This window comes from Haliotis rubra, unplaced genomic scaffold, assembly GCF_003918875.1.
Source record: "Haliotis rubra isolate DU_JTF1 unplaced genomic scaffold, ASM391887v1 Scf230, whole genome shotgun sequence".
In the NCBI taxonomy this organism is placed as follows: Eukaryota; Metazoa; Mollusca; class Gastropoda; order Lepetellida; family Haliotidae; genus Haliotis; species Haliotis rubra.
Window position 1 is genome coordinate 840,158 of NW_025766337.1, and position 72,089 is coordinate 912,246.

Sequence of the window (72,089 nt, forward strand, 5' to 3'; positions counted from 1 at the left end):
TTTAGTATTTTAGTCATATTGATAGTAACAGTAATAAAATTTAAACAGTTTACTATTTTCTAGTCGGTGGAATGAAAACATTCTTCCGCGTTGAAATGATTTGGAATCTGTGCATTCGTCAATCACGTTTTATAAAACATCGGAAGAAATCTGTTGTACAAAACAAAGTATTGTAAGTCAAACACCGAGCAAATATATGAATACACATATAGAGACCGTTCCGGCTGACAAATCCTAATTCATATATTTATATTGTTTCAAACAATCCAATATCATTATATAAAACTCACTACATGTGCGTTTCTTGACTACATTTCAGTATCTTTATTTCCTGGAATTTCCTGACAGTGTCTTGACTTCAGTGGAGTTTACTGACTCCAGGTGATATCCTGACTATAGATGATATCTTGACTTCAGGTGATGTCATTACTCTAGGTGAGTATCTTGACTACAGGTGAGTAACATGACTATAGGTGATATCTTGACTACAGGTAACATGACTATAGGTGATATCTTGATTACAGGTAAGTAACATGACTGTACGTGATATCTTGACTACAGGTGATGTTGGTTTAATGTGATATCTTGACTTTAGGGGATATCTTGACTAGAGATGATATCTTGATTACAGGTAAGTACCATGACTACAGATCATATTACGACTATAGGTGACTATCTTGACTCCAGGTGATATCATGACTATAGATGAGATCCTGACCTACATACTGTTCTCACACTATAATTGACGACAGGCGACATCATGATTACAGGTGGTACCATGATTACAGGTGAGTACCATGATTACAGGTGAGTACTTCGGTGTCCTACTCGGAGCTGGTTGAGGGCTGGTGTTACCTACATACGGTTCTCACACAATAATTGACTACAGGTGATATATATACAGGTAAGTACCATGACTACAGGTGAGTACCTCGGTGTCCTACATAGACCTGGTTGAGGGCTACTGTGACCTACATACGGTTCTCACACTATATTTGAATCAATCGATAATCCACTACAGCCGAGGGCGATGGGAGGCGAGGCGAGATATAAATTCACAAAGCCTCGTCTCTCTCACACGGCAAAGAAACGGCGAACAACGGCCCATGGGGGTCGTAAGTTTTAAGCCAGCGCCATATACTCTCCTCGCCTCTACTTAGCTGAGCTATGTTAGTTATGGGCGCACACGGCGCGACACCATCGACGTAACCTTCTCCACCACCAGACGTGGAGAAGTCGCAAATTGAACCGTTTTACCAGATCTGTCTTGAAGGAACAACCCCGTGCCGCTGTAACTCTTTGCATCGTCAGAGACGGCACAGCGCCGTCACACACAAAGCCAATCACTTAGGGTATTTTATCAGTTCGACAGCATCCTATCGACCAACAATCGCCAAGCCGATTACTGAAGCCTAATTGTTTGTTCAATCGATTCTTTATAAGCCAAGGGTACTTCGGTCGGTTCCCGTTCTTAGGGCCCGAGTCTGGAGTTGGTGTCTATTTTTATAACACATATTCTTTACCTACATGAGGAAGGGATGGTCTGACGACCGAGTGCTGATCACAGCACAGGAAGTGATGCGCAGGGCATGAATGTGGTCAGTCCTCGAGGGGCATTAACACGATCATGTTTCACAGGTAGAGTAGGTAGCGGATGTACCTAAAGTAAGATCCAGATAATTACCTGTATAAGCATACCGTGGCGTTCTGGAGCAGTGTTGGCAGTAGCGTGCTTGGCCACTGATGAGGACTTGGTGGTTGCAATGTGGACGACTGTAACAACCTCGCCGAGTGGGGACGTGCTCGTACTCATCGCTTTGCAAATGGACTGAAACTGAACCAGACACGATTTAAGGAAGACTTAATTTTCATCATTTAAAAAAAATTCCAATATTAAAAAATAGTCCATCTGTCAACTACAAATCTTGACAGAAGTCCACCAATGCTCGTATTCCGTGTTGTATAAATATTGCCTGAAAATATCAGCTGGTAGTTTGGTTAATAAACCACTCAAAAAGTTACCACAGGGCACATGTACGTGAACCTGAAGAATTGAGTGAGTGAGTGAGTTGGGTTCTAACCCCCATGAGAAGTATTCCAGTTATACCACGGGGGGTAAGATTGTTGCTAGATTAACGTCTGAATTATACAATCGAGAGAATTCCCAGCTCCATGCAGGCATCATGCGCCACTCAGGTCTGTAGTTCATACATTTCACTGTAGTTAATAACAATTTGCGCCAGCAGGTCGTACAAGACATTTGTTTCATAATTTCGTATTGATATGCAAGAAGTGAATGCGTGAGTGAGTTTGGTTTTGAACCGCTTTGAACAGCATTCCAGTGATATCACGGGTCCTGGTGTGACAGGTTTCAAGCATGCTCAAGGATGGGAGGTCGACAGATATTCCCTATATCTTGTAATATTTGGTAATGAGCGTGCTCAAGTGATGTCGATACTCTGCAATGTAGGGTCCGTGTTAGTACAGTACAGTACAGTCTTGCATACGGATCAGATCATCTTGGACGATTCCATTGTGACGTACTGAGATCATGTGTAACTCCGGGTCTTCCAGCCTTTAGGTGTGGCTTGATGTAATCCTTTAATGGAAGAATGCTGGACACACTTGTGCAGATGTGAGAAGTATAGTCGCAATCTGTCAACGTTGATCTCAAATGAAACTTGGATACCAAGTCATGCTCTTGGCGCTTTACCCTTCCTATGACAGTAATCCCGAATACTCGCAGCTGGGAATTTATTCATAATCTATTTCCTGTGCAGTTACGTGAGTGAATGAGTTTAGTTTTACTCCACTTTTAGCAGGTGTTATCCGGTGCTTTGATTGCTTGCAGAGTGATTGTGTTGTGGATATTCTGAGCGGAGATGTAACTGACGGGAGCAGTGGCCCTGTCGTTCAACGTGCAGCAATTCGTTGTCATTTACAGCTTATACGCAGTGTTGTAACAGAAATATGTCATAAGCTTGGCTCAGCCTCATAAGCATGCTCCTTTACTGTCAGGTTCGGAACAATGGCGGACATTTTGGGATTTGGCGGACAATACGTCTGATCACCTGACCGTTGCTCGTTATCCCATTGACTGCCGTGTGTGAGTCAATGGTTTGCCATTGTGATATAGACAGGGCAATAAATCTGCTTTCTGTCTGAGCAGCAGGGGACACACAATCCTTGTTCGTAGACACAAGAAAACTAATCACATACACACTCTTTTAGAATCTCGATGTATTTATTCGATTTGCTGTCTCCGCAAGAAACGGGTCAAGAGACAAGGTTGGGCTAGGGCTGCGGCTCGTCCAGTTCCATTAAAGGGGAGACAACCCATCAGCACACGTTTCATTCTGTTGCAATATGCCGACGGTCTGTACTTAATCCACAATACAAACTAGTGATCGATAGTGTGAGCAACGGTCAGGTCGCCTGGGTATGGTGATCCACTATCAACTACGTTAGTGAGTCTCACAACATAATCGATTTGCACCTACTCTGATAGAAAATCGATTTGCACCTACTCTGATAGAGAATCGATTTGCACCTACTCTGATAAGAATCAGAAATGGGCTTCACACATTGTACCCATGTCGGGAATCGAACCGGGTCTTCGGCGTGACGAGCGAACGCTTTAACCACTAGGCTACCTGACCGCACCACCACGCAGGACATTGCGGACGTTTGGTTCGACTCTCCGTCTGTGGTGGAAGCCATCCCCGGACATCTCATCTACATCTGCACATTCTCCATTGAAATAATATATTCTTCGGTAAAACCACTTACCCAGGCACAGATTACTTTCTACAAACAATTACAGGAAAGACTAATGGTTTAATACACATGATCAATTTTAATAGTCCTTTCAATTTTCAATTAGCAAAAAAAAGTAACAAATATTTTCAAACTCTTCCGACATGTCCGTATCCTTCAGACAGTTGGTGCTGACGGCAGAACATCACGTGCCCTTCCTGGTGGGACCTAACAGTGTTAACGCGCACGTGCTCACGTGCTGAAAGACACCGTGTCGATATTGATTATCACTTTACAAATTCCTCGACGGACAAGTCGTCACCTCCGCCTTAATTGACGAGGCGGTACGGGTTCCTGGTGTCAAACGTGCTGGTTCGTCACTCCGGAAACACAGGTTCGATTCCCTAAATGGAAACAGTGTGTCCGCTCATGGTGTCGTGTTCTAGCAGGATGTGCTAACTACGTCCTGGAAAATGTTCTTTTTACAAAAGCTATAAACGAATAAACAATCTTATATCATATGGTTGGAAGCTTGTGCATTTTGGTGTTGCGTCTCGCGTGACCCTACACTAAACTGATATTGTGGAAAGTGTCTAGGAACATCTAACATTATCTTTGTCAACATTTTTCCATTTTCTGTTTACACATAGCAATATCAGTTGTAAACACGCAGCAATATTCTAGCAGTATTTGCATCCATTTCACATGTAGAATAATTCTATAGGGTATGAAGAGAGCCTAGAATACATGATAGGATACACAAGTACGAGAAATATGCCACGATTAACAGCTGAAGAGAGAGAAAGAGCCATTGGGATGGTGCAGATGGGGTCGACATACAATGATGTTGCCAACGCCCTCGGATGCCACCGTATCAATCATTGCAGAAGCAGAAAAATCAACCAATGTTCTCAATTCTTTAGGGACCATATGATTCCATATTGTTTAGCTATAAAATGCAGCAGAAAGTTTCATCCCCACTTGAGTAGATTTTAAGGAAGGAGGGTAATTTTTTTTGGCGTTTAGTGTATACTAGCCGATACACATCTATAATAGGTCCTGGTAAAACGACAGGAGGGACGAAAGCTGTAGTTCTGCGGTGTCATTTACGTCTCCTACATCTTCGTATGCCATGCTAAACTACACACTGTATCATACTTCTCGGTCTATTCTTCGTTTAAGTTTGTGTTGTTTTTGATAAACTACAGGATTTGCGAAAGTCGTAACGCCAGTAAGGGTAACGAGTACTTCAGAGACCACACTTACAGTGTATCACGACACCAAACAGAGACCACACTTACAGAGTATCACGACACCAAACAGAGACAACACTTACAGTGTATCACGACACCAAACAGAGACCACACTTACAGTGTATCACGGCACCAAACAGAGACCACACTTACAGTGTATCACGACAACAAACAGAGACCACACTTACAGAGTATCACGACACCAAACAGAGACCACACTTACAGAGTATCACGACACCAAACAGAGACCACACTTACAGAGTATCACGACACCAAACAGAGACCACACTTTACAGTGTATCACGACACCAAACAGAGACCACACTTACAGTGTATCACGACACCAAACAGAGACCACACTTACAGAGTATCACGACACCAAACAGAGACCACACTTACAGAGTATCACGACACCAAACAGAGACCACACTTACAGTGTATCACGACACCAAACAGAGACCACACTTACAGAGTATCACGACACCAAACAGAGACCACACTTACAGAGTATCACGACACCAAACAGAGACCACACTTACAGTGTATCACGACACCAAACAGAGACCACACTTACAGAGTATCACGACACCAAACAGACACCACACTTACAGTGTATCACGACACCAAACAGACACCACACTTACAGAGTATCACGACACCAAACAGAGACCACACTTACAGTGTATCACGACACCAAACAGAGACCACACTTACAGTGTATCACGGCACCAAACAGAGACCACACTTACAGTGTATCACGACACCAAACAGACACCACACTTACAGAGTATCACGACACCAAACAGAGACCACACTTACAGTGTATCACGACACCAAACAGAGACCACACTTACAGAGTATCACGACACCAAACAGAGACCACACTTACAGTGTATCACGACACCAAACAGAGACCACACTTACAGTGTATCACGACACCAAACAGAGACCACACTTACAGAGTATCACGACACCAAACAGACACCACACTTACAGTGTATCACGACACCAAACAGAGACCACACTTACAGAGTATCACGACACCAAACAGACACCACACTTACAGTGTATCACGACACCAAACAGAGACCACACTTACAGAGTATCACGACACCAGAGACCACACTTACAGTGTATCACGACACCAAACAGAGACCACACTTACAGTGTATCACGACACCAAACAGAGACCACACTTACAGAGTATCACGACACCAAACAGAGACCACACTAATCTCAACCATGGCAGGTTCTACCAAACCAGAATCATTCGTGCGGAGTTCTACTTTCGTAGAGCATTGGTGTAGCCTGTGAAACCCGTCTGCTGTGATTTGGTGATGTTGTGTAAGAATTTTATTGTATTTTCTAAAATATTCATCCATCCAGTAATTTTATCCGATCGTGTGTTTTCCGTATGTAGTGCTTTCTCTTTCAACATGTTATGACCTATACTGAAACATGGGATCTTGTGAGGCAGAGCGGAACAGGGGTTGGTGTGTTGGGCTTCCTGAACTTGCTAAGCTGGCCACAGTTTGTGTTTTCACAGCAGGTTAAAGGTCAGCCTGTCAAGACATGTACATAACTATTAAATGGCTGTTAACTGTTATATATACCATATTTACAATGTTACCACAGAATCCTTTGGGAAACGTTTTGTGTTATGTTGGTTGGTTGGTTGTTTAACGATGCCCTCAGCAATATTCCAGCTATATGGCGACGGTTTGTAAATAATCGGGGCAAGAAAATCCAGTGATCAACAGCACGAGCATCGATCTACGTAATTGGGATACGATGACATGTGTCAACTAAGTTCGATCCCCGACCGCGTCATACCAAAAGACGTTAAAACATGGTACTTGTTGGTCCCTGCCTGGCGCTCGGCATTAATGGGTACAACAAGGCCTGGTCGGCTCGGAGCCAGTATAATGTGTCTGAGTGGGGTGTTCATGCTCAACTGTGGCATGGTATCTCAGTGAGCTAGCATTATAAAACCAGCTTCAGTCTGAGTTAGTACAAGCACATACACATACACATACACATACACATGCATGCACGTCGTCATATGAGCGAAATATTCTCAAGCACGACGTTAAACCCAATTTCACCTCACCTCACCTCACCTCACCTAAGTCAGCGAGCCTGACTACCCGATCCTGTTAGTCGCTTCTTACGACAGACAAGCATGGGCTACTGTATTACGTAATCGGCATCAGTCATGTTTTAATTGCCGGATAGTCACGGCGTTGCTGACAATGTCGAGCTGAATGATGTGTTGTGCCTCTAGTCTTTGTACTCGTTTTCACTTCCAAATTAATAAACCCGTTATCAAACGTTACTTAACTTACTCCATTTTAACTGACATTTGGGGGCAGCATTCAATTATTCAAGAAATCATCTTCCAGTTTGGATACTTTTGAACGACTAGCTACTACTGTTGCTGTCGCTACTAATATTGCTACCACTACTACTAGCTATATTTCTAGATACTCTTCCTACTACGACTAGTACAAATACTAGCTACTGCTACTATTACTGATGCTACTACTCTTGCTGCTGCTACTAATACTCCTACATCTACGACTACTACCACCAGCTACGCCTACTACTACTACTACTACCATTACTACTACTACTACTACTATTACTACTACTACTACTACTACAACTACTACTACTACTACAACTACAACTACAACTACTACTACTACTACTACTACTACTACTACTACTACTACTACAACTACTACGCCTACTACTACTACTACTACAACTACTACTACTACTAAAGCTACTAGCTACTATTTACTACCATGAAGTAACACTGGCTTAAACGCATCCCAGACATTCTGTTCGCCTTCTGCAGACCTCAAATTTAATTAGTTGTGAGCATTCTTAGACTGGTATCCAAAATTCATGTCCACGACAGTAATCACGGCGTTTCCTCACGTCCAAAACAATTACACGTCGTCATATTAACGCTAAACTTTAACGAGGTGTGGTAAATCGAAACAGGCTGTGCCAGTTAACTGCATTACGAAGAGTGATATGTCTCACACCCTTCAGTTCAGGTGCAACTCGGGCTTCGAGATTTGCAAGATTGGATGCCGACCTGTTCAATGATTAATCCGAGTGGGTTGCACTGTTGGGGTCAGTTTTGTGGACCGTCGTTGTCGAAGTCTGTGTCGGTGTATGTGAAGCTGTTTCAGTTTTGTTTAGGTCCTTGTCATACCAACACACGGTTCTTTTGTTACCCTATGAGTGGGGAGGGAGTGTGTGTGGGGTGGGGTGGGGGTTGTAACTTGTAATAGTCCGCGTATCTGACGCTGTTATCCAGGCACATTGCCTGCTCACGGCGTTTCGTACATACGTACAATACTATCCCTGGTCATAGGACACTATCGTACTTTCCGTTACTTTTTCATCTCCCTGGGGAACATACAGCCATGCTGCCTGTTCCGCGCAAAGAACTAAACACTCACATTGTCAGCACGTCCTCACGGGTACCCATTTTACAGCTGGGTGAACTGAGACAATGTGGATCTAAGTATCTTGTCCAAGGATACTACACAAATGTGGCCACCTCGGGACCCGAACCTAGGTGGGGAGAACAAGGACTGGTCGGCTAGAATTCGGTAAACTAAGTAGGGCGTGGTGTCTCAGTGGGCTGGCGCTATAAATCTTGCATCAGTCCAGACTATTACAAACACGCACGCACGCACGCACGCACGCACGCACGCACGCACGCACGCACGCACGCACGCACGCACTCACGCACGCACGCACGCACGCACGCACGTGCACGTCGCCATGTACCTTAACGACGTTAACCCCGATTTCACCTCTACCTGCCTGGGTGTAAGTTATGCAATGACACCGAACACAACCCCGGCACATGACATCAGGGAGTCAACCCTCCTCTATGAGCGAACACTTCGACAAGTGAACTACAGGGTAAACCTACAGAATATCGGATACCTATCAGTCATATTGTGTAGTGTCACGTCAGCCTATCCCAAAACCTTACCCTAAACCTAAACCTTACCCTAAACCTAACCCAAAACCTTACCCTAACCCTTAACCTTACCCTAACCCTAAGTAAACTCGCGTGCTTTAAAGACGGCGGAGGGTATCCGGTATTCTGTAATCTTACCAACTACAGTATCGCCCCACTGCCATTATAACATTAGGGTACGTGTCGCATGTGAACTATGACCTTGTCCACGTGCGATTATATAACCAGTGGTTGTTTGAGATGAGTGAGTGAATTTAGTTTTACGCCGTTTTCAGCAATATTCCAGCAATATCACGACGGGGGACACCAGAAATGGGCTTCACACGCTGTACCCATGTGGGGAATCGAAACCGGTTTTTCGGCGTGACGAGCGAACGCCTTAACCATTAGGCTACCCCACCGCGCTGTTTCAGATGATCATCTTTGAGTTAACGCATTGGGTTTGTAATATGTCTTGAACATAGGCATCACACCAGCGTATATCACTACACGGTACGGTCCCCTTGCAATATACTCTTAAAGAGAGTGAATGAGCTTGGTGTGAGAGATAATCTCGTAAGTGATGAAATAGACTAACGCTTAGTCTCTGAATATATATAACTTTTGATAGTAACAAGCATGCCTATTTAAATTGAAAAGGAGCCCCAGGGAGACCAGAGATTCAGAACCTGAGGAAATCAAGACTTGCTTCATTTAGGGCTTTAGCACTGCAGATAGAGCTAGGCAGTAGGGAAAATAATGTGGTTCAGTGACTGTGAGACAGACTACATTGCAGGGAGGGCTTGGCAGTAGGGACAATAATGTGGTTCAGGGACTGTGAGACAGACTACACTGCAGGGAGGGCTAGGCAGTAGGGACAATAATGTGGTTCAGGGACTGTGAGACAGACTACATTGCAGGGAGGGCTTGGCAGTAGGGAAAATAATGTGGTTCAGGGACTGTGAGACAGACTACATTGCAGGGAGGGCTTGGCAGTAGGGACAATAATGTGGTTCAGGGACTGTGAGACAGACTACACTGCAGGGAGGGCTAGGCAGTAGGGACAATAATGTGGTTCAAGGACTGTGAGACAGACTACATTGCAGGGAGGGCTAGGCAGTAGGGAAAATAATGTGGTTCAGGGACTGTGAGACAGACTACACTGCAGGAGGGCTAGGCAGTAGGGAAAAATAATGTGGTTCAGGGACTGTGAGACAGACTACATTGCAGGGAGGGCTTGGCAGTAGGGAAAATAATGTGGTTCAGGGACTGTGAGACAGACTACATTGCAGGGAGGGCTAGGCAGTAGGGAAAATAATGTGGTTCAGGGACTGTGAGACAGACTACACTGCAGGGAGGGCTAGGCAGTAGGGACAATAATGTGGTTCAGGGACTGTGAGACAGACTACATTGCAGGGAGGGCTTGGCAGGAGGGAAAATAATGTGGTTCAGGGACTGTGAGACAGACTACATTGCAGGGAGGGCTAGGCAGTAGGGACAATAATGTGGTTCAAGGACTGTGAGACAGACTACATTGCAGGGAGGGCTGGGCAGTAGGGACAATAATGTGGTTCAAGGACTGTGAGACAGACTACATTGCAGGGAGGGCTTGGCAGTAGGGACAATAATGTGGTTCAGGGACTGTGAGACAGACTACATTGCAGGGAGGGCTGGGCAGTAGGGACATTAATGTGGTTCAGGGACTGTGAGACAGACTACATTGCAGAGAGGGCTTGGCAGTAGGGACAATAATGTGGTTCAGGGACTGTGAGACAGACTACATTGCAGGGAGGGCTTGGCAGTAGGGACAATAATGTGGTTCAGGGACTGTGAGACAGACTACATTGCAGGGAGGGCTAGGCAGTAGGGACAATAATGTGGTTCAGGGACTGTGAGACAGACTACATTGCAGGGAGGGCTAGGCAGTAGGGAAAATAATGTGGTTCAAGGACTGTGAGACAGACTACATTGCAGGGAGGGCTAGGCAGTAGGGACAATAATGTGGTTCAAGGACTGTGAGACAGACTACATTGCAGGGAGGGCTGGGCATTAGGGACAATAATGTGGTTCAAGGACTGTGAGACAGACTACATTGCAGGGAGGGCTGGGCATTAGGGACAATAATGTGGTTCAAGGACTGTGAGACAGACTACATTGCAGGGAGGGCTGGGCAGTAGGGACATTAATGTGGTTCACGGACTGTGAGACAGACTAGTGATGAAAGTAAGGTAAGACATTCATAATCATCACGTACGCAATCATCACTTGTAGGTAAATATACATTTGTATTAAAACAGTAATATGTATTGCGTTCACATATTATTTATGTATGTTCAAGTGAGTGAGTGAGTGAGTTTAGTTTTACGCCGCTTTTAGCAATATTCCAGCAATATCACGGCGGGGAACATCAGAATGGGCGTCACACATTGTACCCATGTGGGGAATGGAGCTCTGGTGTTCGGCGTGACGAGCGGACCCTTTAACAACTAGGCTACCCCACCACCCCATTACGTGTTCAAACCTCAAGGAATATTTGTATATTCTACTAAAAAAAATATTTTACTGGGACCAAGGCAGAAATACCCGGCAGTGCACCATGCTTATCTGAAACAACGTTTTTATCAAACTGCCAAGAAAAAGAAATGATACACCCATGTTCAAAAGTTTGGCTAGACTTGAGACAAAGAAGACATGGTTAACGATGATGTATTGATATGGACAACATAGTTGTGTTTTAGATCTTAGATTAGAATCGTTTCAGAGACTGTTGTCATCCTCGTAACGTTTGGATGGCGTTTGTAATTGTTTTGTCTATCAAATTTTCAAATGTGTACTTTCTTTTGTCCGCCCGTGTACTTGGGTGCAGAACAGTGATGTCATTCTGTGTATATGTTACAATCAATGTGTAAAATCAGGCAATTTGTAAAATTGGAAGAATTAGTCGATTTATTTGAGAGATTGACTGAAACATGTTTCAGTGTGTGTTATCATTAATAGTGTATAAAAACTTAACTTTCAGAGAAAAACCTAAGACACAGACATTCACGGGACATCTTTATTGACATAAAACATATACACTCAGACTTATGGAAGTAAAAGAATAATTCTCGAAAAGGGTCACCCTTTTTAAGTTTTTCAAGGAAAGTTGAACTCCACATAAGAACACAACAGAGTGAGTGTGGTTTAACGCCGAGTCAGCGATATTTAGCTGTAACATGACTGCCTGTTACTAATCTAATGTTTGGGGGGGAAGAGGAGGGGAAGGGGCGTTGATAGAAACAATACTGTAGCTATATGGTCTCTACTGTCAACAATACTGTAGCTTTATCGTGTCTACTGTCAACAATACTGTAGCTATATTTCCCTACTGTCCATATACTGTAGCTATGTAGTGTCTACTGTCAACAATAATGTTGCTATGTGGTCTCTACTGTCAACAATACTGTAGCTATATGGTCTCTACTGTCAACAATACTGTAGCTATATGGTCTCTACTGTCAACAATACTGTAGCTATATGGTCTCTACTGTCAACAATACTGTAGCTATATGGTCTCTACTGTCAACAATACTGTAGCTATATGGTCCCTACTGTCAACAATACTGTAGCTATATGGTCTCTACTGTCAACAATACTGTAGCTATATGATCTCTACTGTCAACAATACTGTAGCTATATAGTCTCTATTGTCAACAATACTGTAGCTATATGGTCTCTACTGTCAACAATACTGTACCTACTAGGTCTCTACTGTCAACAATACTGTAGCTATGTAGTGTCTACTGTCAACAATACTGTAGCTATGTAGTGTCTACTGTCAACAATAATGATGTTATATGGCCTCTACTGTCAACAATACTGTAGCTACATGGTCCCTACTGTCAACAATACTGTAGCTATATGGTCTCTACTGTCAACAATACTGTAGCTACATGGTCTCTACTGTCAACAGTACTGTAGCTATATGGTCTCTACTGTCAACAATACTGTAGCTATATGGTCTCTACTGTCAACAATGCTGTAGCTAAATGGTCTCTACTGTCAATAATACTGTAGCTATATGGTCTCTAGTGTCAACAATACTGTAGCTATATGGTCTCTACTCTCAACAATACTCTAGCTATATGGTTGAGAGCCAGGGTGCCTGGATTTCAGAGGAAATTCCGTTTGATACAGGTTGAGAGAGACTGGTCTGAGAGCCAGGGGACCCGACGTCGGGACTGTACGTGCTACGTCGTCGCCATAGCGCTCAACGTCTCGTTAACTAAAATTATCCACTTGGTTGTATAGACATGACCTTTTTCTAAACTGATGTTAATGTTTCTGCACTAAAGTCTTTTTGTGAACGAGTTATGGATGTTTGAAAATACAACATTGGCAATGTTTAAGTAATGCTGGCCTGTTATTCCAGTGATTGACAGCATGACAATTGATAATTGGAATACAAATGACATTCTTCAGCAATCTTCACCTACCCACCCAGTAAGTCGCTTTCTCTTAATGAAACTACCCGTGAAGATCCGGGTTAGAATGGATCTTCATTAACCCATACTTGTCGTAAGAGGCGACTAACGGGATCGAGTGGTCAGGCTCGCTGACTTGGTTGACACATGTCATCGGTTCATAATTGCGCAGATCGATGCTCATGCTGTTGATAACTGGATTTTCTGGTCCAAACTCGATTATTTACAGACCGCCGCCATATGGCTGGAATATTGCTGAGTGCGGCGTAAAACTGAAGTCACTCACTCTTAATCAAACAGTAGAAGCGGGCTTCTGCCAAGTACTACCATCTTCAAGTAGTGTTTCGGATGCCATTCTTAAGACTGTACGCTCCTATAACCATTCTACATGGGTACGACTTGGCACCTTCCCGCCTGTCCCCGTCAGTCAGTCTTGTAGTAGAGGGGTTCTGAAGGTAGTACAATTTCAGGGAGTTATTAGTCCACAGAACGATTAAATACAAATTTATATATTTCATGACTGATATGGGATACCGAGTGAGACTTTGCTTAAATGACCAACGCTAATATAAGATTGGAGGGACATAAAGATGCGCACATAAAATCTCCATGTCTTGGCCAGGAACTCCCTGACTTGTGGTTCCAAACATTTTATTTTTTTTGTCATTAGTGAGTGAGTGAGTGAGTTTAGTTTTACGTCGCAATCAGTAATATTCCAGCTACATGGCGGCGGTCTGTAAATATTTTTTGTCATTAAGCAAGCTCAGTGTAGTATATGGTCCGAAACGTCGCCATTATTGTTGCACGTATAAAAGTAATTCAGTCTAAGTAAACTTAGGCTCAGTATTATTCGTTATACTGCTATACATAGCAGTGTCAACATAGCAGTGTAACGAATAATACTGAACCTAAGTTTACTTTGACTGATGAGAACGTATGACAGACACTACCAATGACCGTCATCATAACGGACCAAATGAACTCTTTCCTCATTATAACACTGAAAGATCAATTTATTTTACACAGTAGGTACAATGGATAAAAATATTTCAACTAATTGACGATATTTAATGAATATGGTTGTTAAGTTCCATGTTTCGTGTGTACGGTGCCCTGCCAATAGAGAGCTGACAAGAAATAGTAACGGACATATCGCTGTTGTAAATGAGGCTTGTCTCATTGTCCACATTTCGCACGACAACTCGCGTGTTTCGAAACTGCTTAAATATCGTTTTCCTTTACTCAAAGTAGCAAATGTCATTATTCTAGTGACGTAAACCTTGATATAATATTGATAAAAATGCCGATAAAAAAATCTCCGTTTCCTATAGTAAACAATGGTGGGTCGCCATGTATGTTTCATCAACAGTGACCGCCATTGTGCAGTCACTGCTCAGGCCGGAGAAGCGTCAGCGCAGCAAACCCATGGAACCAGGTTGGTCTAATACTCTAGACACATACATGTAACTATTCTGATATAACTGTCGAACATTTGAGATTGCAGATGTTAACGAAAAGTCAATGCTGAGCCGCTCCTGACAGTGCTTGAACGAGTAGCACTGTGTGGCGTTGTTCTTTCGTAAATGTTGTATCAATTGGTTGTGGACATGTTTGGTATATAAATAGTATTTAGTTCCACTTTATAATAATTGGTTGCAGTGATGCATGGTTTATGTATAGTTTAAGAGGATCAGGGCGTGTGTGTATCCACCTGTCATGCTATCATGATCAATAATATCTCTCGGGCCAAATATACTGACGACCAAAAGAAACGTCACCACAGTTTTAAACCGTGCTAGTTTAAAAGCCACAATCACATTCTACATAAAATATTGTTGTGTTTGAATGATGTGTTTTTCAATGATTCGGTTTGAACTAGTGTGGGCTTTAGGGGTGGTTTTTGTTTTGTTTTTTTGTTTTTTGTTGTTTTTTTTTTTTTTTTTGGGGTTGTTGTTCTTTAAATGCATTTTCGTCTTTTCTTTGGCAATCAATTTATATTTACACATCAAATTTTGTATTCTGTGAGTGATAGTTTTCATTATGCTTCACAGGTACATGAGTACGAAGGACGACTGTAAGTAGGTAGATACAGGGAAGTGTCAGAGTAACTTTCCTCCCCTTATTACTAAGGATCTTGATTGTCTGGTTTGTTTACAGGCAGCTGTCGCATGGCTGGAGTAATGGTTACCCTGGTTACCCTTTTCGCGGACACCTGGTATCGTCACTTAATTTCAGCGGTCCATTCATACGATTTTCACAGCTTATGCTATTTACATCAAACTGAATCTATATCTTAGGATAGCCAAGACCGTGTATTATTTGGACGTTTTGTGTTTAAGGAATGAGATCTTTACAACATGGAGTATAGGTATAATAGAAACTTGAACCAGGATATATACTTGTATCTGTTTGTTTGTTTCGAGTTGTTTTTCCACAAAATTAAAACCACAAACTTGTCAAAATATAAACAGAGAGTTCCGTCTATTCAAGGAGTAAGCAACTGATATATTGCTTCAAGATCAGTAATAAATGACTGCTATCTGTCAATTCCTGAGAAGTAATCATACAATTGGGCGTTTCGACCCAAAAAAGACGTCACATATTTCTTGTAATGAACTGGCATGTTCTTCATGTTAATCAACGTTGCTGTGTTGTTTCTGGTCAAGGTAACATTTCCACACCAGAGCAACTGTACCAGGTGACTCATTTTCATTAATCTATATAACATGATAGCACAAGCCATCATCTACATTATATTAACATTTCCAGGGTATAAACATATTTAAGTCACAACGAACGTGATCAGGATCTGAACAGTGTAGTTAAACCCATTCATCGTTACTGGGGACATAATGTCTCCATCTCTGTCGAGGACACGTACACTCGACTGCCTGAAACTGGTCACATGAAATGCGGTGGCATAAACACTGCGCGGAGTATGTTTAGTCTTGGCGTTGCGTCTGTTTCTTGATAAGCATGGCTGGTTCTCTGCGCAAATCCGGAACATTTTTAAAATTTCCTCACCAGACAGGCGTGTTCTCTCTTCGCTGTGTTACCAGTCCATCACGATGGGCATCTACCAAAGTGGGAATGGCGTCACACATTCACCGGCAATCTGCGAACCCGGGCCTTGGGCGGATCACGGCGCCAGCAGCAGCTACGCAGCATGACAAAGTATCGATGTTTTTTGGGGACCCATGTGTGTTGTTCAAACACAAAACAACATGGGAGTTGTTTCGTGCGCTGGTTGTTTTTAAGCTGTGCTCCTGGGACCGTCTTGTGGATCACTCGGTGACGGTATGTTGGCGTCCCTGAACGACTTTATCATTGTTATGATGTACGAAAACACTTGGTGTCAATATTGACTTTCATCCAGTTCACTCGCTGTAATGGAGTGAGTGAGTGAGTTTAGTTTAGAATTGATTTTCAGTTACCCATGCTTGTCGTAAGAGGTGACTAACCGGATCTGGTGATCAGGCTCGCTGACTTGGCGGACATCTTATCCCAAATGCGCAGATCGATGCTCGTGCTGTTGATCACTGGATTGTCTGGTCCAGACTCGATTATTTACATACCGCTGCCATAAAGCTGGAATATTGCTACGTGCGGCGTATATCTAAACGCACTCACCCAAACACGCATCCTTTGCTAGAATAAATGGTGGTACGGTAGCCTTGTAGTGAAAGTCTGGGATTGGCACGCCGAAGGTCCGGGTTCCATCCCTCGCATGGGTTCAGTGGGTTTACTCCTGCCACATCACTGTGGGGAATTAGTGGTTAAAGCGTTGGCTCGTCACGCCGAAGAACCGGGTTCGATTCCCCACATGGGCTCAATGTGTGAAGCCCATTTCTGGTGTACCCCGCCGTGATATAGCTGGAATATTGCTAAAAGCGGCGTAAAACCCAACTCACTCACTCACACACACACTCACTCATTCACACACTCACTCCTTCACTCACTCACTCAGTGGACATAAATCACTCATTCAGGCAGGAATTCACTGGTCCATCTGACTTTGCATTTCATCCTGTAAAACTAACCATGTGTAACTATGTAGTATGTGCCAATATACAAACTCCAGGGAAATTATATATCTACAATAACATGCTTCAAGTCTGAGCCTTATCTGCTGATTTCGAAATTGAATCTATTGTCCCATTGGTACCTCATTGATTCTACCTCGGCAATCGAAAGATTCGAGTTATTTAACACTTGTTGATGTTTAGTTTGTATATTGTTTGACGGCGCACTCAGCAATATTCCTCCTGTGTGGCGGCGGTTTGTAAGTGAGCGAGTCTGGACGAGGCAGGGGGACGCAACTCTGGGTCACCAGTTATGTGCTCTATGAGGGCAAACATTGCCAGATTTATGGGCCACAGAGACATTGGACTGACATACCAGTTAAATCTGGTTACAGCTACTCTGAATTAGATTCAGAACACGCAGAACGGCGTTAAGGAGTAGACACGCACGGACTTAGACTAATGCTTAGTCTCTGAATTTATATAATTTTGATAGTAACAAACAAGCCCATTTAAATTGAAAAGGAGCCCAAGGGAGACCAGAGATTCAGAACCTGAGGAAATCTAGACTTGCTTTATTTAGGGCTTTAGCACTGCAGAGAGATCTTGGCAGTAGAGAAAATAATGTGGTTCAGGGACTGTGAGACAGACTAACACGGACTGTATAAATCTGCCTGCACCACCTACTCATTACGTGATTTGAAACTTGAGTCCCTGTCACCGACATGCTTCCTCTAAATAACCTGTAGTTCATAATTCACAGACGTCGTTCAGCGGGTTGGCACTCGAGGTTGCTGTTCACGTGAGAAATAAAAGAGGCTTTACGACATCTTTAGCAATATATTTTTTGTATTGTAAACACGAGCTGAATATACCTGTGAAGATCCGGGTTAGAGGTGATCCTCAGCAACGCTTGTTTGTCGTAAGAGGCGGTCAGACTCGCTGACTTGGTTGATGCATGTCATCGAATCCCAGTTGCGAGGATCGATGCTCATTATGTCAATCACTGGTTCGTCTTGTCCATGAATCTCCATGATAAATATCTAGGGTCACGTTTTACACAGCGATCTCACGGCTAAGGCGACTTGCTCTCTTACTCACGATAGTAGTATGCACGTACGCGGTGACAAGTGATCGCGTCACCACCTCTCCGGTGAGTGATTTGACGTGTGCAAGAGAGTGGTGACGTGTGCAGGAGAGCGGAGACACGTGCAGGAGAGTGGTGACGTGTGCAGGAGAGCGGAGACGCGTGCAAGAGAGTGGTGACGTGTGCAGGTGAGTGGGGATATGTGCAGGAGAGTGGTGACGTGTGTCGGAGCGTGGTGACGTGTGCAGGAGTGGTGACGTGTGCAGGGGAGCGGTGACGTGTGCAGGTAAGTGGTGACTTGTACAGGAGAGCGGTGACGTGTGCAGGTGAGTGCTGACGTGTACAGAAGAGCGGTCACGTGTGCAGGTGAGTGGTGACTTGTACAGGGGAGCGGTGACGTGTGCAGGTAAGTGGTGACGTGTAGAGAAGAGCGGTCACGTGTGCAGGTGAGTGGTGACTTGTACAGGGGAGCGGTGACGTGTGCAGGTGAGTGCTGACGTGTAGAGAAGAGCGGTCACGTGTGCAGGTGAGTGCTGACGTGTAGAGAAGAGCGGTCACGTGTGCAGGTGAGTGCTGACGTGTAGAGAAGAGCGGTCACGTGTACAGGTGAGTGCTGACGTGTACAGAAGATCGGTCACGTGTGCAGGTGAGTGCTGACGTGTAGAGAAGAGCGGTCACGTGTGCAGGTGAGTGCTGACGTGTAGAGAAGAGCGGTCACGTGTGCAGGTGAGTGCTGACGTGTAGAGAAGAGCGGTCACGTGTGCAGGTGAGTGGTGACTTGTACAGGAGCGTGGTGACGTGTAGAGGAGAGTGTCGACGTGTGCAAGTGAGTGGTGACGTATGCAGTTGAGTGGTGACGTGTACAGGAGAATGGTGACTTGTACAGGAGAATGGTGACGTGTAGAGGAGAGTGTCGACGTGTGCAAGTGAGTGGTGACGTATGCAGGTGAGTGGTTACGTGTGAAGTTGAGTGGTGACGTATGCAGGTGAGTGGTGACGTATGCAGGTGAGTGGTAACGTGTGCAGGTGAGTGGTGACGTGTGCAGGTGAGTGGTGACGTGTACAAATGCGCGATGAATGGGGAAGGCGAGCTTTCACGAATGCGACAAACTTTGACGAAGCATCTCGGTTCAGGGATGAAGACCTGGTGACCACTATATTTCTACGTCAGTTGATGAGACTGGGGCAGCGATTGCTGGGGACGAGGTTGTTCTCTGCAGTCATGAAACCCGTCTTCTACGGGCAGTTTGTGGCGGGAACAAGCAAGGCTGAAGTCCTGGACTGTGTTTCCAGGCAACGAAAAGCTGGAATTGGACCCCTTCTGTCCGTGCCAATTGAACAGGACGTTAGCAGCAGGTACATTATATGTGGGTCATCGCCCTTTAACAGAAACTATAGTTTGGCATGAAATGCATGTGGACCCGTTTTTTTGTAAATATCTCTTCATCCAATGACCCAATCGATCTCAAACTGTGCAAGTGGATGTTTTATCAGACAACCTAATCACATTGTAAATCACCGATTTTATGCATTTGTATTAAAGAATCTGTCTATGTAACTGTCAACAAAATGAACAGCAGAACGCAGAAGGCTTGCAGAGGGAGGGAGCCAATGACCTGTAACAGCAGTAGTGTTGGGTCACCCCACAGTTACGTCCTTCCTGTTGACTCTTTAGGGGTCTGATCTGGTTTTAAGTTCTGAATCGTTTTTGATGAAAACATTTAGAAACGTTTAATAAGTCTTTAAAGGCACAATGTCACACATTTTCAACAATATTTTGGCTTATATTATACATATTCAGGTATATGCACTCACTTTAGCTTTCTATTGATGCAATAAAAGACTTACGACTTGCCTGAAATCGATAATTGAAACTTCGAGGCGAACTGCTTCCAAACAGAAAACACTTGCTATATATGGAACATTTGCTGCGTACATCGAAAACTGTCGCACTCGGTGTTGTCGGTGTTTGTCGAACTGGTTTCCATCACAAGTTGTGTTATAGGATATTCGTAAAGAGCGCTCCAAGGAACATAACTCTATGGGGTTCGCTTGAAATAATGTTTGGCCGGCAGAGGGCGTGAAAGTCGATTTAATGCAACGTTGCATTCGTTCGAACTTTTTTTTAATATTGTAATCTAAATACGTATTTTCTTAAAATAAATTATATGGTAGTTTCCCTGAGCGCTGATGGGGCGGTGGGGTAGCCTAGTGGTTAAAGCGTTCGCTCGTCACACCGAAGACCCGGGTTTCTATTCCCCACATGGGTACAATGTGTGAAACCCATTTCTGATGTTCCCCGCCGTGATTTTGCTGGAATATTGCTAAAAGCGGCGTAAAGCTAAACCCACTTTTAGAGAAGTGTGGTGTGATATAGTGCCTTTAACACAAACCTAGTAAGGATGCAAGAATAGGTTAGGCCAAAAACGTCATGTATCTTGGGGCGAGGGATGTGTACATTTTGTACGGGCATCATGCAGGCAGTATCAATCCGATGTCACAATTCTTGTACGTTTCGCACTTAAATTAGTTCCAACTGACCAAAAGACATACACTTGATTTATAAGTAAAGAATACATACTGATTGTTTCAGCAACACAAATGAAGAGTGTTATGACGACAACCTGCAGGTGATTCTCAACTGCATCAATATGACGGCGGAAGTTAAAGACAAGATCCCAATGATGCACATACGCATGACAAGCGTCCTTCCCGCCAATCTCTGCGTATGTAGTTTTACAGGCTCAATGGCGGAAGTAACCCGTCAGTAATTCTTGGACAGTCGAGGTATTCGGTGGGTTTGTGGGTTTAGGCTTTCTGAGATACGTCATGGTTGCGTCTGGCTGCGCTTTTTCCCTATTAGAGAAGAGTTTTAAACGCCCATAGAACGTCTTTTCTGTCTGACGTGTGCTTCTTGTGTCCAGTTGAGAGACTCATCAGTCTCTAATCTTCTCAAAACATTTAAGCAGCGATTTTCAGGATAGTTCTATTTTCAATATAGTTCTATTTTCAGGATAGATCTATTTTCAGTATAGTCCTATTTTCAGGATAGTCCTATTTTCAGGATAGTTCTATTTTCAGGATAGTTTAGGATAGTTCTATTTTCAGGATAGTTCTATTTTCAGGATAGTTCTGTTTGAGGAAACTTAAACTTTAGTGCATCCTTCGACCAAAAATTCCAAACAGACAGAAGGAATCCATTGTGTAATCACTAAAGGACTCAATTGTTCAGTGATTCGCCCTGTTAATACTGAATTCTCGGAACTAACTTCCTTGAACTTAAACTGTCTAAAGGATTTCTTCGTGTGGTTCATGCTGCATACAAATGTATATCACTGTCTGTTCTGCAACTTCTGTAATTAGCCTTGAAAATCGGGGACACGGCAAACATAATGATTTTCAAACAAAGGGTGTATGTTTGATTGCTTACAGAGTAGGTTTCTTCAAGGTATAAATAAAGATGTTAATTATAGGTGACTGTATGTTTGCTGTTACAGCTAAGTCTCAGCAAAGTGTTTCCAGAACCGTCCACAAACCCAGAACGGGTAAAGGAAGTTGCCGATGCCATGGAAACCGGTAAAACGGTAGGTGATTTAGGGAAACATTAAAGCGACTGCGCATGACGGGTAATGGCGGAAATATGTGGCAGTTTATTGAAAACGTACAGCCATCTGTCAAACAATTGAAGTCCTTGGGCGATCTTAGGGCCAGGCAGCACACAGTAGAACATTCCAGGCGTCTTGGCTGTCACAGTTTTCGTGGCTTGTTCACAGTGACCGAAAACCCGGCATTGATGATATTTGCATCGGTTTGTTTTTTCACCTGGCCAGGAGAAAACTACGGAAGCGCTGAAGGGACATGAGTAGGAGAATTTTGGGTTTTTTTTATATCGTGCACACGAGATACTAAAAGGAGCGGACGATGTAATCGTAAAAATCCTTTCTCTCCTTATTTCGTGCACACGATATAACATATCGTGGGCACACTATATTATATTGTGCGCACACTATATTACATCGTGCGCACGCTATATCATATCGTGCGCAAACTTTGTAACATCGTGCGCACACTATATTACATCGTGCGCAGATTTTAGTATCTCGTGTGCACTATATACAAAAAATAAAATTCTCCTACTCTTGCCCCTTCAGCGCTTCCGTAGAAAACAGCTTGGGGCAGTAAGTTTTAAGTCTACTGAAAATACGATTAATTTCTATCAGTGCCTGAGTCATCGTCGCTTCAGATATCTTTGGTTAACAGTTACATGATGTTACTGATGAGATTAACTGTAACTGTAACTATTGTCTCTCTGGGTTACAGATGGTCGTCCCTGGACTGTCTGAGACAGAGCTGAGTCAGTTCTGGAAGAGCCTCGCGAGACTTAAAACCATTGGGCAGGTGAACGCATGTTGATAGACGTGTCAGTTACAGCCTATTAACCGACATTAAGCATTATTGTTTGTAAGCAAATCCCGGCGACGCAGAAAATGATGAAACTTACAAGTTTGGTTTCAGTATTGTCGAACCAACGGTCATAATCGTGGCAAATCTGGGCTTCGTACCTAATATCAGATTTATGTTATTGCGTCCCTGGTGTTAGGTTCGAATCTTAGATTGGTCATGTTATCCCCAGTGCTGGTCTGTGAGACAACTTATAATTTAGGATCAGATTGTCAGGCTCAGTGTCATCGTGACCCCACGGCATGAGATGGTGCTCGCAATATCAACCACTTGTACAGCTTGTCCAGACCTGGGAAGTTTACAGCTTCAGTTATGTAGCTGTAATATTGCTGAGCATGGTCACAAACATTAAAAGAAGCACAGACAGACATCGTATGAATACACCACTATCTCTCTTTATTGTCACCCCTAAACACAAGGCAAGGGATACACGTGCACAAAGCAGTAGCCCCATACACGTGCATGGGGTGTCATTCTTGATTTTAATAGTTTTAAAGAAGGTCGATAAATCACTGTGGACCATTAATTTTGACAATCATCTTGCATCACACAGATGGTAGCGTTTGTTTCTAGTCGGGTTTTTTGTTTTTGGTTTTTAAAACGAAAACCGTGCGCATGCAAGTCCCACCTCATACACCAGTTATCTTTCAAGAGCGATTACAGTACAAACAACTGTGGTCCTAAGGAAATGCAAGTCCCACCTCATACACCAATTATCTTTCAAGAGCGATTACAGTACAAACAACTGTGGTCCTAAGGAAATGCAAGTCCCACGGTGATACACCAATTATCTTTCAAGGGCGATTACTGTACAAACAACTGTGGTCCTAAGGAAATGCAAGTCCCACGGTGATACACCAATTATCTTTCAAAAGCGATTACTGTACAAACAACTGTGGTCCTAAGGAAATGCAAGTCCCACGGTGATACACCAATTATCTTTCAAAAGCGATTACTGTACAAACAACTGTGGTCCTAAGGAAATGCAAGTCCCACGGTGATACACCAATTATCTTTCAAAAGCGATTACTGTACAAACAACTGTGGTCCTAAGGAAGTGCAAGTCCCACGGAGATGCATTCTCCAAATATATATTATTATCATATCAACAATGATTGACTCCGATATATCACCCAATTTTTCAATCGTAAATTAAAGATGAAGTTCCCCTACTTTTGTTGAAGAGCATATATCAGTATTCAGTATACTAGGAGGTCTTTGAATAAAATTTACGGGTGGTTGGGAAGCCCAGTGGTAAAAGCGTTCGTTCGTCACGCCGAATTAAGACCCGGGCTCGATTCCCCACATGGATACAATGTGTGAAGCGCTTGTCTGATGCCCCCCGCCTTGATAGTTCTGGAATATTGCTAAAGGTGTCAAAAACAATTCACTCACTTGAATAATATTTAATATACTGTAGTTATTCAGTAACCATAGCAACTTGCGTACAGCTCGCTGTGAAGAAGGATGTGATTGTTATGGTGGACGCTGAGTATACGTACGTCAACCACGCCCTCAACCTCGCCACCCTCGCCATGATGCTCAACTACAACGTGGACAACGCCCTCGTGTTCTACACCTACCAGAACTACCTCAAGGTATGTGGGAGGTGGTGGAACTGCACAGTGGTTTAGCGTCACGCCGACGACCTGTTACATCCCACATGCCTTCTGTCATGTCATATCAGTTTCAATGTTGATAAGGGGGGGTGGGGTAGCCTAGTGGTTAAAGCGTTCGCTCGTCACGCCGAAGATCCGGGTTCGATTCCCTACATGGGTACAATGTGTGAAGCCCATTTCTGGTATTCCCCGCCGTGATTTTGCTGGAATATTGCTAAAAGAGGCGTAAAACCAAACTCACTCACTCACTCATTGAATGTTGATAAACGTCATGTAAAACTATGCGCAGGGATGACCTGTGGAGGAAGGTAAATCCTGTCGCCCCTACCCTGCAACTTTGCTTTACTCGTTGTATGTTCCTTACATTGTGGTAGCGGTGACTGTTCCCCTCCCTTCATTGTCAGTGTTGCCTGGGCCCTGTTACACAAAGCTATGGTAGCGCTACGACTGTCGTAAGTCTGTGTTACAGTTTAGGGGTTACGACAGTCGTAGCGCTACCATAGCTTTGTGAAACGGGGCCCGGTATTGGAGGCTAGGGACTATCCCATCTGAAACACCTGACAGGGTGCATGATTCACAAGGCACTTCTACATCTCCAAAAGTAAAAAAAACCAAAGATGTTTTAAATCTATAAACAAAAAACATCTCTAAGTCGCTGGCTCGAACATACGTATGTTACGTTTGGCCGAAAGTGATCTTTGAATAATGATCCCATTTAGGAGCGTTTGGTCGAGAGACGCAAGACATGGGTTTTAACAAACCAAACCTGGACAAACCTTGTAAGTGTGAGTCGAACATAAGTGCATTTCCTTGTCGGGGTTATATAACTTCTTCCGGTTGCTTCCCCCTAGTCTACGCCCTTACGTCTACGGCGTGACCTCGACCTCGTCGACAAATACGGGGTGTGTTTCGGCGCCAAGGTCGTGCGGGGAGCGTACATGGAGAAGGAACGGATGTTGGCCAAAACCCAGGGTTACCCTGACCCCATCAACGACACCTTCGACGACACCAGCAGCATGTACCACGATTCAATGGAGCTGTTGTTGTCGAGGATCAGCAAGGACCCCAAACTGACTCGCATCATCATCGCTACACACAACATTGACACTATAAAACTAGCCAAAGAAAGGTACGGATTAGTGTTGGGAATTGGTTGAAATCTCACAACTGATAATTGGTTCAATACCAACGACCAATCATCGAAAAAAATTGGTTCGCGTCATTTTTTAGATTTTCCTATTCAGGTTGTAGTTGCAGATAAGTATAAAGAAAAAACATTTGGTTTTCTGTTGTAGTTTTTTGAAACTGCACAAATTACATTTGCAAATTTCACATCCAGTGTAAAATGATTCAGTTCCAGTGTAACATAAACTTCCCAGATTCTTCAAGAAATATTCAGTAATGACTTTTCAGAAAGTGAAGTGAGTTTTCTTAGAAATAAACACGTTTTCAGGCCCTGACAACGTCCTAGATATGTTCTATCATTAAGTATTTCAAACTCTATTACACCGGTTCCAAAATCGTTTGTGTTCGATTATGAGAAAATGTGATCGATTGCTTGGTCGTTTGGCCCCTGCGACCAATCTTCGATTATTTCAATTAATCGGACCACCACTAGTACGGATTCGGTTGTCATTAATTACACCAGGGATACTCTACAACCCCCTTATAGAGTCTCCCTGATTACACGTGACTTTACAGGCCTATGCAGACTTTAACGGAATTTTACTGAATGTAACGAAGGCCGAAGTGTTCACCCGGACTTTAAGCTTGTGAAATCTGACTCTCATTGCGGTAAATCGAAGCCCGAACAACGTGAATTGCCACGTGAGAAACACGTAACGTCGCATCAAAATTCTTCAATGACCCTAAAGAATGCTTGCTTCTGATTGGTCAAAGTAAGATTACCCTCGGTTATCTAGATGAATGCGATACCTCAAAATTAACATGCCGTTTCGCACACAGACCATGCTTGTGAAAACATCGAGCATAGGCGACCACGCATTTGATAATGGCTGCCGATAACAAATAAGTTTATTGCTTACACACAATATCAAAACAGCTGCCTGTTGCTGTCATCAATCATCGGTCATTAAAATGAACAATACAACGGACTCTGACATTTCATAGTCAAGAATTTCTTGTTGCGCTGTCAAAGACAAAATCCCCCCGCCACCATTTTCTGGACTGAATCTTTGCTACTCTCGTCGGACATCAAGCTGGTCACTGTGATGCAAAGATTGTGACTTCACAGTCGGAAAAGGCATCACACTTCCGACACACTGGTGTCCGTGGAAATTTATTGAAAAACAAGTCTTGTTCGATAAATCAATCTCGTGTTTTCTCAGAGGCGGTTCCTGTGATCTGAAACCTCATATTGACCAATCAGAATGTAGTAAACTGTGGGTGACATACATGTATCTAGTGGTTTTGAACTGGTATAGACTGACGTGCAGTGCTATATACAATGTTTCAGATTGAAGCACTACAATATTGACCTGGAAACTAGAAGTGTGTTCTTCGGGCAGGTGTACGGCATGGGGGATCACATCTCGTGTCGTCTCGGTAAGCGTCGTCAAATTGGGCATTCTGTCACCAGTTGTCTGATGGTGGTAAATGGTAGATATCAACACATTGACGGACTATTGACTATTGATAGCTGAAGGATGTGGTATATTTGCCCGTGAAGGTCCGGGTTAGAATTGGTCTTCAGTAACCCGTGCTTGTCGTAAGAGGCGACTTACGGGACCGGATGGTCAGGCTCGCCGACTCGGTTGATTTGTCATCGTATCCAAAAATAGATCGATGCTCATGCTGTTGATCACATGATTTTCTGGTCCCGACTCGATTATTTACTGACCGCCGTCATAGCTGGAATGATGCCGAGTTCGGCGTTAAACACCAAACAAACAAACAAACCAAATGGTAATTAATTTCAAAGGCGGGTTGTGTGGAGGAGGGTGGGGTGGTGGTGGAGGGCGATATATCAAATCAGCGTTCTGAATGACTCCACCACTGACTGCAGGTTATGACGGCTACCCAGTGTACAAGTCCATCCCGTACGGCTCCGTCACCGACACCCTGCCCTACCTGTTACGCCGGGCCCAGGAGAACAGGGCTGTCCTGCAGGGGGTCAGGCAGGAGAAGGACCTCTTCAAGACGGCGTTAAAGGGGAGGTTTTGGGGCAACAGCGGGGTGTAGGTTGGTTGAAAGTGTTTTAACGAATCCAACAGATGCGGCAATTATGATGTCACCTTTCCTTGTTGCCTTTGCCCTGTAACCTGGAACGTTGACTTTCATCACTGCCAGATCCCTTGACCCCTGCTCTGTTACCTTGACCTCTGACTTGATACTTTGACCCCTGCCGTGACCCTTTGACCAGTGACCTGATAACTTGCATGTGATTACCTGAAAGGCCATATCCTGTCTCCCAGACCCAAGAGAATAAATGAAATAGGAGTCAAACTCAAGTCTAGAATGATTTGGCAAGTCAAGATTGCTTCAGTTCAGAAAGGACGATATATCTGGGCTCCTTTTGGGATAAATAAATCTTTGTATATTTGTAAATATGGTAACTTTATTCTTAGACGAAATGTCAGTCTAGCAAGGCCATAGAACCTGTTACTGAAGGTTGAGTATTATTTGTGCCTCCATGTCAGTTTCATGTACGATGGTTGGTTGTTTATGAACATAAAATAATGAATATACATGTATTATACCCCTGACTGTCGTATAATGACCAGTTGGTGATTATAACAGGGCATAGTGTTCCGGTCTGAACCTACTCAGTGTAAGTGTATATAAAAGAAACATCCCTTGGAAGAAACATATACTCACACACACACACACACACACACACACACACACACACACACACACACACACACACACACACACACACACACACACACACACACACACACACACACACACACACACACACACACGAAAACAAGTGGTAAATGTTTTGAAACACGACGTGCAAGCGGCATACTGAAAGATTACCCAAGGTGAAGTTTAACGTGTTAGTGAAAGCCACGGGTATGGATTTGGTGATAACAAGCCAAAGATAATTATTGGGCGAATCTGGGTATTAAACCCCAGGCCAGCTGATCCTGGTACGTCCAAGGGACGCCACTCAACACAGAAACACCAGAATCTACCACAAGACTATCTATATGATCTGAAGTTATACTGAGATTTACCTTGAAGACGTGTTTTTTTCGTTCACCTTAGAAAGTGAACGTTTTCATCACGATGTGAATCGGAATGCCAATGAAACTGATTCTCTACAGATCTGAAACGAGAGCCTTCAGTAGGAGTTACGAATGGAAGACAAAGTGACTTTTTTACCTTCAAGACAAAGCATGTGCTACAGCTGATTCCGCCATCAGCCAATAAGTGACAGTTGATTCCGATGGCGAGAGATCCTCTTGCGGACACGAACTCTTCCTAAAGCCACTTGTGGACGAGGACATTTTAATACCAAGGAGAGTCGTGCCCTGGTGCCAATTACAGATGTCAAAATACTTTAAACATTTTATTCTGTATTTTCACCGTCGAGATTTCAGATTTATTCAAGAACAGATAACTTCTGAAAAGAGTCTGGTAAATATTGGCTATAAATTGTATTGTATATAGAACCACATTGCCATAGAAAGGACTCGTATAAAGTGGCTAAGCCTCTTAAATACTTTGATTTATTTTGAGAGAGTGAGTTTGGTCTAACACCGCTTTGATAATAATTTCAGTTACATCACCAGGTTCAGCTTGGAGGAAAGCAAAAGGCGAAACCAACAGATGACACCAAAACATAACCAAAACAAACCTTGGATTCGAACCTCGGTCATGGGTTACTTGCAAACACGAGGGAGGCAACTCGGCAAACGTTAAACAATGTGTTTCCCCCGGCAGAATGTGTGTCCATCGGTTGAAATGTCCCCGATTACATGTGTCGCTCAGATTACATTTTGCCGCTGTTTGTGACCAATGTAGACACCCACTCACTTATTACAATCCCTAGACACCGTGTTAGAAGTGGCCCCCAGCAACACCCTCGGAGTCGGGGTGAGAGTACACCCCCAGCACCCTATGGTGGCCCAACAGGGGTGACCATATGGTCAGGCTCCATCACCTGGATGATGGTATGTCGTCTTGCCCAGATAGACAGGATCGTTGGTCATAACATTAATCACTGGGTTGTCTGGTCCAGACACAATTATTTTATGCCGCTGTCTAAAGCAGGAATACTGCGTGCGGTGTTAATAAACAAACACATTGATATACAAGTTGCTCGGTAGCTCGACAGACAACAGGTGCGTACCTCTCATTTTACGGTCGCTTCTGTTCGAGGCATTCGCGAGGATAGTGGAAACGTTCACCTATTTTCAATTTTGAGAATTGTTATGCTTAAACGTCTGTTTGAAGATGTAAAACAGTGTTTAATTTGGTTTGGGAATGGGGCATTTCTAAGTATTTCAGTTTTGTACAATTCAAATGAACCTAAACTCCACAACTAATGCCCACATATATACAGAAACGCAAAGATATATACCACTGTGCAGGCCAGAAACAAACAAATACCCACGTGCAAAATATGACGTCATGAATGGAATTCAACTTCAACCGGCTCTTGCATGGAAGTTTCTTCTACGGAGATGATAACTATAGCTTAGACAATGGCAGGAATACGCTTCCATACATTTAGCATCTCACAACACAAAATCATCATTAAATAATCTGAAGTATTTATTCCACCAATTGAAAATTTATATTTCGCTGACGGTTATAGTCCGTTTGCCTCAAAAGCGGACCGATGAATTGCAATCTAACTCGAAAACTAATAAACATATAATATTCAATGAAACGCTGATCATAATCAAAACATCTGACCAACCCTGTGATTTGTTTGCAGAATTTATGTCCAAAAATTAAAAAAGTTGTTTAACAAACTATCATTAAAGTTTTGACACAGTTCACTATTTGTTACGAGGGAGGAGTGCAGAGAAAGGGACAGCCAGGTGTTAGAGAAGCACGTGCACAAGTGCCGACAAAGTTATTGATTCATTAACCTGTGCAATGCCGTCTCCATCCTTTCTCGCACACCTGGCTGTCCCTTTCTCTGCACTCCTCCCTCGTAACAAATAGTGAACTGTGTAAAAATTTTAATGATAGTTTGTTAAACAACTTTTTTATTTTTAGGACATAAATTCTGCAAAAAAACCTCACAGAGTTGGTCTGACGTTTTGATTATGATCAGTGTTTCATTGAGTATTTTATGTTTATTAGTTTTCGAGTTAGATTGCAATTCATCGGTCCGCTTTTGAGCCAAACGGACAATATACATATGCGGTCATTACCTGGATCATTAAATTAATTAAAATGCTTTAATTCATTTAAAACGGAAAATAATCTTCTTTACTCATGACGTCACGTTGAGGCAGCTAAGGTGAGTATCGCACCCCAGGGGTTAAGATATGGCAGCTTAGGTTAACGGAGGTATATCGTATAACGAGCTAACGTTGGTCAACTAAGGTTAACATGGGTCACACCTGGGTCAGCACGATCTCACCATAAACCTCAGTGATAACCGTGCACCGTCTGAAAATCACGGAAATAACCGGACATGCCCGAAGCGCTAACACCGTTTTGCCTAACCGTGAAAGGGAAACTGTTGCATACAGTATCTGTTCCTATTGCTTCATATCTCCACTACACAACTACCCGGAGGTTCGGTTTGACCTAGGTAGATATTATCAGCTAAAACCTATATTTATCTTCACGGAGGTAATTTATCAAGAAATAAGTCCACACCCGGCTTGACATTGACAACCGGGGTGTCAGAGGTCAAAGGGTACAGGTCATATCATGACAAACTACAATGTAAACATAAAGTCACGCTCGACGTATCTCGTTTCCTCCTCGTTTGTAGATCTCGTTATGAACGAGACTATCGTGTTGAGGAAGGAGTCCCAATATACAACTTCGTCATTTGTAGTATTATCCGGGATTCGGCGACATAACATGGCCACAGCATGGCACGCGTTAAGTCGCGTAGTCTGGGCTTGAAGACGTTGATGTATTATAGCGGGGAAGTCTCTTGACATCACATCATGTAAAGCGCAAAACCTATCTGTAAACTGTGTAATATTTAACTATTACTACCTGGCAAGACGACATTTTTTACAGGCAACCAACCGTCACCTGAATAATTCTCGTGAGTATATACTTATATATATGTTCAGTTGTGTGTTCTTTGTGCATTCTACACTGTGTGTTCATATATGGCATGTCGTCCTTGTAGAGCATTCTACAAGGTGTGTTCAAATATGGCATTTCGTCCTTGTAGAGCATTCAGTCTACGTGTATACCATTCTAAACTGTGTGTACATCATACACTTTTTGTGTATCACTCAGTTTAAAAGAATATCAGTATAGACAAACTCTATGGATAACAATTTCTATATGTCTATATTGTACTTCCCATCTTCTAAAATGCCTGTCAAAGAAGTTGAAAGAATATCATTAAGTTAATGCGCATATCACTCGGTTAATGTGTATGCTCTCTGAAGGTACGTTTGACCCACAGAGTTGCCTCCTCTGGTGATGGGTTCGAATCCGAGATTTGCACTCATTATGATCCGTGGTTTGTCCGCACCGACTCCCGCTATATTGTTTACCACAGAACTCAACTCATATCGCTGTATATCAGAAACATTTACCATCACCACTCCCCACCACCCCAGTTCCTCCCCCGTTATAGCGCTGCGGAGGTGGCCCACATATCAATCAATACCCTCTTATTGCGACGTACGCCTTTGTGTAAATGTCTCCACGTGTTAGGTAACTACAGACAACCTATAAGTGGTTTAGTAGAGTGTGGTGTAGAGATTGCGTAGTCAATACAAGTTGCTGGGTCTCGTTTCACAAAGCTGTCGTAGCGCTGGGACTGCCGCACCTCCTATACTGTAACATAGACTTACGACGGTCGTAACGCTACGATAGCTTTGTGAAACGGGGCCCTGGACGTATGGGTAATATTTGCATTATGTAACGACGTGGAAGCCTTTTATGGAAGGACAGACAGACATAACGTAGTTCTTGCATATTTGACCCTTCAGTTGAACCTCACTACGCCCAGTGTCCCAGATCGTAGGGAAGACATCGAACAGAGGTCCAACTCAAGCCCAATATGTATTGTAAATATGATAACTTTATTTCTGGGACTTAAAGTCACGGCAAGGGCGTGACAAACGTAGAATTATAATCACAGTGGCTGAGTTTGGGCGTGAGGTGTTGTAGCACTCTGACACTATAGGACATTTAACGCTTGAAACTGTGTATCCTTGTGTGGAATCGAACCAGGACCCTATGCCGGGAGCGTCACTGCTTTAACCACTGGACTGCTGAAGAGCCCCAGGATACCATACAGGAGAGGCGTCAGGTGTTTGGGCAAGCCCGTCAACTACTCGGCTTCCCAGATGAGTGAATGAGTGAGGGTTTACAGAGCTTTTAGCAATATTCTAGCGACATTAAGGCGGGGGACCCAAGAGATAGGCTTCACACATTGTACTCATGTGGGGAATCGATGCCGGGTCTTCGGCGTGACGAGCGAACGCTTTAACCACTAGGCTACCACGCCGCCAACTTCTCTGAAGAAATAGCACGTGAAGCAGTGTGCGAAATAGTTTCCAAATTTTGCTATGCCTGAAAGATACTAGCCCACAAAATAATTCACCATCCCGAAATTTGAATGTAGACACGGGTCAGTGGCTATTCCGCACACTGACGTGAAGTCCTATATCAGTTCGGATTGGATCAGGTGGTCAGACTAGTTACCTGGTTGACTGCGTGTCTTCTTATACACTCACTGTATGGGCCGTTTCTCATCATATCGATCACTGGATTGTCTGGTCTACACCCGACTGTTTACAGGACGCCGCCACGTTGCTGAAATATTGTCAAGTAAACCATACAAACATGAAACAAGTATATCTTGCGTTTGCGTTAAAAGCGTTAAGTGTTAATAATTATGTGGGTCAACGGGAATGGGAATCTAAGCACCTCATGTCGTAATTGATGTAAATGTTCCTGTTGCGGTTTCAAAGGTCATCGGGGTTACGTCCCGACCCTCCAACACATAGTAACCACGAGGAAGTGTTCCTTTAAGTCAGAATACCCTGCATAGGGCTAGCCTAGTGGTTAAGGCGTTCTCTCGTCACGCCGAAGACCCGGGTTCGATACCCGACATGGGTACAATGTGAGAAGCCTTTTTCTGGTGTCCCCCCGACGTGATATTGCTGGAATCACTCTCACTCACTCACTCAGTATACCGTGCACGGGACAACGCAGACATCCTAAGGGATTCACCACATAAACAGTCTGTGTAGGTGTGCAGCTAGTTTGGGGATGATATGTATTAGACAAAATTTTATGTCGTTAATTCAGTTAGGTGTTTGTAAAGAAATGTGGCCTTCTATGCAGTGCACGTGAGGGATTCACTGCATAAACAGTCTGTGTAGGTGTGCAGCTAGTTTCGGGATGATATGTATTAGACAAAATGTTATGTCGTTAATTCAGTTAGGTGTTTATAAAGAAATGTGGCCTTCTATGCCGTGCACGTGAGGGATTCACTACATAAACAGTCTGTGTAGGTGTGCAGCTAGTTTAGGGATGATATGTATTAGACAAAATTTTATGTCGTTAATTCAGTTAGGTGTTTATAAAGAAATGTGGCCTTCTATGCCGTGCACGTGAGGGATTCACTACATAAACAGTCTGTGTAGGTGTGCAGCTAGTTTGTGGAGGATATGTATTAGACAAATGTCCCTGATTCCGTTTGATGCTTATAAAGAAATGTGGCCTTCTATGCCAACTGACATGGCAGCTGAATAATGTGTGCAGTGATCCGTGCTGTCGGATTGAGATGACTCAAGTATCTCTCTGTCTACGTGATCATCCATCCAAGCTCTACTTACGCTAAGTAGTCATCTGTTTACGTGATCATCCATCCAAGCTCTACTTACGCTAAGTAGTCATCTGTCTACGTGATCATCCATCCAAGCTCTACTTACGCTAAGTAGTCATCTGTTTACGTGATCATCCATCCAAGCTCTACTTACGCTAAGTAGTCATCTGTTTACGTGATCATCCATCCAAGCTCTACTTACGCTAAGTAGTCAGCAGATGTAGATTCAGTCGGTGCTGGTCACACGGGATTCCGCTGGGAAAGGTCGCACGTTTAGAACTGAGCTGGCTAATTTGAGTAGTATTTGATTTAAACGACGATCGGATCCTAGAAAACTAAGGGCCGCAACTCTGCATATCGAAATGCGGCACCTCAGACCCTTTATGCCCGTATCCCCTATGTATAGTATCAATATTTATCTATAATTAGACAACAGATACATGATCTAGTAGATACATGTTCATCGTTTGGAGGTGTTTTCTTTAAGTCACCAGTAGACACTAGGATCGGCCCGTTAGTAAATTATGCAAATGTGCCCTGAAGTATTTACAACACACGCGTCCGTTTCATAAAATACGAAAATATCTTTGAAATCTATACACCTATCACTTCCTGATTTAATTATTTCGTCCAAGGTGCCGTTCCACAAAGTGAAAACTCAACTCGTCTTAAGACGATGGTAATGCGCATTCTGAAACAATGTCGTATAACTTCTTTGAGAGGCATTTTAGAAGTTGTAAAGATGAAGGAAAACGAAGTTCTATGGATTGTAAACTTCTTTATTGCAATGAATGCGGTGTTAGTATCTACACCGAAACGTCGCATTCATTACAATAAGGAAGTTAACTATCCATAGAACTTGGATTTCCTTCAACAATTTCGTAGCTCTGAGATCGCTCTGTGAACGAGACCCATGGCAAACAAGACTTTGAAACCAATATGGCGGCCCCACTGGCAGCGAGCGTTTCATGTTACTCCTGTGTCTTCTCCTTCCAGATAATGGCTGCCGCCAACATCCTAGCGAGTCTCAAGGAAGCACTCCTAGAGTGCCCGATATGTCTCGACCATTACGACGATAGTGTCCGTATTCCACGTCGCCTATCGTGTTGCACACAGGCACTGTGCCAGCCGTGCCTGAAGACATACAGCCGAGACATGCCCCACATCACGTGCCCGTTGTGCCGCCAGGACTGTGACCTGTCCGGGGGGATCACATCCCTCCCGAAAGAGATGCTGATCCTGCGGTTCTTGGAGCATCTGAAGACGTCATTAAGCAACCCTGTCCCGTCTTGCTCTCGCTGTGTCGAACCTACCCCTGCCTCCGCTAAATGTGACACGTGTGTCGCCTTTCTGTGCACGGGGTGTCTATACGCTCATTTGGCAAACCGTGCCACCAAAGGACACGCCACTGTCACGTTTGAGCAGGCTAGATCGGAGCAGATGGTGAGAAGAAGCACCATTCGTCAAGGTCGTTCAGAACAAGGTCAATGTGGCGGAAACGGTATTTCTGGGAAGGTAACTGAGCTGGGTAACAGGGTTGAGGAACTGTCCAGTATTAGAGACAATATTGTCCTGTCCAGGACGACGGCCGTGGATGAAATTAACCTTGTGTTCGATGACCTTGTAGAAAAACTGCAACAACGGAGAGGAATGCTTCTGTCCCAAGTGGAGTCAAAGGTCGAGAGAGAGGTCAAGGCCATCACAAGGGCAATCGAATCACACAAGGTCACACAGGTTAAGTTACTGAATGCTTCTAAGGGTCCACAGAAATCCTTACGGCCGGTTCTTGAGGCAAAGCCACAAGACGTTGAGTTTGTGAGGCGGGGCGTCAGTTTTGTACCAGCCAATATTCAGAATTTAGCCTCTATTGTTATGGCCGGAGCCGGGTCGGTCAGGGCAGTGACCTTTACACCCACGGAGAGACCGACAGGGTTGGACGAGGAGAATCACTGCAACTCCATCAGCCTGGAACGTTCAGAGACCCAACAAGGTAACATCAAGAATTGGAGGTTTCAAATAGAACTACCTCCTATGCCTGCATCTCTGTGCAGCTGCTCGAATATGTTGCTTGACAGCATAACACCTATTATGAGATATCCTTACTAAAGTGTAAAACATGATAGATGTCATAACTGGGCATTATTAGAATTACACAAAGTTAAGTTGCCATATCCGGGTAATAACGTTACCTGAGTAAGTGTTAAATGTAGCTCCCTAGACAATAAAGTATGATTTTTATGATTTGGAACAAATGAACATTTGGCTATTCCTTAATATCAATGTGATTAGTGTATTTTCTAGCCTCGGGACGGAATCGCGTGCCGCTTCATTTTGCGTTACGTCACAGTAAACACCATCTCAGTTTCTCTCATTCGGGTCGGGGAGGGGCGTTAGGGAGGGGGGCTAAGATTCACCCGCAGCATGTCTAGTGAACAACTTTTCTTTTGTCCAGCCTGAAGTATAATTATTATGTATCTGTGTTTTCTCGAATACTTTGTTTTTCAAGCTGTTTCATATTTACTTAGACTGGCAATGAGCCTGGTCAAAGTCCCCCTTTAAGGAATCACCTCCCATGATGACGACACTGCCGTTCTTCATTTCAGCCGCTGAAGTCAAGGTCCATGTGGTGTCCGCGCGTGGCTCACAGAAGGAGTGTCACACAGGTAATTCACGCACCTGTGTCAGTCACGTGGTTCTATGATACTTTTAGGAGAAACCCTAGATCCTGGGTAGAATTGGTCCTTGGCAACCTATCGTAAAAAGCGATTAACGGGATTGGGCGATACGTGATTTGGTTCATGCATGTCACCACAGAGCAGTTGCGTAGATCGATGCTCATGATATTAATCACTGGACTGCCAGGCCAAGATTCGACTCTTACATGCCGGCGTCGTATAGCTGGAATATTGTGTAGTGCGACAATAAACAACAACCAAAAAATGGAAAAGTGCACATGAATAAACATTTGCAAACATACGTGACTACGGAAATATATGTAAACTACGAATAAGTGAGTGAGTGAGTGACAACATGAACAGTGACCCAAGACATCGGGACATGATGACATGGATGGAGCCTGACCACCTTGTCTAAATCAGTCGCCCCAGCAGACAGTTCTGGTCCAGGGTCCCGTTTCACAAAACTGCCGTGGCGCTGCGGCTGTCGTAAGTCTATGTTGCAGTGTAGGAGGTACGACAGTCGTTGCGCTACGATAGCTTTGTGAAACGGGACCCTGGTCCCCAAGGGGTACCCCGGGAGGTTTCAAACGCTAATAGACGTGTGCAGTTTGCGTACCCAGTTTCAGAACTACGTACTTCCGAAAACTTGGAGATCTGATCGTGTCCAATGATTAAATGAGACATGTTTGGAGTATAGCTCATGCAGAGATCAGGGTAGTTTCTATCCAGGTCTCATTGTTATGGCTGTCACAACTTCACAATGGCCTAGGGCGGGGACTTACGTTAGACAATTGCTCGGAAGACAAGGGCATCTCGTTGTTGTTGCGATGTTCCTATGTGACAGGCAGGGAGTGTTGATGGTTTACTGGTTGGGAACTGCATCGTCTTTTTATCTTATGGGTAAACGTGGAATTGTTAAGATGCCTTGAATCCTAGTCACAGTAAGGGACGATAGACGGGTGCGTCAAATGGCGCCACTTGATTCGAACATAGTATGATGCGCGGTCATTGCACTGCTAGCTGAGTGAGTGAGTGAGTTCAGATTTTAAGTCACATCGGCAGTATTTCAGCCATATTGTGACTGCTAGCTGAGGCACGTGAAGTTAACTTCACTATGGGTTTGTAGACTTAAATACATTACTAATATGAATTTTAGTGAGTGAGTTTAGTTTTACGCCGCACTCAGCAATATTCCAGCTATATGTCGGTACTAATATGATGTCTTATAGCGTCTTGCCTAATAAATACATTGCTGTTGTCCTAGAAAGCACTGACTTAAATAAATTGCTAATATGTTGTCTAAAGCACTGGGGGCGGTGTGGTAGCCTTGTGGTTAAGGTGTTGGCTCGTCACGCCGCAGACCCGGGTTCGATTCCCCATATGGGCACAATTTGTGAAGCCCATTTCTGGTGTCCCCAAACGTGATATTGCTGCAACATTGCTAAAAGCGGCGTAAAACTAAACTCACTCGCTCACTCACTAGAAAGCACTGGCTTATATATGCTACTGACAACCTTCCTACAGCTTCAGTCTCCCATATATTTCGGCACACATGTTTAGTTTTCTCCTACAATATGATACAATGTCTCCTGTAAGTTGACCTGACCCTTCCTAGATTACCTACATACTTGTGGACCGCCTCCGTGGTGTAGTGGTTAGAGCGTCCGCCCGGAGAGCGGAAGGTCGCGGGTTCGATCCCCGACCGCGTCATTCCAAAAGACGTTAAAACATGGTACTTGTTGGTCCCTGCCTGGCGCTCGGCATTAATGGGTACAACAAGGACTGGTCGGCTCGGAGTCAGTATAATGTGTCTGAGTTGGGTATTCATGCTTCACTGCGGTGTGGTATCTCAGTGGGCTAGCACTATAAAACCAGCTTCAGTCTGGGCTAGTACAAGCAGCCGCACATACAAACGTGTGCCCAATTTCACCTCACCTCACTATATACTTGTGTGTTGTCCAGGTTCTCAGTGGGACCAAGTGATAGTTCTACAGAAGGACAAAGACGTCAAGCAGATTATTTGTAAGTATGTGCTGAAATAAATCAGCTCCAGCCTCAGCGTCACGGTGAGGTTGGAATATAAGAAATATGTCTACACTACTTAAAACATCCATAGCTGGCTACCACAAGAGAAGCGAAACTGAGATCACCGTCAGTAAATTACACGGTGGGTCTAATCACTGTGCTGAATGTTTCATCTACCAAGGAGACACTCACTCCAGCATCACGGCCATTGGGGAGTATTTGTCGCTCACTAGTCGTCCGTCGTGACGCAGGGATTACATACAGGATACTGGTCAGACTAAGAGAGGATTAACGTAAGATGATAAGATAACGGGAAGTCAAGGAGATTATCGATAAGCTGATCAGGCTAGAGTGAAAATAGTGGCATTTGTTGGATGGTATCATTATATAACATCCACGGTGCATGAGCAGAGTCGTGGCTAAATGGTTCGCTCGTCGCGCCGATGTCGCGGGTTCAACTTCCCACGGACATAATGTGGAAAATCCATCTTGTGTCCCCTGGACATATTACATGACACGATGGTTTGGTGGAAGGCACCCTGGGTGGTAACGTTGGGTATTTGCAGATGGGAAAGGACACGCTAGGTGGGTATAGGGCAAGTTCAGTGGAAACACTTGATGGAAACGCTTGGTATCTGCATGACATGTTAGGCGGGTATAGGGCAAGCTGAGTGGAAACACTTGGTGAAAACGCTGGGTATCTGCAGGACACGTTAGGTGGGTATAGGGCAATCTCAGTGGAAACACTTGATGGAAACGCTGGTTATCTGCAGAACACGTTAGGTGGGTATAGGGCAAGCTCAGTTGAAACACTTGGTGGAAACGCTGGGTATCTGCAGGACACGTTAGGTGGGTATAGGGCAATCTCAATCGCAATTAAACACTTGGTTGGAACGCTGGGTATCTGCAAGACACGTTAGGTGGGTATAGGAGGGAACGCTGGGTATCTGCAGGACACGTTAGGTGGGTATGGGGCAAGCTCAGTGGAAACACTTGGTGTAAACGCTGGGTATCTGCAGGACACGCTAGGTGGGTATAGGGCAAGTTCAGTGGAAACACTTGATGGAAACGTTTGGTATCTGCAGGACACGTTAGGTGGGTATAGGGCAAGCTGAGTGGAAACACTTGATGGAAACGTTTGGTATCTGCAGGACACGTTAGGTGGGTATAGGGCAAGCTCAGTGGAAACACTTGGTGGAAACGCTGGGTATCTGCAGGACACGTTAGGTGGGTATAGGGCAAGTTCAGTGGAAACACTTGGTGGAAACGCTTGGTATCTGCAGGACACGTAGGTGGGTATAAGGTAATCTCAGTGGAAACACTTGGTGGAAACGCTGGGTATCTGCAGGACATGTTAGGTGGGTATAGGGCAATCTCAGTGGAAACACTTGATGAAAACGCTGGGTATCTGCAGGACACGTTAGGTGGGTATAGGGCAAGTTCAGTGGAAACACTTGGTGGAAACGCTTGGTATCTGCAGGACACGTTAGGTGGGTATAGGTGGGAACGCTGGGTATCTGCAGGACACGTTAGGTGGGTATAGGGTAACCTCAGTGGAAACACTTGATGGAAACGCTGGGTATCCGCTATGTTACGTTAGGTGGGTATAGGGAAGGTGTGTTGGTCTCATCATGGACGATTCTTTTCTTTAGATTTGTTTTGTTACTGGGTTATATTCCGTTGCCTCGATTTATTTGTGCCAGTAATTACTTGCAGGTCCATATATGGAATATGACCTTTATACTTACATGTCCATATATGGAATATGACCTATATACTTGCAGGTCCATATATGGAATATGACCTTTATACGTGCAGGTCCATATATGGAATATGACCTTTATACTTGCAGGTCCACATATGGAATATGACTTTTATACTTACATGTCCATATATGGAATATGACCTATATACTTGCAGATCCATATATGGAATATGACCTTTATACTTGCAGGTCCACATATGGAATATGACTTTTATACTTACATGTCCATATATGGAATATGACCTATATTCTTGCAGGTCCATATATGGAATATGACCTTTATACTTGCAGGTCCATATATGGAATATGACCTTTATACTTACATGTCAATATATGGAATATGACTTTTATACTTGCAGGTCCACATATGGAATATGACTTCAGTACGGCCAGTGACGACATCATCCCCACGTCCGACTCGACTGTATCGAACGTCAGACCGTCAAACCCAATCTCAAACACTGGCTGTCGAATCCAGGCCCAGAGACATGTCCTCCTGACCCCCAGTCTCGATCTACAACAAGTTCATCGGGTGATGTTTCAGATGAAAGTAACATTTAAACTAAAGCAAGCGATACCCGACAGAAAGAATATATTCCAGATCAGCTTCGTGAGGAAGCCAATGGACGTCGCTTGGAGTCAAACTGCGGAACTGAATCTTGAACTCCGCACGTGCAGTCAGCACAAAAATCACGTGAATCGTGTGTGTCTCTTTGTAATGTATGATGGGAAGGATGTGTTCTGTTCCGCCATTGGTCAGAATCAAGCTGGCGAGTCGTGTGACCTTCACCTTGGGTTTTTATTTGACGGCGATACGAGACAGATCGACATCATGGATGTCAGTGGTGGGAAGCTGTTGAGTAGTGTGTCAAACGTGGCGTTTGAGCAAGCACTGTGGACTATATTGTACCTTGGGCGACCGGAATGGACAATCATCAATTCGGAAATTGTTTCTGGGAACAATGTTCAGATTTCTAAAGCACTGAGCGATATTTTGAATACCTCCTTGTTTCCGGAAATGAATATGATGTCTGCTGTTTAAAACGTGGTGACATCTCAGCGAATTATCAGGCTTGCATCGTTATTTAAAACAGTGCAGCATTCAAGAATATCTCGCAGATATGTTATAAACATGTCTGAAAAGTATAAAGGTGATTGACAGGTGTATGAGAACAGATCAGGTTTAACTGTAACATCTAGATACCCTTTCGTACGCCTCAGCTAGTGACAAAAAGACAAGGGACCAGTGTACGTTGTAGGCTTAAAGTTAGGGAACAACTCCATCACGGACAGGGTCACCATAATGACTAAATTAGATACCGATTTGTCTCCATTGTTTATAGAATTTGTCTAAATTAATAATAAAAAGTTCTGTAAATGACCGTGCGTGTTGGACGTCAAAACCGTTTCAAGATGGACGCTTGTGAAAAGCACTTGAAATGTCTACAGAGGGTATTGCGGTCCGTCTTACTGTTGGACCATGCTGTTGGACCAAGCTGTGGATTGACTGCGAATGGGTCCAGGGTAAGGATCGCATACATTAATAGTGGTGTACTGGGTACAGAGGGTGACTCGAGGTAGATTGAGGGGTAGGGGGCGTCTGTGGACGAGGGGTCGCTTATTCTGATATCCAGATATTGTACTTTTAACACGGTAGCACGATGAGAAATGTAAATCTGTATCTTAGCAGAGCAATGTGTGAATCACGAGAGTCTTCAAGTAACTGAGATATGGCAAGTGGATTTATGACCTCTGTTATTTTACATCCAGGTGATTCATACCTTTGCTAGGACGCCAATGAGTATTACAGACGTCCAGTGAGCTGAGTCTAACGCCGCTCTGATTAATATGGGAGGAACGCCCTTAGTGAAACCTTCGAACAAGAGCGTGGTGCTGACGAAAATAGATACAAAGTGGGAGCAAGGCGGGATTCGAACCCAGCTCAAAGAATTCTGCGACTCTCGTGCCCGAAAAATTACAGACAAACATTCTACTTGTATGTTTGGTCGTAGGACGCATTATACCGTGAGTGTGTTTTCTCGGTGTGTAAACACAGCTATTTATCATGGATGTTTAGTCGTATACGCCAGATTAATTACTTACAAATAGCGAGACAACATGGCAACGTCTCCGGGAGCAGGATCAACAACGTTAATAAGTCCGCCACGTTTATACTGAACAAAAAGGTTCATGATGATTTGGGAGAATATTTTTGGAGTGAAGATTGAGCACACAATTTCATAAATATAAAAAAAACTCTTTCTTTGTTCAGTTCGTTTCAGTATGTGAATGAGTGAGTGAGTGAGTTTAGTTTTACGCCGCACTCAGCAATATCCCAGCTATATGGCGGCGGTCTGTAAATAATCGAGTCTGGACCAGACAATCCAGTGATCAACAGCATGAGCATCGACCTGCGCAATTGGGAACCGATGACATGTGTCAACCAAGTCAGCGAAACTGACCACCCGATCCCGTTAGTCGCCTCTTACGACAAGCATAGTCGCCTTTTATGGCAAGCACATGGGTTGCTGAAGACCTATTCTACCCCGGATCTTCACGGGTCTCGTTTCAGTATGTACGTGTACTTGAAATAACAGGATATGTTCCATCTCCTGGGATATCTACCACACTGAGTGCGGCTGACGCCCCGTGGACATGCTGTTCGGTCATACCACGTGCTATCGTAACGGGGTTGACTGACTGACTGACTGAGTTTGGTTTTACGCCGCTTTTAGCAATATTCCAGCGACATCACGGCGGGGGACACCAGAAATGGGCTTCACACATTGTGCCCATGTGGGGATTCGAACCCGGGTCTTCGGCGTGACGAGCCAACGCTTTAACCATTAGGCTACCCCACCGCCCCTCGTAACGGGGTTGAAGGCTGGTATGGTGATGTGAGCTATATCTGCTTCCACTTTGATGAAGGCCACGAGTGAGGGTATGGTGCAGAGAATTGCCATCTGGTTAAATCTGGGATATGAACCCACGAAGTCTGGATCGTTTAACCCTTGTCTGCACGAAGTAACGCGCCATTTTAGCCATCCCTGCCAGACACGACATCCGGATCTTTGCTTCTAGCTGTACACACACGAAGACGATTCAGCGTTAACCTACGACGCTATCATAGGTAAAACAAATCATTTGGCACAGAAACAAAACAAAGTGAGGAGTTTGGTCCAAGAGTACATCACCACTTGTGCAGATCGATGCTCATGCTGTTGATCACTGGAGTGTGTGGTCCAGATTCGGTTATTTACAGACCGCCGCCATATAGCTGGAATATTGCTGACTAAACTCGCTGAGTATGAGTACATCATCAAATCTCGACCTAGTGTCTGAACGCTCCAGGTCACACTGCTAGGTTGCAAGGACACATTCCACCCAGTCTTCCGTGGCTCTCACACTGGGGAAGAAGAGAGAGAGAGAGAGAATCTGATCCCTTCTTCCTGTGGAGGGAATGACTGTTAACTGTTTCTCAACCGCCATCAGACTTGACGAGATTCTTTTGTCCCAAATAATAAACACTTCTTTTCCCTTTCGGCAGGTAATTTTGAGCCATAGAGTGTCTAGTGCCTACCTTACTTTCACTGTAAGAAAACAACTCTCCTCTAAGCTCTCCCTTTCTCAAGGAGTGAGTGAGTGAGTGTATTTCATTCCGCTTTTAGCAATATTCCAACAATATCATGGCGGGACACCAGAAATGGGCTTCACACATTATACCAATGTGGGGAATGGAACCCCGGTCTTTGGCATGATGAGCGAACGCTTTAACCACGAGGCTACCCCACCGCCCCTTTCTCAAGGAACATTTTTTTCAAAAAAAAACCAAGCAGTGTCATCTTTCCTTTTTTATTCTTAAAAACCTACATTCCATTTATACATCCAAGGATCAGTATAACAATTCTTATATTGCACAGTTATTTCATATGTCCAAACACAAACAATCATTCTACAAGTGTTCATCGCTCTCGTGAAATATGTGTGTAATATGCATATATCCGCCACAACTATTCAGATTTAGGTAATGGGAATAACTCAAACAGCTGACACAAAGCTTAACTCACTCATCACCTGAGTAATGAAGGGAGAAAGTCTTAAGTGTTGATGGATGTCTTCTCAATGAATCTAGCGAGCTGGACCAAGATCCGGATGTAAAAATAAATCTGATATTTTGGGAAATAGTTTTCTGTGGAATGTGTTGTGTAAACGTTGATCAGCTTCGTCCTCATCATCAGTTTGTGGCCTTAAACCAATCAAATATACGCAAAGTACCTTTGGAGGTATCAATATAACATCTGGAATATTTACACCCAAAATATAAAGTCAAAATGGTCTGAGTTTATCATAAAGGATAAGAAAGCAACATACGCGATTTTCACAATCATGTCATGGGTTGAGGTGGGTCTGTTAGTAAAACCTTAGGTTGAACATGTTGGCCCTATGAAGACATGGCACCAAGATTCACTCAGCTCTCTCAGATCTCTTAGATAGAACATTACACACATAACCACACGCTTACACCGTTGGAAGGCAGACCTTTCATCAATATATTGTTTGTGAATTATGTGGATCTATTTCCGACACAACCTTGCTGTAAGTAATCTTTACAAGCGTAAATACTTAAGCTGTAATCACCATTCACGATTCATAGGTATTGGCACATGGTGAAGTTTAAACACGCCACAACCTCATTATTTTCAGTTTGATGACTATAGTATGCAATATGAATCATAATGTTTGTTATATACTATTCACACTTTGCTAAGGATCAAATCACTGATTCAACAGAAAACTATGATGTGGGGTCTAATTTGGTTTAAATATCTAAGCCTATTGTAAGCATGGATCCTAGGTTTCAGTATGTCATTTCATCTTGTGGATCCCACACCTGCTATTGACAGGTGTTGTGTACTTGAAAATGACTTGTTCCTGGATTTGCAAAATGGTTGATATATTATTATTTATCCAGTTATAAATGGATACAATTTCAAATTATAAATCTATTTTCAAGTAAAATTGGGAATTTTTGTGATCCTTAGCAAAGTGTGAGTAGTAGTATGGTTTTACAACAATTTCAGCAGTATTCCAGTATCACCACAAGGGGTTTCACACATTGTACCCAAACTGGGAATCGAATGACGAGTGTGAGCGCGCTTTCACCACTAGGCTAATGCACATCATTCAAATGCACATGAAATAATGACTGAAAATTTAATGTTTATTGAACATGAATAAACATGCATTAAACTCAGCATTCACCCCAAAATAAATATAATATACAACATTTACACTTTATTTCCTTGCTACAAACACAAAACATGAAGTGGTGTGAAACCATTAGGGCATCATTTTTTTTTATGTGTTTCGGTCGGTCAAAAAAAAAACTAAAAAAAAAATTAATAGAGACAAAATTATCTGAATAATATTCTTCATTCATTGTAATTCTTATTACAATTTCTTGCGTTCTTTGGACTTGTGGCAGCGACTGAATAAAGATAAACATTTTATATGAGGAAGCGGTACGTTTAAGGTTTGAGACAGCGGTGTCAGTCGGCAATAAACTTTAGAAGGGTGGGTTGGGGGGATGAGAAACACAGAATATAAAAATGCTGCCCTTACTACCAGGACAACTCCATTTACCATTCAAAATGTGAGCAGTTGAGGAAGGAGACACTGTGAGCTCATGTCTTCCTCGTGTACAGGATGTCATAATGAATGAAAACAAAAACCTGAACTGTAGCGGCCAACCATTGAGGAAGTAGGAAATATCTGAAGAGGATCTGCCACCAGGTCAAATTCATCGCTGTCATGATTATTGTTTATGACAGCAACGTATGTAAAGAAGGATCCATGAAGATCCGGGTTTGAATTTATCTTCAGTGACCCATGCTTGTCATAAGAGGTGATAATAGGATGGTCAGACTCACTGACTTTGTTGACACATGTCATCGAAATCCAATTGCATAGATCGATGCTCAATATGTTGATCACCAGATTGTCTGGTCCAGGCTTAATTGTTTTCAGACCCCCTGCCATATGGCTGGGATATGTGCAGCATTAAACGACAGCAACACATCTTTGTTGCATGACCTGCACTCATCAATATTCCAGCTGCGTGATGAAGGTCAGTAAATAATGGAAACTGGACCAGACAATCCAGTGATCAATATTGTGAACATTAAGGACATTAACCAGGTCATCGAGACTGACCATATGATCCACCTGGAAGTCTCTGATTACCAGCTTAGAACCCAGAATCCCCATCGGGACCAAACTAACCTCCACTTCCACCATACAAGTTGTCGTCCTTTCTGAAAAGTTGTTCAGGGATTTTGTATGGAAGAGTGAGTGAATTTAGTTTTACGCCACTTTTAGCCATATTCCAGCAATATCACAGCAAGGGACACCAGAAATGTACCAATGTGGGGAATCGAACCTGTGTCTTCAGCTTGTATGGCAGACCAATTGGGGGAAAATCTTAATTTGTTCAAAAGTGGGATTCCTTACTTTCAGATGAGCTTTAATAAAGTATTTTAATATTGTATTCAATAAAAGAAAGTCAACTTAAGTGGGAATGCATCTTTGTGGTTACTGATTGTGCCTTGGTCATTAAATCATGAGATGATTTTATGTTTGATGAAATGATAACAATAATCTGAATACATACCCAACACATATTTGGTTTCTTCACACAAAAAGTATACGAACTACCATTAATACCATTTGTTCATATTGTCTTATGTAAATATTCAGAGAGCATATATATATATGTATGTATGTATATATTTATATACAGGAAATGTTATGACACCATGAATTGTTTGTCAATCTCCAGAATATTTCACCAGGAAGTAGAGGTCAGCAAAAAACACCACTGTCCCGAATATCAACCCAGTCATCATTTGCTGAAACAAAGAAAATAATCGCATAAACAATAACCATGGTTACCACCAAAATTAAGGCCAAGGCTGCTTCCAGACTGCTTGGTGTTTGATAGTTTTGGTGTTTCATCTTTTTTTAGCACTTAATGGCTGGGTAGATTAACTGAGAAGTCATAGATATTGAAAATCACCTTTAACTGTTTAGAATGTTGCATGTTCAATTACGAGTGAGTGAGAATGTATTTATGCAACGTTTAGCAATATTCCAGCAATATCACGGTGGGGGACACTGGAAAAGGGCTTCACACATTGTAACCACATGGGAAATCGAACCCTGGGGCCCCTTTCACAAAGCGACTGTAGCGCTAAGACTGTCATAAGTCTATGTTAAAGTGTGGGAGTTACGATCGTCTTAGCGCTATGATCGCTTTGTGATATGGGAACCAGGTGTTTAGTGTGACAAGCGTTTGGGCTACCCTATTAGGCTACCTCACCACCCGAAAGAGAACAATTTTCTGGTTGTTTTCCTACCACGGGGAAGAAGTTTGGTCCGAGAGCGTACTCCGAAGCTTTGTAGCCCGAAAGCAAAGGCTCCTCCCACTGTCACAAGGAAGTTGAAGACGGCCACCAGATGGCGATTTAATGCTTTCACTGCAAGAACACAATAGATTTGTCTGTTTGTTGTTTAATGCCACAATCAGCAATATTCCAGCCATATGGTTAGGGACTGTAAATTATTGAGTCTCTGTTAAATGGTGATTAATTCATCTCTTATGACAAGCACAGGTTGTTGTAACCCACATGATCCAGAAGCACTGAAAACCATGGCAACATGACACTGCAACTCACCTGTGTGAGTCTGGAGTGAGTGAGGTTTTTTTTACACCACCTTTAGCAATATTCCAGCAATATCATGGTAGGGGACACCAAAAATGTGCTTCACACATTGTACCCATGTCGAGAATCGAACCTGGGTCATTGGCGTTACAAGCGAACGCCTTAACCACTAGGCTACCTCACCACACCTGTGTGTCTGGAATATTTGCAACAGGTTAAAAGGTGCAAAATAGAACCAATATGCAGACACAAACAAAATACATTTCTTCACATGACAATATGTATATCTTCTTCCATGTATCACAGGCTTATAGTACAGGCAATGAATAATTAAATGTACAAATCCTCAGTCAGTCAGTGCCACTCACTAATCTGTCATTAATGTGTAACAACATTCTCTTCCCACAGAGGTTACTTGTCATATCTTCACCTACGAACCTCTGTTCTAATACAGCCCTTTCATGGTGCGAGTGTTCAGGCTTCGTGATTGGTTGCAATGAGATTTAGTTGTGCAATCAGCGACGTTGTTTCAAATGTCATCAATCGCAAGGCCTCGGTAATTTCCGTATGCTTTGGGAAAACTAGAACCTCTTCCCCTGAGCGATGCGCAAACGTTTCTTCTAGACAGAACTCAGTCGTGTAATGGTGGATCAATGGCATCTCCATCGCCCTCGCTGACAACGGACAAGCTAGCCATTAAATGTCTTGTGTGTCACATTAACATATGTCCCCGGCAGAGGAGGGATATTTGTGGCCCCATATTTACTTGCATTAGTCAAGTTGGATCTAAGTCGATGTAACACGTGGCCTGATTGGATAGAAAGAAGGGAGATAATTTGTGTTGTGATTTTTTGCCGCTAGGGGATTTTACAAGAACCGGGAAATATGGCCCTATTAGAACAGAGGTTCGTAGGAAGATATGATAAGTAACCTCTGTGGGAAGAGAATGGTGTAACAAATACTTACCCTCTTGTCCAACATTCAGATCTAGCTGACCATCCTGAAATTTTAAGCAAGAAGATTGAAATATAGTAATGTTTAATCTCAAGTATTTTAAACTCAAAACGACAATCTACCTAAAAAATTACAGCTATCCTCAAGTGGGGTCTCAATATTTTTCCTCAACAAGAGAAAAGTTCATTTGGAAAGCATGTCTTCCTGAGAACTAAAACGGGAGGTAAATCCCAGTTATGCATGAGGTTTGCGTAATCTGTAATCCTGGTAATATTGTTGCTTGTTTCAGTCATGTAAGAACAATGTCATCTGACTGAATGTCTACTTTTAGCATCAATTCATCTTCCAGCAAGCATATCATGCTCTAATTTATATGTAATGCATTGGACAATCCATTATGGCTGTGTTGACATAACAAACAATTCCTACCTTCTGTCTGTCAATATTCCGAGTCATGTGTCGGTACTCCCTGTTAGATTGTTCAGCTTTCAGCTTCTGTATTCTCGCCTCGAGTTCAGGATTCTAGAAGATAAACACAACTGCAATTAGTGAACAATTAGGGATGGTGCTGGTGAACAGATATTTGAGGAGGTATATTAGTACAAGTTAAGGAACACACAGAACTAATTGCAACACCTCGGCCATGTTGACCAAACATGGAAGTTTCACCAAACCACTTCACCTACTCAGTCATGTCTTATTATCATTAATCATACAACACTTATAACAATCAAGATCAACTTACCACAGAAGGAAAACAAAACCAAAGTTATGTGCCTCTCTGTACATTTGGAGTTTAATCAAATCTACATCTGTTATGAACAGTTACTGTAAAACATTATGTCCAACAGTTTGCATTACTGCCCACAGGGCGGTCTATTTAGTATGCTGGCAATAGTATCAGAATTCTTATCAACATTTGCGTTAACGTACCCTTGGTGGCAACTTGACTGTTGGAAGACACACTTCACTCCCTTGCATAAGCTCGTGAAGATAAATCTTTTCTCCGTCTAAAGAAAGTATGTCATTTACAACATAACTGATGACACACAATAAAATAGCCTCGACATAAAACATTTTCTTGCCTTATTTTCTTCTCGAAACATTGTGTATCATCATCACACTATTTGCATTGGTAAACATAAATACAATCATAACATCTGCATTCCCGAAGAAGTGAAATGAATTCTTTGATTGGCATTCTAGAAGTTGGGTAGATGAAGGATGAGGACTATTTTTATGGATATACAACTTCTTTATTCTGTATAGGCGAGGTTTCGACATAGATTCTAATGTCGTTGTCAAGTAAGTGATTCATCAAGTGTTTCATCACTTACTTGACAACGAAATTAGAATCTATGTCGAAACGTCGCCCATACAGAATAAAGAAGTTGTATATCAATAAACATAGTCCTCATCCTTCAAGTGAAATGATGAGTACGTCTATAAACAGGTTGGGGAAACCTACTGATCGGCCTATAAAAGGCCCGAACAGGATATTAAAGGCCGTTCTGCCTGTTTTGCTATAGGCCAATCGGGCTATATTTGACCATTATTATTATTATTTCACAAACTATCAATTTCTGAATGAAATGGTTTTAATGTTCATAGAGATGAATAGTTAATGGACCTCCTCAGCTTGAAAAAAATAAGTTTTTAGATAAAATGGAAACTTATATAATGTTCAGGAAAAGATGTTTCATTTAAGAACACAATTTTGCACAGATTTTCATTTTGAAAACTAAAACTGATTATCTATGGCATTAATTTTCAGTGAAAATTGTCAAAAATATTATAGACTTATATTTAATTAGCAATTTCCAAACCCCTTTATTATGTGATCAAAATGCTCAAAAAGGGTTTGAATGAAAACCTTAGGACATCAAAACTTGAATGATGTTAGTAATGCTGAAGGGGTCGTTTTCGGGGATAAGGTGGCCGTCGTACCTGGGGGTACGTATCTGTAGTACCTGTGCCGACAACGGCCCCTTCAGTGTTAATATCCTCATGTGGAAATGCACCACTTTAAATTTATTTGATAAATATCATAATTATAGGTCAATCGGCGGAATGGCCTATTATATCCCATTTGGCCTATTATAGGCCGATCGGTAGGTTACCCCAACCTGATAAAAGAAATATCGCCTGGAGTAGTAAACAAATGTGAGAGTTATCTCCCATTTCTTAAAACCCATTTCACGCACCTTCATTCAGGATTTCATATACTTTCTTGACCAAACGAAATGGTATCCGTTGATTTGTCTCATCACAATAGCTCTCTAGTTCCGATCTTAGATGTTTACTTGATTTGTCAAGACTTAGAACGTCAGAAATACGTTTGCGTAAATATTTTGTATGCTGAACTTCTAGTTCCGCTGACTCTATACCCTCCATTTTGGGAAATGACGTCAGAGAGGACGGGTCCATATAAAGGGGGGTGAGAAATTGTGTTCTGAAGACAGTCAAGATTACTAAAAGTGCATCAACATGCACAAGCCTAGGTGCTATAAGTGATTACACGATTGTAAATCATAAAATACATTAAAGTATCTTATCGTCGAGTTCCAAGTTCAACTCTGACGATCACATGGGAACATGTTCACGCCTCTTAATGATAATTCATTGACCCTAAAGTAATTGAACGAAAATGGCGTCCATGTGGTGGGCACAGGACAATGCTCCTGAGACGGCCAGGACGAACAGTGAACTTGAAGATTTGTTTGTATTTGGTTATGCCTGTAAAGTGTTTCGGGATGATGAAAAGGCATCTTATATCGATCAAGGGAAACACCTTATCCCATGGATGGGCGACGATCGTCTTATGATTGACAGGTCTGTGGCTCTTCCAGTGGAATATTCTAAGAAGTTTCGAATTTCTCGTGTTTACAAATCGCGCGGGTCCTAATTCAAGATTAATTTGCAGGAACAACGGTCTTGTAGCTAAGTGGTAATGGTTTGTGTTGTTTGCTACCGGAGGTGACATGACAAGGGAAGGGAGAGAACTCCTGGCTTCAGAGGCAACAACCCACCTACACCGCAGCTGTCAAATGGCAGATGGCCAATGGAAATATTCTGCACAATCTATGTCATCAGTGACATGGGACATTATTTAGAAAATTGTGCAGATATGTTTTTGTTTTTAGCCATGGGTGGACAAAAACCACCATCTAAATGTTTTCGTTCCAGATTGAAGTGTTGACAGACTCCGTCTTTGTTGGTGTGGCCTCATATTGGGTATGAAAATGGTTTGATGAAATGTTCATCTTTTCTGTCACTTAATAAATAAACTTTGGCAAACTTGATTGTGTCAAGAGGTACCTGTCATGTCAAAGATAAAAAATTTGGAGGTAAGAAGGGAACTATTATGGTGTCAAACATGTTTAATCTTAAGAGATTTCTCCACTGATTATTTGGCTTCAAACATTGCATCAAACATCAGATAGAAGAAAGAATTTCTGAAGAACTGTTTGAGAAACATGCATATGTTAAAATGCATCTGTTCCAGATAGATTAGTTCAAAACTGTCTTTGACAAGGTACACCAAATTGCCTGTACTTATCATAAAAATATGAATAAGTAATTAGGACTAAACATCAGGTAACCATTTGAAAATTACTCTTTAACTGAGCAGTTATTGCGTATTGTTGTGGTGCCATATTGTATCTGGTTCCATTATGAAACGACTTCAAAAGTCAGTGACTTTTGATATATTGTTGAAGAATTTGTGCTGAGTTATGACCTTGACTTGGCAGGTACGACGGCCGAGGACATCTGTATGACCTGTCTGCGTATGATGCTGAGAATGTCAAAAAAGAAAACATTGAGTTGTCTGAGACTGAGACAGCTGTTGAAACTGCCTGTGATGAAGAACGATATCTGGAACTACGAACAGATATTGCAGAAGCAGAGTTATATCAAGGTAGAAATATTTGGCAGTGTGTTACTGTTAGTTACAGTACATTGTTGCATGTGTTAATGTATTGACTTGAGTACACATTTTGAAATGGGTGTGTCTTGTGTCACTGTCATGCCTATGAATTTCTTTCAAAATCAGCCAAAACTGTAGATCATGTGAAAGTCATCTTACAAGACCAGTTTTTGGAAATTGTATTGATTTAAACATATTTTCAAAGTTTAAACACTTTCGACTAAGCCCCTGTGCTAAGAACAAGATTAATTTCAACACCTCAAAATCACATAAGATCAAACATTTTGACATGGAATTTTTGTTATTGTAAGAATATGCTTGTGATGTGAATGAACATCATGCTATGCCAGACCTCTCATTGTTTTATAAGTAATGTCTTCATTTTACCTGATGCTGAAATGTGTGTCATGTATAAAAATGTCGAAAATGGTCGCAGAAATAAATGTATATTGTGTCAAGAGCAATGCAGGAAAGCACTATAAATTCATGAGAAGAAATATATAGTTATTGTAAGTAAAGCAAGTAGGAAATGTTACAGTTAGCTGCACCATTAAGCCATGACCTTCATGTTTCCAGTAAAGACCCTTAAAAGTAGTAATTAAAGTATAGCCAGAAATGCTTGGAAAATGCTTTTTTGGCAATTATTTGATAATGGTTGATATTTCAGATTCAAAACTCATATATAATCCTTCATACAACCTCGACCTTATATGGCATATGAGTAATCACGATGTACCATTCCCTAATCATAATGATTACTCGTAAAATATCGAAAAACTTAGAAAAAATTCCATGGGAGAAACACTTAAAAAAAACAAACTATACTGTGACCCACCTGGCAGGCAGACAGGGTTACAGCATTATGTAACGCACAGGCAGTGCATGTCAGGGACCGTCTCAAAATATCAAGTGTCAGTATCACTGCTGGTCGAGGACTTTAGCGGAATTACAACAGGTGCAACTTGGCTGACGTTAACGCTGTCCCGCAGACGGTATTCGTCCTCGATTTTGAGAACACGGTCTTCAGCCTTTTGCCACACTTCTGGGCTAATCCTCGCAAAAGAAGCATACACAAGCTCTTTAACGTCTGAAAGCTTGAATGTGGTATTATTGCGAGCAATAAAATTCTTACAGTTACCCCAGATCAGCTCAATGGGATTGAGCTCACAGTGCCGTACTGGTGTACGCAGAACTATGTGGCCTTGTTTTGCAGCTAGTTCGTCAGTGATGTACTGGATTGGCTTTTTGTGCTGCCGGACTTTTTCCATGAGCTAGGGGCTTTGTTTCTGATTGCCTGTAAGGCACGTTACAGGAAGTGAAAAAATCCTGCAACTGAGCCTTGAGATTGCTCATGGTGGGTTTGATGGTACCAGGCACAAGCAGGTTATGGTAACTGGCGTTTTCCAGAATGATAACGCTTGGTTCCTCCAGCTGGGGTAAAAGCTGATGTTCGAACCAATCCAAAAATACCTGCCCATTCATTTCGCTATGGTAATCACCAGATTTCTTGGCCTCAAAAACAAAGTCACAACCCCCAATCAATCCCTTGCTACGGGTATCCGGATGTAAGATGATCAAGTGTCTGTCTACCTTTACCTGATGGTAACACGGGTTTCCTTAGAACAATCTGAAGGAAGCCACATCCGATCGGTTAAGTGATTTTTATTACACCAGGTTTCATCAAGGTGTATGATTTGAAACCCCAAATTGCGGTATTCTTCAACTGTTCTGAGATAAGCTGATCGCATGGACAGGATTGTGTACTTTTCTCTAAACACAGCTCTGTCATCTCCCATTTTGGTGTACCTGAACCCCATTTCTACCAGAGCTACAATAAGTGTTGTTTTCGAGACATTTATTTTATCTTTGATCTCATCTTGTATTTTAGCACACGTCAGTAGGATTTTGCGTTCACACAGTTTATAAACTGCACAGCGTTTGACACCCTTATCAAAGCTATCCAGTTTGTGTTTCCTACCTGGTTTTGATTTTGACACAACCCCTGAGGTAACTGATTTGTTTACATAAATTACAACTTTGTAAACCTGACTATATGTCAAATTAAGGGATTTACACATTCTATAGTAAACCCTGTCATAACTGACGAGAGGTTTCCCCCTTTGTTTCTCTAGTATGAAATACTGGTATAAATTTGAGTTAATTGTTCTGCAGAGATATCAAATCGCATGTTGCCAGTTCAATGCTCATACACGAAGTGAAACTTCTATGGGTCAACAAGATTATCTATGCGATTTGACTTAAGACTTTTTTATGTAATTATATTGAATATAACTACTACAAGAGTTCCATCTTTTTCACATATAGATGTTTAAAAAACCCTAAATTTTTGCAATCATTGATGTAATTTAATTAGTTGAGGCTATGTGAATAATTATAGTCTGTATTTCAAACCTACAGTTTGTACTTAAAATATTTACAAATGTTGTTAAAACGTCAAAATTTCCTCCTGTGAAGTCATCCCTCAAGTTCATTTTTTTCATCTGAGCTTTAATATCCAACTAGGTAGAGTCGTACATGTATCATATATGTGCTTTTGTCTTGTGTCAAATTAATCATTTTGATATTGAAGCCAAAAAGCATTTTCCAATCATTTCTGGCCTTACTTTAGGATCCGCTGGACCCCTAGTTTTGTATGTAAAGGTCAAGGTAGAATCCACCGTGTATACTGCTGGGATTTAATTGGAGTCCTGTATTTGAGGGTCCCTGGGACTCATACTCTTAATTTTCAGGGGTCCTGGAGAACAACTTAAATATTATTATCAATACTGTTATTGTGTTGTGTATCATGATCATCGCATTGTTACAGTAATTAAATTGCAAATGATACCATAACCCAGCTAGTACTAGCAGCGAACTGGAATTTTTACAAAAAGTATTTGAACTTTGTCTGCATCCCTGTGGATGCACTTATAAATTTTGTTGCGCCCATTGTCAATTTTTATGTGTTTAGGATGCAGGAATTCGCGTCCTGTAAATCCCTGTACTGTCTACAGCACTGTAATGTATTGCAAATCCTTCGTTTTCCCAGAGGAGGAATGGAAGCGTTACTATGAGTCCCTGCATGATGGTTACAAGGCAGTTGGGTTCAGCTACGACCAGCCTGTGGAAGATACATTGGAGCAGCAGCAAGGTATGTTTACAGTCAGCTGCTAATGTCCTTTAAAATGTCAGGATTGGAATTTAAACATTTCCCAGTTCAAGCGGTTGTAGTGGCTTGTGGAGGTGACTTGTATTTGATGGATCACAAAGGGTAGTTCAGATGAAAATGCTTTAATGCTTAGTTTTACATGTGCATTGAAGGCTGCATAAGGATTCAATGTTAAGATATCTCTGGATTAGGATAGTAAGAAATTTTTAATTACTTCACTCAATAAAAAAATAAATTTTCCTTATCCTGACACATGATTACTGCTTAACTCCCTTCTCCTTCGACGGTCAAGTGGAAACCTTGAATCCTATTCAAATTCACTGGAGCGTCCGTACAATCACTCACCCTGAGTTACCTCCCTTATTCCCACCAAACCGGTCCCACGTGACCTGAGACCAGCTCTTATCACTCTCTCCTTCATCGCCCTCGCCGACGGTCGGGCGGTCCTGACGGGTCCTATTTGCGGCAGATATCCTTTCCTTTCGGCCTTATATCATCAATTGTGGCCGCAGATTGTATTTAGATCCATATTAGTTGTATCCATATGTATATTATTATGTAAAATTCTACTAAAGTTACGCATTTTCACTTCGTTGCAGGTGAGGTGTTGTTCAATGGTGGCATGTCAGCAATGCAGATTGAGGCTATCTGCGTTCGATCCACATCCTGTTTGCTCCTCTTGTTGCCTTCATACTTGTTCTTTTGATTCACGGTGCCAATATTGCATTAATTTATCAACACAATTATTTACTAAATATTTATCAGCCTGCTTACGCAGGACTATAGATAAACAACATTGTGTAAACAAGTCAGCGGTAAGGGGTAGTTCTCTTACAACTGGTACTGAAATGTCACAACATAATAAGGAGAATTTCCCAGGGATTTCTCCCGTTTCTGTCACGCTTTCAGCAACAGCTACGCAGTCTACTTCCAAGAGAAAATCACCTCCGACAGAGGAGACTGAACTACAACGCCTGGCGAGGAAGAAACGATCGTCTAGATTGTCTGCAAACTCTACAACTACGAGATCTACATCGTGTATATCTACTAGATCATCAGATACACCTATGACATTTGAGAATGCCATATCTCGACTCGACAGATCACCACCGGTTTTAGAACCGCAGATCATCTTGACTTCATCTCAGACATCTACTAGTACTCCGAGAGAGTTAGCGAAGTCAGGTTCGCAATAACATACGTCAAAATCATCATCGTCGTCGTGGAAGAAACATTCATCCCAGCGTAGATCATCGAATACTACAGGGTTCGCGAACCCTCCAAGCACATCGTCAGGGGTTATAAACCCTTCTCGACATCAGGGTTCGCGAACCCTTCTACAGACAATAAGAATAGATTGTCTCAAACATCAGAGACTACGTCTACTGATCATGTAACTTCTACGAGAACTACGCAAAGTGAGTCAAATCAGACAACTGTTGCACTACAGACGGAAAGAGAATTTTCATCTGACGGGGTTCGTGAATCCCCTCAACAACAGAGAGTTTCAACGCATCAGCAGGCAGATATAAATCAACCTTTCGCGAACCTGACTGGTTCAATGAATACACCGGTAGATCAGGATTTTGTAGCCAGTATTACACGCCAAGTAGTTTTGGCTATGCAACAACGTTCATCATCAGACAATCAGAATAGATCGTCTCAAATATCAGAGACTACGTCTATTGATCATTTAACTTCTACGAGAACTACGAAAAGTGCATCAAATCAGACAACTGTTGCACTACAGACGGAAAGAGAATTTTCATCTGATTGTTCAACGAATACACCGGTAGATTAGGATTTTGTAGCCAGTATTACACGCCAAGTAGTTTTGGCTACGCAACAACGTTCATCATCAGATAATCAACAGACGATTACACAGGCTACAAATGAGAGTACTCAGGAGGAGACACACACTTCAGAAACGAGTTTACAAGAATCGGAGGAACCTACAATATATCCTGATGCAGAAGTATTATCTTGGATAAGAGATGGGTTACCAATTGCTTCACCAACACACAACGAGAATTCATCCGAGACTTATCGTATTATAGATAAGGATCTTGAGACATTAACTATACCACCTATTAAACCTATATCACAGGTTTCATCAAACCTCAAGTTAACATTCGCGAATGCTACCAGACATCAAGGTCAACATACACCATCATTTAATGCAAGGAAATTTCCACTACATAGTATGGAACAATTCTTCAGGGCACCAGAGATTGACGATGATTATTATCTCATCAATGAATCTAAATCACACAACTACGAAGTAGAAGACAGGGAGCTGGCCAAATTAGAACGACGACAAGGCGTACATTCTTTGGACTAGCCAGATCTAGAGCCATTAATGAGGCTCTAATCAACAACTTCCAGAATCCGACAACAGAAACAGAAAGGATGATATTGTCACCGTTGGTCTTACACAAGAAGGATCAGGAATTTATGTCTGATCATTTGGCATCAACATCAGCAGGACTAACCCTACTTCGTCGTCAAGGACTACTTGCATCTTGCAATTGGCCAGATTTTCATATTAAGGTGCTTCTACGACAACCATGGGCTGCGTCCACTTTATTTGATGGAAGTATTAGATCGACATCACGGGAAGTATGTCAGGGCAACAGAGATCAGATGCTCATCAGATCTATGCAGACGATGAATAACATGTATCGACAATCGTCACGAAGAGGACAATTTCGTTCAAAGTTCCCAGGCATACAAAGGCCAGAGAAAAGAGAGCTCCCGGAGCTCGAGAAGGTAAAAGAACTAATTTTCGTTGTCCATATGACAACTCAAGAGGACGATCCGGGGGAGAGGTCGCTCATCAGGATCCTCCCGTTCAACACGTCAATGAAAATCAGCTTCGGACCAACTGGGTTGTCCCTCCTCCAGTCGGGCCAGTGAAGCCCACATCAGTGGGGGGACGTCTAGGTCTGTACTGGAAAAATTGGGAAATACTACAAGACAACTTTGTGGTACAAGTCTTACGTGAAGGCTACAGAATTCAACTCAAGGCGAGACCACCTCTCACCATTATACCACAAATACATCATTATTCAAACCAACAATGCATCAAGCTATCAGACGCTATCAATTCACTACTGACAAAGAATGCAGTAGAGATTATAGAAGAAAACAGTCTCACGCCAGGATTTTATTCCCCGATATTTCTAGTACCCAAAAAGAACTCCACAGAGAAGTTCCGTCTCGTATACAATATGGAACGATTCAACCTAGACTTTCTACCGAAACCACAGAAGTTCAAGATGCTTCATCTACCTCAACTGAGACACTTAATAAGACCCAACGATTACCTAGCCAGCATAGATATACAGGATGCGTACCTACACATCTCCATACATCCAGAATCAAGGAAATACCTACGATTCCTATATCAAGGGAAGCACTATCAAAGGAAAGTACTCCCCTTTGGAATTTCATTGGCCCCGAGGCTATTTACACGTGTCACCAAACCAATTGTGGCGTTTCTACATCAGAGAGAGGTTCGCAATGTCTTTTATCTGGACGACGGCATTCAGGCAGATCAGTCAGCAAATCAACTCAAACATCAGCTAGATTTGACGATTCAACTACTAACTCAACTATGATGGTTAGTCAACAGGAGGAAATCAGAACTATGTCCGTCACAGGAATGACAATTCCTGGGAATCAAGTTTCTCACCAGAGAAAATCGAATTGTACTCCCACAGGAATGATGGGATATTATACAGAAATGTCTACACATCGCCTTGAACGAACCTCGCCTGATAAGAGAGTGGCAGAGATTATTGGGCCTCCTAACGTCAGTTCAATCCCTAACTCGCAGGGAAAGGTTACAACTACGTCCAATTCAGTGGTTCTTAACACCACATCTGGAAAATCTACAACCCATAAGTATTCCTCAACACTTGAAGGAATACCTAATGTGGTGGACAAACAAGTTGAATGTTTGCTACGGAACTTATTTGAAAGAGCCGGTATACAGACTACATCTGTATGTAGACGCATCCCTACAAGGAAGGGGAGCGCACTTCAACGACAAAGTCGCCCCAGGAGTTTGGTCACCAATTGAAAAGAAATTACACATAAATCAACTAGAACTCAAGGCAGTTATAGAGGCAATTCAACATTGGGCGCATGTACTCAGGAATAAAGTTCTCATGATACACACAGACAACTTAACAGTAGCGTTTTAGATAAACCTACAAGGATCAACAAAGTCAGCGCCTCTACTAAGACTAACATTTCAACTATTCAATGTAGTAGACAACCTCAATCTGTGGATAAGAGCTTGTCACATTCCGGGAGCGAAAAACGTCCTAGCAGACACCTTATCCAGACCGATGAGACCATCACCTACAGAGTGGAAATTACACCCGGAAGCATTTCTACTGATAACGAGAGAACAGCGTTGCCCTCTCATAGACCTCTTTGCAACACGATTCAATCATCAGATTGTAACGTTTGTCTCACCAGTACCAGATCCACAAGCATGGCCAACAGACGTCCTCACCATATCATGGGAAGGTCTAAATGCGTACGCCTTACTAGCCGGCGAGAACATGGTTTCCAGACCTAATAAGCTTATTAGGGGAGCCAATACTAAAACTTCCAGATTGGCCAAACCTACTGATTCATCCTCACACAAAACAACTGCACAGCAATCCAACAAATCTCAGACTACACGTATGGAGCGTATCACGCACTGTTTGAAGAAAAGAGGTTATTCCACGAGAGCTGCTAACGCAGTTACACTGGCCTTAAGACATTCAACCCGTAATCTGTATGATGATAAATGGAGGAATTTTTTATCAATTTGCTACAAGCAAACAATTCACAGCAGCGGAAGCAACACATCCGCAAGTAGCAGTATATCTCTGCCAACTCAGATCAACCAAACAATTGAAAGGATCAACACTTTCAACATACTTAGCAGCAATCAGTTCGGTGATTACCACAAACTCGGGAGTTAAACTCACCAAAGTTCCTGAGGATCAACAACGGAAATTTAGAGCTCCATCATGGGACCTCAATATAGTGCTACAACATCTCACAAGTGAGGATTATGAGCCTTTACAAGATGCAACTTTTGAGTTCCTCACTCAAACAACGATATTTCTCCTTGCCTCAGCTACAGCAGCTAGAATGTCAGAAATACATGCTCTTGACTTCGCACCAACGAGGTTCGACACAGGAGAGCATGCAGCAGTCCATTTAGGACTGAGATGGGATTTCATAGCAAAGAATCAACTTCCTGGTCAACCAGATCGTCAATTTCATGTACCAGCACTGTCATCAGTCCTTGGACATCAAGACAGAAAGGATTTATCCTTATGTCCAGTAAGAGCTTTAAGAATCTACTTACAACGAACTACGACAAGAAGGAGAAAGTTTAAACGTCTTTTCATCTCATTATCACCTGCTACATCGATTGAGGTCTCACGAACCACAATATCCTTTTGGATTAGAGCAGTTATTTTGAGAGCCTACAAAACAGCAGGATTACCGCCACCTACAGCATGCAATCCACACGAAATAAGAGCATTAGCATCAACACTCGCACTACATGAGAATTGCTCGTTATCATCGATCACGGAAGGCTGTTTTTGGAGATCGGACACGGTGTTTGCTAATCACTATCTACGAGATATTGCGACAGAGGATGTATCAGGCATTCACCAGTTCGGACCACTAGTAGTGGCTCAACAACTCACAAATCCAACCAGACATTGAGAACTCACCCTAATCACGTTGACTTGTAGACGCTAGGCAACTGTCCCATTGCCACCAGCAGCAGAGAGTCCATGCCCACCTGACTTACTTGAGAAGTCAGAACATGAGTGATATAAACCTTGTTAAGTAATAGGCCTTACTTAACTTATTGGTTGCAATACCAGTTTCGGTAATAGTCCTTACCTTAACATATGGATCATTTGGAATATCTAGAATACTAGATTATCTAAAACAACGGAAATCTATAAGATTTACTTCTCTTAATCAATTAAGAGTAGGTTGTCCCCCCTATATGACGAATTCACAAGGGAAGGCAACAACAGGATTTTACAGGGGGTAAGCGTTCGGACTATATATAGACAGCCACAGTGAATCCCGTTAGGTGGCTGACCCACCACCTATTCCGTCGGATTTCATAAGCAATAATCATGAGTCAGGATAAGGAAAAATATGTAATTTTTATGATAAAATTATTATTTTTATACTTATCCTGACTCATGAGATAAGCCTTCCCGGCCGTCCCCACTCTCAGCATTATGGTTCTTCACTGTAAGTCGCAATGTGGGCATATTACGGAGAGAGTGATAAAAGCTGGTCTCAGGTCACGTGGGACCGGTTTTGGCGGGAATAGGGGAGGTAACTCAGGGTGAGTGATGGTACAGACGCTTCAGTGAATTTGAATAGGATTCAAGGTGTCCACTTGACCGTCGAAGGAGAAGGGAGATAAGCAATAATCATGAGTCAGGATAAGTATAAAAACAATAATTTTATCATAAAAATTACATTTTTGCTGCCAAGATTATTTTGCAGCATCGCTTAACCATACCAGGATCTTCTCATCAACAGTCGTTGATATTTGATCCAAGTCAGAGATTTTTTACACCTGCTCAGAGGTTACTATTCAGACCCAAATCTGTAGCTTGTGACTCTAAAATTCCCCAAATTAATGGAAAAAAAGAAGAATAAAGTGAAACTAATTTCAAACAATATCAAAATATTGGGGTTTATTAAATTTTCCTTCTAAGGGCACTTTGTTCAGTATCCTGGATAAATCCCTTTATGGTTTGTTTGACCAAGGTGAGTCATCTACAACCTGTGTCATGCAGCGCTCTCCTTCCACATTTTACTGACACAGTGGCGCAACTGAAATATTGGAACCTAGGAGGTGACTGTCTTTGTTTGTGGTTTACTTTTATTTTTATTTAATTCCAGGATTAAAAGAAATAGAAGATGACAAGCCCTTTGCTCCCCCACCAGAACTACAAGTGCCTAAAGGTGTTACCTTGGTACGTATTCTAGGTGATCCTTCATCTTATCCAGAACAGGTCATGTGTACATCTGGTTCTTAAGCATTTTCAGCTTAGTTTTGTGAGTCCAAATGATTGACTCCCAGGGAGAACTGGGTTGGGGAACATTTGCCCCTCGATCTCTCCCTCCCACCCCACCCCCACCCCCATTAGTGGGTAACATTTACTGTATTCCTCATTATAATATCATAATATCAACCATTGGTTTGCCTGGCCCACACTTACTGTCTGACTTGTAGTTATGTGTGAATTCCTGAAAAGTTTATAGCCAGTCTTTGCACACTAAACCTTTAAATATCTCTAATCAAACAGATTCGGGGGCATCCTTGGACATTTTCTCATGTGTTTAAGGATGGCATGAGGGCTCACTGGTTAGCTTGTTAATTGGTTAAAATACTCTCCATGGAAGCCCAAGTATTGATCACATGATCCTGTGATTACAGCCAGCCAGCAAGAAGGCTAATGCCATCATTGAGAAGACTGCGAAATTTGTGGAGGAACACGGAGCCCAGATGGAGATCATCATCAAGACCAAGCAGTCGGGCAATCCCCAGTTTGACTTCATGCACTTCGAGAACGAGTTGTCGCAGTACTACAAACACATGGTGAAGATGATCAAGTCTGGGAAATACAAACCACAGACCCAGGAACAAGAAGACGAAGGTCAGACTTCGTTGGCAATTCATTTAGTTAAATGGAAAATTATTATATTAAAAATGAAAAAATTATCTCCTAGTAATATGCATGTTTTGTATCCATTTTGTGAGTTTAATGGTTGTTTTTTTTAGTCGCGGCCTTGTCTAATATCCCATGTGACAAATTTATTTTTCAGGCCATGAAGACGAGGATGACGATAATGGCTACCTTCACCCACTGCTAAACCCAACATCAGCAACGCAGGTGAGAATATGTAACTATCTTTACGTTGTCTATGTATTTAAGTAACTATATTATACTTGTGACACGTGTAAGAATTTACAACTTATTAACTCCAAATCTATGTATGTCTGTGCAACTATAAGCATTGAGACCAACTACACTTGTAAGTGAAGTTCATGTTTTCGCTGTGTATTGTACAAACAGATTTAATAATAAGGTGCAGCGATACAATGAGGCTGCAAGAAGATATGCATCCCAGTAGGACAGTGATCTGGTGCAATCTGTATCCTAATACAGTACATGTATTTCATAAGTTCATATTATCTCCCTTTCTGCAGGTAAATCACATACCTGAATCATTTGTTTTTAAGTTTCTGACAGGGATGATGGGATATTGTAGAGGAGAAAGATATATGTTTGGGGCACTTTGAAGATTCTGCTATTTATAGCCAACCGGGAAATAATAGGGAATCTGCATAAAGTGGTTCTTGAACACTTTCTGTTATTTGTCAGATGTTTTTACAGACTTGTAATGTAATATATGAATGCATTATACTACAGAAGTTGTAACTCGATGTAATGCATCGTGAATCTCGTAAGGCGATACAATACTGTATTGGTATGTCATTACACTACTAGTAAACAAAGACAATTTTGCTTTATTTTTCAGCCAAGCAAACCAATAAAGATGCCAGCTGTCTCTATCAATGATACTCCATATGGTCAGCTGATTAAGTCTATTAAAAGGAATTCGGCAAAAGTTGCAGAAAACAGGTATGTGTGAGTCTGAAAGAGGTTTGCTGTCTCGGGACAAGCTGTTCCGAAATGTATCCACTTCATGGGTAAGGTGGCCGTGAGTCCACTCTGATGGGTCTCGCCAAAATGCCTATATCAGGAGAGAGAAAGTGAGTGATTTTAGTTGTATGCTGCACTCAGCAATATTCCAGGTATATGGTAAATAGTCTGTACCAGACAATCCAGTGATCAAACAGCATGAGCATCGATGTTTGCAATTGGGATAAGATGACATGTATCAACCAAGTCAGTGAGCCTGACCACCCGATCCCGTTATGAGAAGCATGGGTTACAGAAGATCAGTGCTCACCCAGATCTTCATGGATCGGACACAGAAAGTAAATATGCCCCCAGCAATCTGTGGCGCTTGTAAGAGTCAACGAAATGGATTGAGGGGTCAGGCTTGGTGATATGGTTGACTGCATGTCATTGTACCCCTTGTGTGTGTGTGTGTGGTGTGGGGTTGTCTGGTCCAGGCTTGATTGGTGGCAGGTCGCTATAATATATGTTGAATATTAACACAGCTGTGTTAAAGAACACACATAGTTTACGTGTGATTGGGATAAATGAAATTTTTAGTTTAATTTAGAATTAATTTATAATAAATGATCAAGATTGTCAATATGAGATAATAACAGTAAAAAATTGTCATTGTATCCTAAATGGTATAATAAAATTATTGTTGAGAAAAAAATACCAAAGCAGTTAACTTTATCATCCCAATGACCCCATAAACGCCACTTATTTTCGAACACTGCTATCACAAAAATCGTTTGTGATAATTGTTTTACTATCTCCAGTGTTTTTTAAGCCCAGAAGTGTTTCCACTGTCACCATGTTAAGTACTTATGTCACATGTAATGAAAGTACTGCTCTTGTTTACAGTTCATCACTGGGTGACAGGGACACCCCCCCTCTTGCCCCACCCCCAATGCCTCCATTTGCAAACCAGACAGTATATCCCTCCGCCGCCCACACTGGCCTCCCCCCTCCCCCTGGTACAGAGCCTGTGGTGCTGCCGTCATCGGAACTACCTCACATCCAGGGACTCCATCCCAGGAGGGCCATGAAGCAGGAGGATGAAGGAGGGTGAGCAAACCATAGTGTTTCCATTTGTCACACACAGATATAGTATGTAAAGCATGGAAATATTCAGGAAATTAGACTCTGGGGCTTGATAAGTCTCCAGTATCAGATCCATTGCTTCTTATTAGAGCTTGTTTAAATGTGTGGCAGAAGGTTACAGGCTGTGACCTGGTTGTGTTCCCGATGCTTCAAGTCGTTGGTCTTGCCACCCGCCTCTGATGTACCTTTGTCATTGTCTCCAGCCTCTGATCTACCTTTATCATTGTCTCCAGCCTCTGATCTACCTTTATCATTGTTTCCAGCCTCTGATCTACCTTTACCATTGTCTCCAGCCTCTGATCTACCTTTACCATTGTCTCCAGCCTCTGATCTACCTTTATCATTGTCTCCAGCCTCGTATACCATCGTATATAATTGATGTCAACATTTGTGTTTTCAGAGGTAGTGCGGCAGTCAGTCAGATAGTCCCACCCCCTCCTGACATTCAGCCAATCATAGACAGGATGGCGATGTACGTGGCAAAGAATGGGGTTGAGTTTGAGATCGTTGTTAAGAGCAAGGATGACACACGCTTTCAGTTCCTTCATCCCTGGCATGTCCACTTTCCGTACTACGACTTCAAGAAAAAACTCTTCCTCAAGGTCAGTGTATGTCAGCTGTTATTTAGCCCCAGGGGCAGTCCTAGGTGGAATATTTACTCATCATCCTATTCAGATTTCTCTGTGGTGATTCAGTGTTGAGATTACTCCCCAGCAACTGATCCTTAGTTTCTGCGATGACATAGAAAAATGCATCTGTGAGGATCTGGGTAAGAATTGATCTTCAGTAACCCATGCTTGTCGTAAGAGGCGACTAACAGGATCGGGTGGTCAGGCTTGCTGACTTGGTTTACATATGTCATCGTGTCCCAGTTGTGTAGATCGATGCTCGTGCTGTTGATCATTGGATTGTCTGGTCCAGACTGGATTATTTGCAGACTGCCACCATATAGCTTGAATATTGCTGAGTGCGGCGTAAAACTAAACTCACTCACTCACCTACCTAAGTGGAATATTCTCACACCGCATCCTATTCAGATTCTCTGTTGTTATCCTGTGTTGAGATTATTCACAAGTTACCTATGCTAGTTTACTCTTAGTTACAAGAGGCAACTTAACGGACCAATTGGTCATACTTGGAGCCTCATGTTTTTGTCTGATGTCTTCACAGCATGAACGGTTGCTCATTAATTCAATCACAACCTGTGCTAAAACCTTTGCTTCCACAAGCCGAAACTTGGTCCTTAGCATAATTTTTAGATTTTAGTGCCAGCATTTGGCATTTATTAGCTGATTTTTCAAAACCAAACAGTTTTACTAGCCTTGGGGAACTGACTAATGACTAAAGTCGCAGGTTGCAATCACTGTATTTTCTGGTCCCGAAAATTATTCATAGATAGAACACATGCTGAGTGCCATCTGTTGTCCTGTATATAATACAGTTGTGACTTGTATATGATATATAGCCTGACTGCCTTAGTGTGACATATAGCCTGACTGCCTTAGTGTGACATATAGCCTGACTGCCTTAGTGTGACATATAGCCTGACTGCCTTAGTGTGACATATAGCCTGACTGCCTTAGTGTGACATATAGCCTGACTGCCTTAGTGTGACATATAGCCTGACTGCCTTAGTGTGACATATAGCCTGACTGCCTTAGTGTGACATATAGCCTGACTGCCTTAGTGTGACATATAGCCTGACTGCCTTAGCCTGACTGTGTGACATATAGCCTGACTGCCTTAGTGTGACATATAGCCTGACTGCCTTAGTGTGACATATAGCCTGACTGCCTTAGTGTGACATATAGCCTGACTGCCTTAGTGTGACATATAGCCTGACTGCCTTAGTGTGACATATAGCCTGACTGCCTTAGTGTGACATATAGCCTGACTGCCTTAGTGTGACATACTGCCTTAGTGTGACTGCCTTAGTGTGACATATACTGACTGCCTTAGTGTGACATATAGCCTGACTGCCTTAGTGTGACATATAGCCTGACTGCCTTAGTGTGACATATAGCCTGACTGCCTTAGTGTGACATATAGCCTGACTGCCTTAGTGTGACATATAGCCTGACTGCCTTAGTGTGACATATAGCCTGGACTGCCTTAGTGTGACATATACCTGACTGCCTTAGTGTGACATATACCTGACTGCCTTAGTGTGACATATAGCCTGACTGCCTTAGTGTGACATATACCTGACTGCCTTAGTGTGACATATACCTGACTGCCTTAGTGTGACATATACCTGACTGCCTTAGTTTGACATATATACCTGAATGCCTTAGTGTGACATATACCTGACTGCCTTAGTGTGACATGTACCTGACTGCCTCAGTGTGACATATATACCCGACTTCCTTAGTGTGACATATATATGATATAGCCTGACTGCCTTACTGTGACATATAGCCTGACTGCCTTAGTGTGACATATGGCCTGACTGCCTTAGCGTGACATATAGCCTGACTGCCTTAGTGTGATATATATATGATATAGCCATCCTTAGTGTGACATATACCTGACTGCCTTAGTGTGACATATATATGATATAGCCTGACTGCCTTAGTGTGATATATATATGATATAGCCTGACTGCCTTAGTGACATATAGCCTGACTGCCTTAGTGTGACATATACCTGGCTGCCTGACTGCTTTAGTGTGACATATATACCTGACTGCCTTACTGTGACATATAACCTGATTGCCTTAGTGTGACATATAGACTGACTGCCTTAGTGTGACATATACCTGGCTGCCTGACTGCTTTAGTGTGACATATGCCTGACTGCTTTAGTGTGACATATGCCTGACTGCCTTAGTGTGACATATAGCCTGACTGCCTTAGTGTGACATATAGCCTGACTGCCTTACTGTGACATATATCCTGACTGCCTTAGTGTGACATATAGCCTGACTGCCTTACTGTGACATATAGCCTGACTGCCTTAGTGTGACATATATCCTGACTGCCTTAGTGTGACATATAGCCTGACTGCCTTAGTGTGACTGGTTTCAGGAGGTAGAACAGGAGCGGCTGGAGAAGGAAGAGGCTGCAGCTGCAGCAGCAAACAAAGCTGTCAGCTTCTCCATCAAGACTCGCACAAAGGAGCCAGAAAACGTCACACAGCTGAAGAAACCTCTCTTCGACGAATGAAGCGAGGAAACACGCAGCAGTGACGATGAGAATGAAGGCGAAACATTAGGTGAGTGAAAGGACTTCAGATAAACTTATCATTATCATGCTGGGGTCTGTCACCTGTGACAGTGGTGTGTATGTTGAGCACTTGTTCCTTCATTACACTAATGGATAGGTAGCCTAGTGGTTAAAGCGTTTGCATATGATGCCAAAGATGTGAGTTTGATGCCCCACATAGGTACAATGGGTGAAACTCACTCACTTACACACATGAATACATACTTCAGTGCATCTGACTCTGCCAGTCTCTTCATGATTTTGATTGATGTATGGTGTATCCATGGACACACGTTCAGTTAAGAAGAGCAGCCACACATACTTGCCAATTATACTAGTATCCAACTATTGTATCCTGATTCTAGTGTAGTTATCGCTTTAGGGTGGTGTGATGGCCTAGTGGTTAAAGCATTCGCTTGTCACGCCGAAGATCCGGGTTCGATTCACCACATGGGTGTAATATGTGAAGCCCATTTCTGGTGTCCCCTGCCATGACATTGCTGGAATATTGCTAAAAGCGGCGTAAAACCATGCTCACTCACTCACTCACTCATTGCTTCAGAAGCAATGGCAAGTTCTCCTGCATGTAATTACACAGTCAACTAATTCCCATTTCCAGGAGAATCTGACAGTCAGAAAGAGCGAACAACTGATATCACATCGAGTTCTCCACCTGTGTCAGACTCAGGTCAGGTGTCAGAGGTCATTCTTGAGGTGAAGCAAGAAGTGAGGTCAGACATTCCTCTCGAAGTCTTGGAGAAAAAAATGGGTGAGTTCCAGTTCACTCCATGAATTGGTTTTCTTGCACAACATTTCTATACCTATAGGTTTGGTGTGTTGGGTATTACTGTTATACCAGCAGTTCACTCTATGAATCAGTTTTCTTACGAAGTTACGTTTCTATACCTTATAGGTTTGGGGTGAATAAATGCATAATATTCTAAATTATATCCTCTGGGGTCCCATCTGAACAGGACCTAGTTCACTCTGTTTACATTAACATTCCATATTGATTAAGTAAGAGTTTCCATCCATTGGGAGTTATTTCAGGATTAAACAATTCCATCAGTCATTGTCTGATCTAGTTTTTATTTACACATTTGAACTGTACAAATGTAGGTTTTCACAATATGTATTGCAATACAGCTCTCAGTAAAGCATTAGATCACTAACATGTTCAATGCTCATTTGATCTATCCAGAGTGCCTATTGAAGTCAAAGTGCAAACAAAGTCTTTACAATGAACAACTATCACATTAGGATTGGGTAGCCAGCTGATGTGGCAATGTTTCTTTCTGACTTAACATTGATTTGCTATGATATGATTTTTCACTTAAATCTAATTCAGGCTTTTCAACAGTTACTTCATAACAGTGTTAACAGTACTTTATATATTCATGTAGTTTGCCTGCAACAATTTTGAAAATTTACCAGAAAATGGTAATATGATTTTGAAATTGGTGCTTTATGTCATTCTAGATACAGTTTGATCCTACATGTGAGATCCAGTTTTAAGACAGATATATTATCATGTAGAACAATACCATGGATGTCAGCTTCTGTAGTTTTGATATACAATATTTCGGATGATGAAGGAGGTGCCCCAGGTATAGCTCCAGATATCCTCAAACATTTTGTGTGTAGAATAAAGAACTTGGTATCCATGATATTCCATGTCATCAGCTTCTACATACCCACAAATACGATGTATAGATATCAGATATAAGTGCCGTGTGTGTTACGTCTTCAGCTGAAGAACGTTTGAAGGACCGCCTGGCAAACGCAGCACGGGAGAAACTGGCGCAAGCAAGCAAGGAGAAGCAGGTTCAGGCAGAACGCAAAAGGAAAGCAGCCATGTTTATCAATCTTCTCAAGATCAAACCTACCTCAGCTGACGAGTCTTCCAGGGATGGTGCTCAGGAATCATGTAAGAGAAAAGCACTGCAGGTGCTTGGACATGTACTCTGTATGGTTCACTGATTAGTATACTTGTAAGAATCCGGGTGAAAATCTATCTTCAGCAACCCATTCTTGTCAAAAGAGTTGACTAATGGGATCGGGTGACTTGGTTGACACGTCGTGTAGCTGGAATATTAAACACCAAACAAAACATTTATCAGTAACTTTTGTTATTCCCCGCAACGCGTTTTGCTGGGGGTATTAAAATGGACTCCGT

At 42.5% G+C, this 72,089-nt stretch overlaps 4 protein-coding genes and 1 long non-coding RNA gene across 6 annotated transcripts in view; 4 read left to right on the top strand and 1 right to left on the bottom strand.

Moving 5' to 3' along the window:
• The first annotated feature begins 16,306 nt into the window (after nucleotides 1-16,306).
• On the top strand, nucleotides 16,307-29,351 carry LOC124278048 (hydroxyproline dehydrogenase-like). The gene is made up of 9 exons (XM_046713796.1): nucleotides 16,307-16,760; nucleotides 19,744-19,928; nucleotides 21,166-21,298; nucleotides 22,070-22,156; nucleotides 22,893-22,970; nucleotides 24,485-24,631; nucleotides 25,504-25,781; nucleotides 27,129-27,217; nucleotides 27,678-29,351. Exons 1-9 carry the CDS (start codon nucleotides 16,440-16,442, stop codon nucleotides 27,851-27,853), a joined length of 1,494 nt encoding a protein of 497 aa, XP_046569752.1. The 5' UTR covers nucleotides 16,307-16,439; the 3' UTR covers nucleotides 27,854-29,351.
• Nucleotides 29,352-31,539: 2,188 nt separating this feature from the next.
• LOC124278050 lies at nucleotides 31,540-42,469 on the top strand. Its single transcript, XM_046713797.1, has 5 exons — nucleotides 31,540-31,868; nucleotides 35,616-36,609; nucleotides 37,223-37,282; nucleotides 39,260-39,319; nucleotides 41,447-42,469. The coding sequence occupies exons 2-5, from the start codon at nucleotides 35,619-35,621 to the stop codon at nucleotides 42,127-42,129; spliced, it is 1,794 nt and encodes a 597-aa protein (XP_046569753.1). The 5' UTR covers nucleotides 31,540-31,868; nucleotides 35,616-35,618; the 3' UTR covers nucleotides 42,130-42,469.
• On the top strand, nucleotides 39,330-40,823 carry LOC124278051. 2 transcript variants are annotated; one of them, XR_006898958.1, is made up of 3 exons: nucleotides 39,330-39,907; nucleotides 39,974-40,171; nucleotides 40,484-40,823. It is a non-coding gene; the product is annotated as an uncharacterized LOC124278051 (long non-coding RNA). The 2 variants fall into 2 exon arrangements; XR_006898959.1 differs by having other exon boundaries at nucleotides 40,106-40,171.
• Nucleotides 42,470-47,593: 5,124 nt separating the features above from the next.
• LOC124278052 (transmembrane protein 199-like) lies at nucleotides 47,594-52,164 on the bottom strand. Its single transcript, XM_046713798.1, is given in 7 exon segments — nucleotides 47,594-47,995; nucleotides 48,503-48,550; nucleotides 48,552-48,622; nucleotides 49,775-49,808; nucleotides 50,192-50,284; nucleotides 50,696-50,772; nucleotides 51,967-52,164. Coding segments are annotated over 7 exon segments (594 nt in total). The 5' UTR covers nucleotides 52,157-52,164; the 3' UTR covers nucleotides 47,594-47,914.
• Nucleotides 52,165-52,379: 215 nt separating this feature from the next.
• LOC124278079 (splicing factor, suppressor of white-apricot homolog) overlaps nucleotides 52,380-72,089 on the top strand; it is a 23,853-nt gene continuing 4,143 nt past the window's right edge. Inside the window, exons 1-13 of the mRNA XM_046713830.1 lie at nucleotides 52,380-52,594; nucleotides 53,515-53,681; nucleotides 56,740-56,841; nucleotides 63,817-63,890; nucleotides 64,355-64,574; nucleotides 64,744-64,811; nucleotides 65,461-65,564; nucleotides 66,471-66,674; nucleotides 67,111-67,312; nucleotides 69,737-69,872; nucleotides 70,032-70,094; nucleotides 70,533-70,682; nucleotides 71,664-71,860. Coding sequence (XP_046569786.1) covers nucleotides 52,410-52,594; nucleotides 53,515-53,681; nucleotides 56,740-56,841; nucleotides 63,817-63,890; nucleotides 64,355-64,574; nucleotides 64,744-64,811; nucleotides 65,461-65,564; nucleotides 66,471-66,674; nucleotides 67,111-67,312; nucleotides 69,737-69,872; nucleotides 70,032-70,094; nucleotides 70,533-70,682; nucleotides 71,664-71,860 — 1,872 coding nt within the window. The 5' untranslated portion in view covers nucleotides 52,380-52,409. The remainder of the gene's footprint in view (nucleotides 52,595-53,514; nucleotides 53,682-56,739; nucleotides 56,842-63,816; nucleotides 63,891-64,354; nucleotides 64,575-64,743; nucleotides 64,812-65,460; nucleotides 65,565-66,470; nucleotides 66,675-67,110; nucleotides 67,313-69,736; nucleotides 69,873-70,031; nucleotides 70,095-70,532; nucleotides 70,683-71,663; nucleotides 71,861-72,089) is intronic.

What these genes read in the sequence shown, in the direction of transcription:
- LOC124278048 (XM_046713796.1), top strand. Translation starts at nt 16,440, where the DNA reads ATGGCTGGTTCTCTGCGCAAATCCGGAACATTTTTAAAATTTCCTCAC. An exon ending in TTGTGGATCACTCGGTGACG is followed by an intron (nt 16,761 to 19,743) that starts GTATGTTGGCGT and finishes TTTCTACGTCAG; the next exon opens with TTGATGAGACTGGGGCAGCG. An exon ending in GAACAGGACGTTAGCAGCAG is followed by an intron (nt 19,929 to 21,165) that starts GTACATTATATG and finishes TGATTGTTTCAG; the next exon opens with CAACACAAATGAAGAGTGTT.
- LOC124278050 (XM_046713797.1), top strand. Translation starts at nt 35,619, where the DNA reads ATGGCTGCCGCCAACATCCTAGCGAGTCTCAAGGAAGCACTCCTAGAG. An exon ending in ACGTTCAGAGACCCAACAAG is followed by an intron (nt 36,610 to 37,222) that starts GTAACATCAAGA and finishes TCTTCATTTCAG; the next exon opens with CCGCTGAAGTCAAGGTCCAT. An exon ending in AGACGTCAAGCAGATTATTT is followed by an intron (nt 39,320 to 41,446) that starts GTAAGTATGTGC and finishes TTATACTTGCAG; the next exon opens with GTCCACATATGGAATATGAC.